Source organism: Capra hircus (assembly GCF_001704415.2).
Source record: "Capra hircus breed San Clemente chromosome X unlocalized genomic scaffold, ASM170441v1, whole genome shotgun sequence".
In the NCBI taxonomy this organism is placed as follows: Eukaryota; Metazoa; Chordata; class Mammalia; order Artiodactyla; family Bovidae; genus Capra; species Capra hircus.
In genome coordinates this window covers 31,369,026-31,441,114 of record NW_017189516.1, presented here as the reverse complement: position 1 = coordinate 31,441,114, position 72,089 = coordinate 31,369,026, and the positions used below count along the sequence as shown (strand labels likewise).

The 72,089-nt window shown below is 40.8% G+C and overlaps 1 protein-coding gene across 1 annotated transcript; it reads right to left on the bottom strand.

Annotated features, from left to right (window-relative positions):
• Positions 1 to 14,314: 14,314 nt before the first annotated feature.
• XK (X-linked Kx blood group) lies at positions 14,315 to 65,701 on the bottom strand. The gene is made up of 3 exons (XM_018043927.1): positions 65,259 to 65,701; positions 56,619 to 56,881; positions 14,315 to 18,025 (listed from the first exon to the last, which is right to left on the bottom strand). Exons 1-3 carry the CDS (start codon positions 65,501 to 65,503, stop codon positions 17,199 to 17,201), a joined length of 1,335 nt encoding a protein of 444 aa, XP_017899416.1. The 5' UTR covers positions 65,504 to 65,701; the 3' UTR covers positions 14,315 to 17,198.
• Positions 65,702 to 72,089: the final 6,388 nt, after the last annotated feature.

The following is a 72,089-nucleotide window of genomic DNA, read 5'->3' as shown; positions in this document are numbered from 1 at the left end:
GCTGCTGCTGCTAAGTCGCTTCAGTCGTGTCCGACTCTGTGCGACCCCACAGATGGCAGCCCACCAGGCTCCCCCATCCCTGGGATTCTCCAGGCAAGAACACTGGAGTGGGCTGCCATTTCCTTCTCCAATGCATGAAAGTGAAAAGTGAAAGGGAAGTCGCTCAGTCGTGTCCGACCCTCAGCGACCCCATGGACTGCAGCCTTCCAGGCTCCTCTGTCCATGGGATTTTCCAGGCAAGAGTACTGGAGTGGGGTGCCATTGCCTTCTCCGGACCTCAGCCTGGGAAGGGACATATGGACTCAGTTGAGAGATTCGGAGCTTCTCTTCCCATTGTTGACTCTATGAGTGACACTTGTTCAAGGCCCAACCTAATCATGAGTTGAGGTAACACAGAGAGAGGGCAGGGATGAGCACTCTGGTGTGGCTATAGGGATCCAGAAGCCCAGCCTTGCTGGGGAGGTGGGACGTGAGGCTCAGGCCAAAACCCTTCAATGTGCCCTCTGTGGAGCAGCCAGGTTGCAGGCCCCAAAAGAGGGAATGGGGTGCGCTCCGGGATTGGCAACTCACAGTGAGAAGAGGAATGCTGAGGAAGACAGCAGAGGATTGGCCCTATCCACGGCAGACCTGGGCAGCAGAACCCAGCAGAAGACGTAGGGCCCAGGTGTGAGCTAACACTGGCCCGACCTGGCCCCAGGACCAGCCTCAGGCCAGAGGGTTCGGCTGTCCCTCTGCCATGAGGTCAGTGCACACAGTGTCTCTCCCATATAGTGTCTTTCCTTGACTCCATCTTAGTAAAGGAGGAGGGCAGGGATGATGTTCTGAAAGATAGCATTTTATGGACAAAAAGGATGTGGGACAAACTCCCAATCTATCCTTGCCCCCTACACTTCCCCCTGACAACCAGAAGCTCATTTTCTAAGTTTGTGAGTACGTTTCTGTTTTGTAAATTAAGTTCATTTGTATCTTTTTAGAAAAACACCAGAGATCAAGTTGTTAACATCCGTTAGATCATCGAAAAAGCAAGAGAGTTCCAGAAAAACATCTATTTCTGCTTTTTCGACTATGCCAAAGCCTTTGACTGTGTGGATCACAATAAACTGTGGAAAATTCTGAAAGAGATGGGAATATCAGACCCCATGACCTGCCTCTTGAGAAATCTGTATGCAGGTCAGGAAGCAACAGTTAGAACTGGACATGGAACAACAGACTGGTTTCAAATAGGAAAAGGAGTACGTTAAGGGTCTATATTGTCATCCTGCTTATTTAACTTATATGCAGAGTACATCATGAGAAACATTGGGCTGGAGGAAGCACAGGCTGGAATCAAGATTGCCAGGAGAAATATCAATAACCTCAGATATGCAGATGACACCACCCTTATGGCAGAAACTGAAGAAGAACTAAATAGCCTCTTGATGAAAGCAAAAGAGGAGTGAAAAAGTTGGCTTAAAGCTCAACATTCAGAAAACGAAGATCATGGCATCTGGTCCCATCACTTCATGGCAAACAGATGGAGAAACAGTGGAAACAGTGATAGACTTTATTTTTTGGGACTCCAAAATCACTGCAGATGGTGACTGCAGCCATGAAATTAAAAGACGCTTACTCCTTGGAAGAAAAGTTATGACCAACCTAGACAGCATATTCAAAAGCAGAGACATTACTTTGTCAACAAAGGTCCGTCTAGTCAAGGCTATGGTTTCTCTAGTTGTCGTGTATGGATGTGAGAGTTAGACTCTAAAGAAAGCTGAGCGCCAAAGAATTGATGCTTTTGAATTGTGGTGTTGGAGAAGACTCTTGAGAGTCCCTTGGACTGCAAAATCCATCCAGTCCATCCTAAAGGAAATCAGTCTTGGATATTCATTGGAAAGACTGATGTTGCATCTGAAACTCCAATACTTTGGCCACCTGATGTGAAGAACTGACTCATCTGAAAAGACCCTGATGCTGGGAAAGATTGAAGGCGGGAGGAGAAGGGGACAACAGAGGATGAGGTGGTTGGATGGCATCACCAACTCAATGGACATGAGTTTGAGTAAACTCCAGGAGTTGGTGATGGACAGAGAGGCCTGGCATGCTGCAGTCTATGGGGTCACAAAGAGTTGGACATGGCTAAGCGACTGAACTGAGAAAAAACACAGATTGTCCATATTTGAGTCTTCTGTACCAATTATAAGGAAAAATTAAACTGTAAATTTATTAAATACATATGAAAATTAAAACATTAAAAAGATGTGGGGTATATATACACACACTACTATTTGGCCAAGAAAAAGAATTGGAATAATGACATCTGCAGCAATGTGGATTGACCTAGAGATTGTCACACTAGGTGAAGTAAGTCAGAAAGAGAAAGACAAGTATCATACGATATCACATATATGGAATCTAAAATATAACACAAATGAACTTATCTATGAAATAGAAAGAGACTCACAGACAGAGAGAGTATACTTGTGGTTGCCAAGGAGGAGGGGACTGATGGAGAGGGATAGACTGGGAGTTTGGGGTTAGTAGATGTGTTATATAAAGGATGGATAAACAACAAGGTCCTACTGTATAGCACAGGGAACTATATTCAGTAACCTGTGATAAATCATAATGGAAAAAGAATATGAAAAAGAACACACACACACACACACACACACACACATATATATATATATATATAACTGGAGTCACTTTGCAGCACAGCACAAATTACCACAACATTGTAAGACAACTATACTTCAATAAAACAAATTTAAAGAAAAAATTTTAAATGAAATACAAAGCATTTTAAGTCTAAGATCTCCAGTTAGTGCAAAGAGACTACTCAATTTAGCATAGATAGAGACACCAGGCTTAGCAAAGTTTTGCTTTGTTTGGTTTTTTTTGTGTGTGTTTGGGTTTTTGTGTGTTTGTGTGTGCCATTGGGGAAGGGGAGTCAGGAGGAAGTTCAGATCCATTCTAGAATACAAAGAAGCTACATTTTATTTGGCTATCTAAGCTCAGTGTGAGGAAATCAGTGATTCTTTTACCTTTTGACACGTATATCTGATGAAATATTCACCTGCTGTTAAGTCCCAGACACCTGCCTTTCTTATACAGCAAGATTTCTGAATCGCTGGACAGCCCAGCTGCAGTGTAATCACCTGGGGAAACTTTAGGAAAACCCTGATGCCTGGGTCTCACTCCCACACATTGCCACTTAAGTAGTCTGGGGTGTAGCCTGACCTCAGAATTTTCTAAAGTCCCCAGGTGGTTCTAATGCACAGCCAAAGTTAAGAACCACTATATAGGAAAACATCAGCCCCACTGCCCAGGACATGCTGTGTTCACCCTCTCTTTGAACACAGAAATAATAGAGTAAGGATGACTCCTTTTTACTGCAAATACAATTTTTCTGATACGATGGATGGAAAATTACATCCAGGAATGAGACCAGGCTGACTTTTCTGTGGTGCGTTTAGTGCTCTTCATAGAAAAGCAGGTCCTCAAGCTATCTAGCTATTCAAACGTCTAGAGCAGTGCTGTCCAATATACCATAAACCACAAAAGCCCGTCACATACAACACTTAACATTTCCTAATAGCCACACTGGTGACTCAGATGGTAAAGAATCTGCCTGCAATGCAGGAAACCTGGGTTTGATCCCTGGGCCAGGAAGATCCCCTGGAGAATGGAATATCTACCCATACCACTATTCTTCCCAGGGAAACCTCATGGACAGAGGAGCCTGGCGGGCTACAGTCCATGCGGTTGCAAACAGTTGGACATGACTTAGCGATTAACACTTTCATTGCATAGCACAGGGAACTCTACTCAATAACCTATGTGGAAAAAGAATCTTAAAAAGACTGGAGATTATATTTATATACACACACACACAAAATTGATTCACTTTGTTGTACACCTGGAACTAACACAACACTGTAAATCAACTCTATGCCAATAAATTTTTTTACAAAATATTTTAAAAGTAGGGGCTTCCTTGGTGGCTCAGTGGTAAAGGATCTGCCTGCCAATGCAGGTGATGCGGGTTCGATCCCTGGACCAGGAAGATCCCACATGCCAAGGAGCAAGTAAGCCCATTCGCCACAACTATTGAGTAAGTGCTTTTGAGCTTGGGAGCCACTACTGCTGAAGCCCGTGTGCCCTTGAGTCTGTGCTCTGCAACAACAGAAGTCACTCAATGAGAAGCCTGTGCACCGTAACTAGAGAAAAGCCCATGTAGCAATAAAGACACAGCACAGCCAAAAATAAATATTTATTTTAAAAAATTTAAAAAGTAACTAGATGGGGTGAAATTCATTTTAATAAATTCTGTGTTTAGTCCAATATATCCAAGATGTTATCATTGTAATGTAATCAAACATAAAAATTATTAATATTTTCTTTTTTTTGGTACTAAGTCTTGGAAATGTGATGTGTGTTTTACAACACATCTCAACTCAGACTAGGAATATTTCAAGTGCTTAGTAATCACACACGGCTAATGCCTGCCATACTGGACATTGCTGGCTTAGACATCATGGCATTCACAAGTATTAGGATTGGCAGTCACACAAAATCAATGGCATAGGTCTTGCAGTTTGCTGTTTAACATATGTTACTTAAACCTTCCAAATGGGGGGAGAAGGATTTTTCTAGACGTGTCACACCAGCCACCTAGAGTTCTCCATCAAGGTTGGGGGAAATAACAAAAGGTCTTTCTTCTCTCAGGAAACACCATCCTTGGCCACTGTGAAGAAAGAAGTGGATGGTCTGGGTAGGGACTGAAGTTTTCTTTGGGTCCTGGCCTGACACCATCACCTGTCCCATAACTATATCCCTTAGCCAAACTCTCCCTCTGCAATGTAAGCACTTAATAGTGTCCCTCCTGAAAATCAGTTTGAAGAAAATATTTTTTTCTCATTTATCTACTTAAGCAGTGTTAACTTCTTTGGCTCCAAAGAATAAGACTTGATCAACTGGGTTCTAGGTTCACCTGTGCTGAACTACACCTGTTGGCCTTGAGAAGTTCTATCAGTTTTTCTAGAAAAAAGAGGACAGTGGCCCTGAGCAGATATATTGTAGAAGAACAGGACCTCAACCCAGAATTCTTTCCCCTGGGACCCTCCTGGTTTCAGCCCAGTGTCCCCCTTATGGCTTCAGAGCAGGGCTCCAGTGCTAGGAGCTGTGGGGGTGCCCTGCCTCAGGCCCCAGCCTGGGGTCTCAGCAGAAATGATCCCTCCCTACTGAGTAAGAGCTGCCTTCTATGTACTCTGCCCGTTCATTCCAGGCTACCCTGGGAAGTGCCACCAGGCTTGCTTCTTTCCTTGGTCTCTGACATCTGCCAAACTTAACCACATCTGCAATCTGGGTAGTTTAGGAGTCAGGAGAGCCTAGTGATTAAATGCTTGAGCTTTGGCATCAGACAATATTGAGCTGGAATACTAACTCTACTACTTACTGTGCAACCACAGGAAAATTCCTTCAGTTCACTACTCTCAGCTTTTTTTTCTATAAAATGGAAGTAATTGCAGCAATGGCTGCATAGGATTATTATGAGGAATAAAAGTGATCACATGGATACTGGTGCTTAGCAGAGGACCTGACTTGTGTCAACACTATCATTTTTTCTGCCCCTCACGATGTGGCCAGTGATCCAACCTCACCTCTGTCCCATGCTCCAGCAACAAAGACCTATAAGCTGTTCTCTGATTATAAATATCCTTTTTATTAATTCAGGCTTTTGCACATGGTGTTTTAGAACGCCATGAAAATTCTTTCCACTGCTTCCGCCAGGTAAACACCTACTTATGCTTCAGATCACAAGCAGGGGCAGATCTAAGTTTAATGGGGCCTGAAACGCAGACAATTTGGTCTGGGGAGAAGCTTTGAAAAAAAAAGATAAAAAATATGAATTCAAAATTAGGTACAAAATGAGAGAATATTCCAAATGAAAATCAGAACAAAGTACTGGCGCCTTAGAGATTCTGATCCCGTCCTTCTGTGATCTCTTTGGACAGTGTGGCAGAAATGCTTAGTAAATGTCCTTTCGAATTGTATCCAATTTTTCCTTGCTGTCTAGAAAGTGCTACACTCCCGGCATTCATTGTGGGGCCTAAAGTTTAAGCGCTATAAACTTCAGGGTAAATTCATCTCTGGTCTGGGATTTTATGTTACTTTCTCTTTGAATCTCTCTGGACCTCCAAGACCAGATCTGAACTCCTTCTGTCTGTCCCTCTGACCTCCTGGCTTATAATCCCATCATAGCTCTTATCTCAGTGCATTGAGATCACCAGGCTGGGTATCTGACTCTTTGAAGGGACTGTGAATTCTGCAAAGGAGGGTTGGTGTCTTAGTCACCACACTACCCTCAGTGACTAGTCCAGCACCTGGCACAAGGGGGCGCACTTCAAATAGCTGTTGAACTAATGCATGAATATCCGGTTTCCTTCTCCAACCTCTAGGATTCCTAATTCTCCAGAGAAGAGAATTCTCTTCCCTGCTTCTCTTAGATGCCCGCAGATCCACAATTCCACTTCAAGGACACAAATACAATCCTACTAATCGGTATTCCCACAAGATAATTGGATGTAATTGTTCCTATTTTTTCAACATATGACTTCCTGCTGCTGCTGCTGCTGCTGCATCACTTCAGTCGTGTCCGACTCTGTGTGACCCCACAGACGGCAGCTCACCAGACTCCCCCATCCCTGGGATTCTCCAGGCAAGAACACTGGAGTGGGTTGCCATTTCCTTCTCCAATGCATGAAAGTGAAAAGTGAAAGGGAAGTTGCTCAGTCGTGTCCGACTCTTCGTGATCCCATGGACTACAGCCTACCAGGCTCCTCCATCCATGGGACTTTTCAGGCAAGAGTACTGGAGTGGGGTGCCATTGCCTTCTCCCTGAGAGTTTCTTTATTAGGGACATATAATGCAAAAGGAGATAAGTACAGGATTTTGTTTTTGGAGGGGAGACAGGGAGCTTTCATATTCTTCCCAAATTCATCACCTTAGCGGAATTTTTTTTTTTTTGGCTGTGCCACCTTAAGATTAATGTGGAATCTTAATTCCCCAACCAGGGATCAAACTTGTGCCCTCTGCATTAGAAGCGTGGCCTCATAAACACTGGACCACTAGGGAAGTCTTTGAATCTTTATTTTTTAAAAATGACAGGGCTTCCCTGGTGGCTCAGCAGTAAAGAATTCACCTGCCAATGCAGGAGACATGGATTCGATCCTTGATCCAGAAAGGTCCCACATGCCATGGAGCAGCTAAGCCTGTGTACTTCAACTACTGAAGACCACACACCCTAGAACCCATACTCCACAACAAGAGAAGCCACCGCAATGAGAAGCCTGAGCACTGCAACTTGAGAGGAGTCCGTGCTCACCACAACTAGAGAAAAGCCTGTGCAAAAATGAGGCCCCAGCACAGCCATAAATAAATTTTAAGAAATGAGAGTGAAATGTCAGATGGCCCAGCAAATGGCCATTTCCCCCACTTGTTGCTGTTTGCAGACTCCTATTTTTGTGGATGTTCTTCCTCCCATAAGCTAAAGGATAGTGGCCTCTTTGTCAGCCCCAAGGAATGACTGCTGTGTAGTCAAACGAAACCATGACAACATCATTCTGCTTGCCAGAGACAGCTTTAGAGGTAAGGATATGACAACTCCAGCCAATAAGAAACTTATGGAATTCTGCTGAAGGGGATAGGTGGCTTCTAGGAAAGATTTCCTCCTGAAAGAAGGAAAATAGTTTTTCTAATTTTGGTTCAGTTGTGTACTTGTTCAGCCTGGAGCCCAGGCTATCATGTTGCAATCATAAGGAGGCAAATGTGAAGATGAAGCAGCAAAACTTCTTAGGTCAGATAACAAAATCTTATTGTTTAAGCCACTTCTAATCAGGTGTTCTTCAGTTTAGAAGACTTAAATTGAAGAAAGTGGGGAAAACCACTAGACCATTCAGGTATGACCTAAATCAAATCCCTTATGATTATACAGTGGAAGTGAGAAATAGATTTAAGAGGCTAGATCTGATAGACAGAGTGCCTGATGAACTATGGACGGAGGTTCATGACATTGTACAGGAGACAGGAATCAAAACCATCCCCATGAGAAAGAAATGCAAAAAAGCAAAATGGCTGTCTGAGGAGGCCTTATAAATAGCTGTGAAAAAGAGAAGTGAAAAGCAAAGGAGAAAAGGAAAGATATACCCATTTGAATGCAGAATTCCAAAGAGCAAGGAGAGATAAAAAAGCCTTCCTCAATGATCAATGCAAAGAAATAGAGGAAAACAACAGAAAGGGAAAGACTAGAGATCTCTTCAAGAAAATTAGAGATACCAAGGGAACATTTCATGCAAAGATGGGCTCGATAAAGGACAGAAATGGTAGGGACCTAACAGAAGCAGGAGATATTAAGAAGAGGTGGCAAAAATACACAGAAGAACTATACAAAAAAGATCTTCATGACCAAGATAATCACGATGGTGTGATCACTCACCTAGAGCCAGACATCCTGGAATGTGAAATCAAGTGGGCGTTAGAAAGCATCACTACGAACAAAGCTAGTGGAGGTGACGGAATTCCAGTTGAGCTACTTCAAATCCTAAAAGACGATGCTGTTAAAGTGCTGCACTCAATATGCCAGCAAATTTTGAAACTCAACAGTGGCCACAGGACTGGAAAAGGTCAGTTTTCATTCCAATTCCAAAGAAAGGCAATGCCAAAGAATGCTCAAACTACTGCACAATTGCACTCATCTCACACGCTAGTAAAGTAATGCTCAAAATTCTCCAAGCCAGGCTTCAGCAATACGTGAACCGTGAACTTCCAGATGTTTAAGCGGGTTTTAGAAAAGGCAGAGGAACCAGAGATCAAATTGCCAACATCTGCTGGATCATGGAAAAAGCAAGAGAGTTCCAGAAAAAGATCTATTTCTGCTTTATTGACTATGCCAAAGCCTTTGACTGTGTGGATCACAATAAACTGGAAATTTCTGAAGGAGATGGGAATACCAGATCACCTGATCTGCCTCTTGAGAAACCTGTATATAGGTCAGGAAGCAACAGTTAGAACTGGACATGGAACAACAGACTGGTTCCAAATAGGAAAAGGAGTACGTCAAGGCTGTATATTGTCACCCTGCTTATTTAACCTATATGCAGAGTACATCATGAGAAACGCTGGGCTGGAGGAAGCACAAGCTGGAATCAAGATTGCAGGGAGAAATATATGCAGATGATACCACCCTTATGGCAGAAAGTGAAGAGGAACTAAAGAGCTTCTTGATGAAAGTGAAATAAGAGAGTGAAAAAGGTGGCTTAAAGCTCAACAGTCAGAAAACTAAGACCATGGTATCCAGTCCCATCACTTCATGGCAAATAGATGGGGAAACAGTGGAAACAGTGGCTGACTTTATCTTTTGGGGTTTCAAAATCACTACAGATGGTGATTGCAGCCATGAAATTAAAAGACGCTTACTCCTTGGAAGGAAAATTATGACCAACCTAGACAGCATATTAAAAAGCAGAGACATTATTTTGCCAGCAAAGGTCCATCTAGTCAAGGCTATGGTTTTTCCAGTAGTCATGTATGGATGTGAGAGTTGGACTGTGAAGAAAGCTGAGCGCTGAGGAATTGATGCTTTTGAACTGTGGGGTTGGAGAAGACTCTTGAGAGCCCCTTGGACTGCAAGGAGATCCAACCAGTCCATCCTAAAGGAGATCGGTCCTGGGTGTTCATTGGAAGGACTAATGTTGAAGCTGAAACTCCCATACTTTGGCCACCTGATGCAAAGAGCTGACTCATCTGAAAAGACCCTGATGCTGGGAAAGATTGAGGGCAGGAGAAGGGGACGACAGAGGATGAGATGGTTGGATGGCATCACTGACTCAATGGACATGAGTTTGGGTAAACTCTGGGAGTTGGTGATGGACAGGGAGGCCTGGCGTGCTGCGGTTCATGGGGTTGCAGAGAGTCAGATACGAGTGAGCGACTGAACTGAACTGAATCAGGTGTTCTACGAACTGTAGCTGAAAGCACCTTGATAGAATTTCTTATGAATCCAAGGAAGTGAACTGAAGAATGTGTAGAAATCTCATTATTTTGATGGTTATCATGATAAATAATACATATCTTTTTAGTACTTTGAAATTGTAAAAGCATTTCACCTTGATGACACACTTTGTGTAAAGGTAGATAATTTACTTCTTGAAGATAGAATACTCACAAAATCACATTCAGTTCAGTTCAGTTCAGTTGCTCAGTTGTGTCCAACTCTTTGCGACCCCATGAATCACAGCACATTACATTTTAAAAATAAAAAAAATATTTTATTGTCTCTTGAATCAAGCTGGAAATGAGAGAAGCCAAGTGATTTGTGTGTGAACAACTTTCATTTCAAAAGGAAAAAAGTAGACATTAAATACACATGAGAAGATATTCCATCAGTGAAAAAACTTTCTAGAGTAGTAATTCTCAACAGGGTGGAATAAATTTGGAGAATGGGACTGACATACACACACTACTATATATAAAATAGATACCTAATAAAGACCTACTCAATACTCTGTAATGGCCTATATGGGGAAAGAAACTGAAAAAGAATGCATACATGTATATACAATATAAAAGATTCATGTTGCTGTTCACTTGAAACTAACACAACATTGTAAATCAAATATATACCCCCCAAAATTAAAGAAAAAATAATAATTCCCCACACTCTCAATTACAAAGGAGGTCTTTTAAGGTCACCTCCCATATGATGGTGGTTGAATTTTTAACACCTGTTCAAGGTAGGGACTTGGGAGGAGGGGATGACAAAGTTACTTTAAATACAGTGACACTTTAAATCAGTCTTGTTCTATCACTCACAACAGCATCCTCATAGGTGTGAAAAACAGTTGTACAAATGTGTGCCAGACATCTCTGAATAGTGTCAAACATCCCTTGTCAGTGGAGAGGAGTGCAATGCTTCTGCAATTGGTGGAGGTCTGCAGCTCTACAGCTGAGTACTGTTGTTCTAAAAAATTCTGCCACTCTACTTCAGGTCACCTTGTCGGAAGAAGGCAGGGCAGCAGTTTCCTGTGCAGTGGACAGGGCGGAGGGGTGAGGTGGGGGGTGGTGGTGATGGTGGTGGGGTGAGGATAGTCCTGCAGCCGCACTCCAAAACAGAATTTCTAAATCCTATTTTTTCTCGAGTGCCATCGCTCCTAAGAACCCGATTCATTAACTGTCAAATTTAGGTAATTAAAATAGGAAGCTGAGTGATAAGAAATGAAACCAGTATGCATAATGCAGATGTCTATGGAGGAAGATATTCCCAGGGCTCTAGGAAGCAGGCTAATCAGGAACTTCAATCAGGAACTCATCATTTGGAGACAGACAATTAATTCAGGACAGGAGGCAGGGAGGGAGCAGAAGCACAGGCAGAATCTTAAAATCTCTCTGGATGAATCTCTCGTTGGGAGCAGGCAGATGCTGAAACCCCACACGGGGGAGTCTGGGTGAGGTTTTCTGAAAAAACCACTGCAAAGAGATACTGCTGCATCCTGCTGTGGACTTCTCAGGGACGCTCTGGGTACAAAACCTGGCTTAAAACAGCACTGTTTTATACCTCCTTGGTCTAGACCTCCAGAGCGTTTCTAGAGAAACGACCACACAGGGAGGGTGACAGGGAGCCACAAGGCATCACCTTAGGTAGGCTTCTGCAGTGGACACACACATTCTTAGCAGGTTAGAGGCCTAGTCTGATGGGGTTTCTTGTCCCCTGGGAAAGAAGGGATTGGGAATATTTCTGAATTCCCAGCTCTCTTCATATCATATGCTGATATGAAGTGCCTTTTTTGAAAAAAGAAAAAAGGCTCAAAACCTCACTCATTATAGTGTTTAGAGTTGATATTTCTGAGCTCTTTCCCAGTTGGAAAGTTGTTCACAGAGAATATAGTCTCCTGGAATGGAGAACCTGGAAAAATGTGGTCATGGAGGAATAATATATACTGTACTTCCCTCACCTGCTTCCAACTCTTTAGAAACTTGGGCCTAAAAACTGTAAAATGAACTATCACAGTGGGATGGGGGCAGGGTATGAACTACATGTTCATGTATTAAGCAGCCAACCCTTGATGGTTAAGATGGGGATCCATGAAAAAGCATCACCCATAGTTTGCATATTAAAAAGCAGAGACATTACTTTGCCAACAAAAGTCCCTATAGTCGAACCTGTGGTTTTTCCAGCAGTCATGTACAGATGTAATAGATCATAAAGAAGGCTAAGTGCTGAAGAATCGATGCTTTCAAACTGTGGTGCTGGAGAAGACTCTTGAGAGTTCCTTGGACTTCAATGAGATCAAGCCAGTCAATCCTATAGAAATCAACCCTGAATATTCATTGGAAGGACTGATACTGAAACTGAAGCTCCAATACTTTGGCCACCTGATGTGAAGAGACAGTTTATTAGAAAAGACCCTGATGCTGGGAAAGATTGAGGGCAAAAGGAGAAGGGAGAGGCAAAGGATGAAATGGTTAGATAGCATCACCAACTCAATGGACTTAAATTTGAGCAAATTCTGGGAGACAGTGCAGGACAGAGGAGCCTGCTGAGATGCAGTCCATGGGGTCACAAAGAGTGAGATGCAACTTACCAACTGAACAACACAGTTTGCCAGTAAACATCCCAAATTTATGCCGTTAAGCTATTAGTACTGATAAAATGCATGTTTTCTTCAAATAGATTTTCAAAGTCTGCTCTAGTTTTCCCAGATTTCACAGGGAAGTTAAAATTTCATCATAACTTTAAACAAAGAGAACTCATAGAAGAGAACTGAGTAGATTCACATTGTTAAGGAAGGTTTCTGGAAACAAATGAATTGATTCAATTGTTAAATGGAATATGAACTCTAGATTAGATACCAGTATCATAATCATGTTGAATTTCCAGAATTTGATCACTGTTCTATGGCTATGTAAGAAAATGACCTTGTTCAGTGTATAAGAGAATATACAGTGAAGTGTTTAGGAATAAAGGGGAAAAAGAGTAAAAGTAAGAATTATAAAGTAAACATGACACAATATTAATGCATGAAACTGAGTGAAGGATAAAGGAATTCCTTCCACCATTCCTAAGGCTCTTCCATTAGCTTGAAATTATTTCAAAATAAAACATTTACAAACACCATATGAAGTAATTTTAGAATGACCTATTTAAACACTACTCTTGTTGACCTTCTGTTTTCTCAAGGGGTTGACTGAACACCAAGAGATCTCTTCCAAAAGACTTATCCTATAGCTAAGTCTTTCCAAATTGCAAGGTCACCTTCAGAGGCAAAGAAATGATTGCAACAATCCTTGTCTAATTCATACTCCAAAATGACCCCTTTAATAACTGATAGTTTTTTTAGATTCCACATATAGGTAAAATAATACAGTATTTATCTTTCTTAAAATAAACAAACAAAAAACCCCTTATAGATATAGAAGGCTTCCCTGGTGGCTCAGATGGTAAAAGCGTCTGCCCACAATGTGGGAGAGCCGGGTTCGATCCCTGGGTCAGGAAGAACCCAGTGGGCTATAGTCCATGGGGTTGCAAAGAGTCAGACATGACTGAGCAACCTCACATAGATATAGATAATAGATTAGTGGTTGCCAGTTGGGGGTGAGTGGGTAAAATCCACGGAGGGGATCTAGAGGCACAAACTTCTAGTCCTAAATAAGTCACAGGTATAATAAACAGCATGGTGACCAGAGTCAACAATATTGTACTGCCTATTTCAAAGTTGCTAAGAGAGTAAATCTTAAAACTCATCACAAGAAAAAAGTTTTGTAATTTTGTATGGTGACAGATGGTAAGTAGAATTACTGGTTATCATTTTGCAATGTATACAAATATTGAATCATTATACATCTGAACCTAATATGTCAAGTATACCTCAATAAAAAAAAATAATGCATTTTGACATGTAGAAAAAACCTGATTTTTTTCCAACCACAGATTATCATTTACAATTTGACTATTTGCTTATGTAACTATTAAGTCACTCATTTGATATCTTATATTTCTGGATCAGTATACCACTTACGTTTGAGCAGAATTTTAGGATTTAGCAGTGTAGCTTTAAAAAATGGGATAAAGGCTTATAAAACAATCAGAGGAATTTTATGGACTGCTGGTGTGTTGCCAGGCAGAGCGCTAGCACTCTCAAATGTCTCATCCTACAGACAAAATTTCCAGATGAGATTACACAATCATAATTAATCACAAAAAAACCAGTTTCAATTTTGTTTCTAAAATAGTCCCTGAAGTAAAAAAGCCATGCAAGGACTAAAAGGCATGAAAAACAAGGAGAAATTGAAAAATTAATTTATTATTTGAAGAAACATAAACAATATTTATTAGAGTGAATGGCTGCTGAGAAGCAGCCTGCAAAAGCTCTCATCCACAATGTACAGGCTGAGAAGTACTGATACATACACTCATAACCATAGCAATAATGTTCTAAGGAGGCTTCCAAGGAAATGCTACATTTAACAATCAATTTTAAAGTTTTATTTTTCCCATTTACAAGGCTGAAAAGATTATATTCACATTCAGTTAAAGTCTAGCAGGATCAGGCATTCAAATTGTAAAGCAAAATTAACAAAAGATGCTGTTATATCCTTTATGAAACATGACAGATACAAAAACGATAAGCTCATCTGCTATCAAAAGCAATTTCTCAGATTTCAGTGGGTCTTTTTCCTCCAAGTACTATATGTTTGAGTGCTAATTTTTTACGTAACTGATGGTAAGAGAAAGGGCAACTGCTGAGTTCTCTCCAAGAGTAAAAGACCATTTACACTTGTCCTTCCATAAGGTAAAAGGCCGACATATTCCCTGAAGACACTCACATGAATGATGTTATTTGTTTCTTTTCTAACAGTAAAACAAAAACAATAACCTGTTTCGGGATTTGAGTAACTATAAAAACAACTCCTTTAAACATGCATGGCACTTTAAAAACATTTTCAAAGCATTTTCACAGCTATTATTTAAATTTGTTCTGCTGACAACCTTGTGAGGTAGGCTGGGCAAGAATATCATGCAAATCTGATGGGTGAGGAAACTGAGGCAGAGATCAAGTAAGTAATTTGCTGGGTTATCAGGGTGATGCCAACCTCTATACTGCACTGTCTCCAGTAATGAAGAAAGTCTAAACATGTTTCATGACCTTGTTTCAATATATTTGGAGGAAATACTTCACTTCCACCCAGTCAAATGATAGTAATTCAGTTGGTGCATCTCTTATGACAAGTTAAGGCATGTAATTAATTAGACAAAGCACTGAGAGTTTTAAAAATTGGAATTATAACTGAAAAAGATGTTTTAACTCTCAAGATAGGAGATTTGCTGGTTTGTCTTTAGGGCAACCTAGTTCTGCATAATTTTGTCTTTTTAGAGGTATAATATAAATCATTAAAAATTTTTTCTCAGTTCACTAGGATTTAAATTTTTGCCATGAAAAAAGCAGTGGTTTCTTTCCCCAAAGTGACTACATGTATATGGTCCCAAAGTGGGGGTATCTGCATATCAAGAGTTAAAGATGACAAAATGTCCAATTTAGTTACCAAACCTTATAAATATCCTTATAAATGTGGCTTAAAATTGGGCTTTGGGAGTGTGACAGACCATCACTGTTAGATTGATTTGGGGTCACTCAATATGCTTACCTACATGCTACATTAAAGTGATTTTAAATTTATTTGAAGGCCCAGATTTTGTAATGGTTCTTGAGACAGGCTTCCAAATGAAGGCTGGGGAAGTACTAGTCTCTCTATCCTGGTCTAATTCTGACCACAACTCCTGCTCAAACTCACCATTTTAACCTGTACCCCAACAAACTAGCTATTAGAAACTGGATGGTTCAGAAAGTTCAGCCATTAGGGTCCTAAGACTGTCAACCCTGACTGACCTGCAATGTCCAGCCTTGTCAGTGACAGGTCACCTGCTCCCAGGTATTTCATTATCAAGGTTTTTATGGTACAAATAATGGCATTAGATCCAGGCATTTTCCCTGGACAACTGAGGAGATTCTGCAGATCCTTTTACGAAAGAAACAGGGTTCCAAATTAAAGGAGAAATTATACTGAAGATAGGAGAGTGTAGGAGGATAAAATTGAAGTTCTTATTCAAATTAACTCATAATCATACCAAATCAAGGTACATTCAGTTAAAGATAAAAATCTTCTGGTCATGCCATCTCTGAAAATTTAAGTTTCTGAAGTCTGTATCTAACTGAAGGGGGGAACTCTGCTCCTTCAAATAATGAAACTTAAAATGCCCTATATACCTGTGCTAGGTGAGGAATTTCTATGGAGTTTTCTACTAGAAATTTCCAAAACTGTAGGATGGGACTGAATCTTGAAGAGGTTAAGCCTACCTTCTAGCAGAGTCACATCTTCAACCATCACAAGAAGGTAAGAATTCTGCTTATAAAAGCCAAAATCATTTTGATATTTTAACAATTCCCTCGATCCAGAGTTTCTCCAACATATCGAAGGAACACTACTTCTCTAAAACTCTATGGCTTCCATAACCAAATTTAGAATTCAATTTTGCATCCATGGATTCTTAAGAATAGAGTTTGCAAATACAGACTTTTGAGTCAATGAGAAATAGGAGGCCAAGGTTGCTATGGCTGGTTATGTACAAAGAGCCCTAGTGAGATGAAAATGGAACATCTGTCTATTCAAAAACCAAACTTGAACAGCTTTCTCTGAAAACTCTGACAGGAATGATGTGGCTGATGGCAAAAACCCCAGTGACCATCTCTGGTCATCAGATAGCTCTTAGGTGAGAACTCTTCTCAGGGATAATAAAACATTAGGCTACCTAAACCAGTAGTCCAGAAAACTAGAACAGAAGAAATCCCCTGTCCTCATTCTATGTGATGGCTCTCAACAGCCAACTCAGTTATCATGGGTACTTTGTCAATGACAAGGCCAGTAACGTCTGGTCAACTGTGAATGGTGGTGCTTTAGGCCGCCTCTGCAACACTAACGGGTTCCCCTGACTTCTCTCCATGGTTCCCACTCACCTGACCAAGAGCTCTCTAAAGGGGAGCAACTCACAAGGAGTTGAGAGCTAAATTCCTGCTTTGTTAATTGCGCAGGGCCCATCACTTGCATGAAGAACAGGGATCAACCCAGCAAACACTACATCTGGGCCTCAAGAGATTCAGGTCCCATTAAGCAGAAGAGAGTTCATCAGTATTCAAGATCTGGCTGGGCATGGAACTTATTTTACTGCTAGAAGGGGTCTCCTCTCTGTCTGTGGGTGACCTTAGGTCTGTATTTTCTGCAGACTCACAGGATTCCCGCCGCCTGCGGTTACAGCAGGCACATTTTAGCCACTCCTGAAAGCTTTCAGAAGCATTAGGGGAAAAGAGCTTTTTGCAAGGGTGGAAGAACTGATAGAACACAACCATGAACAGAATGGCTGTGCAGTACCCAATGAGCAACTGCAGCATCAGCAGGGGTGCACACACATACATATAGATATCCGTCTTGTAAAGATACCACATGAGGAGGAGGAAGGCATTCTCGATGAACCTCACCATGTAGTACACCAGGAGCCGGTACCAGTTCTGAGACTTGCTGATGAGGTCGGGGTTGTTGATTTTCAGCTGCACCGCCGACCAGCAGAACATGTTGATCCCGGCGTAGAGGAGGGTGAGGAAGCACAGCACAATGGTGGTGCCCAGCCGACTGAAGGCCTTCTCAAAGTTCTCAGGGAAGGGGGAGCCACTGCACCAGAAGAGGATCCAGGGGTAGAAGAGGAAGCCGAGGAAGTTGATGAGTATGTCTATGACCACCCAGGCCTTCAGGACAGAGGTAAAGAGGACCAGGACAATGACTCGGGTGACAATCTCAAAGCTCCTCCAGAGGAAGATACAGACATAGGCCAGGGGCTTCACCTTGACATCATATTCATCGTATTTGATCTTGATGGCTAGGATGTTACAGCGCAAGGCTCCGTACACAATGGACAATAGGGAAAGGACCATGAACAGACCTGAGGAGAGAAGAGAAAGAGTGCTCTCAAGTCTCCCCTCCACCAAGAATCCTCCTGTGGCGGCCATGGTCATTCCCCTAGCCGCATTCCTTGGACCCTTCTGTTTTATGTGCACAGGCAGACTGCCGCCTGTCAGGGTCACTCACTGTGCCTGAGGGCTTTTTTTCAGGGTTGCAGAAGCCTGCTATGCCCAGGTGCCAGGCAGGCAGAAGTGCCCCGGAATTAATACCCTGGGAGAACCCTTTAATACCCCAACCCTAGCCCTGAAAAGAGCTGGAATGTAACAAACCAAATTTCCCTACCCTTTGGGTAGAATAATTTGGAGATATGTGTTCTGTACTCTTGGGGTTAAACAAAAAGTTCCTTTGTGTTTTTCCATAGCATTTTAAGGAAACATCAAGTGAACTTTTTGGCTCAGTATTTATCGGTGTTTCCTCACAGGATTATTTTCTAGTCACCCACAGAAACTGGGTGCTCCCTTTATTGGCCACTTTCTCTTCCCTGTCTCACTACCCTTCTCCCACGGTTCTTACACCTTTGTCTAGAAAGACCTGTGCTCAGATTCCTTGTCTTGGTCTACTTCACGGTCAACTGAAACTAAAACACCTTTGGACCCCATTTTGCTCTGTCTGAATATGAAGAGTCCTTTACATGATCCTCAAGAAAAAGAAAGACAAAATGGTTGTCTGAGGAGGCCTTACAATAGCTGAGAAAAGAACAGAAGTGAAAGGCAAAGGAGAAAAGGAAAGATATACCGATTTGAACACAGAGTTCCAAAGAATAGCAAGGAGAGATAAGAAAGCCTTCCTCAGTGATCAATGCAAAGAAATAGAGGAAAACAATAGAATGGGAAAGACTAGAGATCTCTTCAAGAAAATTAGAGATACCAAGGGAACATTTCATTCAAAGATGGGCACAATAAAGGACAGAAACAGTATGGACCTAACAGAAGCAGAAGATATTAAGAAGAGGTGGCAAAAACACACAGAAGAACTATACAAAAAAGATCTTCATGACTCAGATCACCACGATGGTGTGATCACTCACCTAGAGCCAGACATCCTGGAGTGTGAAGTCAAGTGGGCCTTAGGAAGCATCACTACAAACAAAGCTAGTGGAGGTGATGGCATTCCAGTTGAGCTATTTCAAATCCTAAAAGACAATGCTGTGAAAGTGCTGCACTCAATACGCCAGCAAATTTGGAAAACTTGACAGTGGCCACAGGACTGGAAAAGGTCAGTTTTCATTTGAATCCCAAAGAAAGGCAATGCCAAAGAATGCTCGAACTACCACACGATCACACTCATCTCACATACTAGCAAAGTAATGTTCAAAATTCTCCAAGCTACGCTTCAATAGTACATGAACTGAGAACTTCCAGATGTTCAAGTTGGATTTAGAAAAGGCAGAGGAACCAGAGATCAAAATGTCAACATCCACTGGATTACAGAAAAAGCAAGAGAGTTCCAGGAAAACATCTACTACTGCTTCACTGACTACACTAAAGCCTTTGAGTGTGTGGGTCACAACAAACTGTGGAAAATTGTTCAAGAGATGGGAATACCAGACCACCTTACCTGCCTCCTGAGAAATCTGTATGCAGGTCAAGAAGCAGCAGTTAGAACCAGACATGGAAAAATGGACTGGGTCCAAATTGGGAAAGGAGTACGTCAAGGCTGTGTATTGTCACCCTGCTTATTTAACTTATATGCAGAGTACATCATGAGAAACACTGGGCTGGAGGAAGCACAAGTTGGAATCAAGATTGCAGGGAGAAGTATGTGCAAATGACACCACCCTTATGGCAGAAAGTAAAGAGGAACTAAAGAGCCTCTTGATGAAAGTGAAAGAGGAGAGTGAAAAAACTTGCTTAAAACTTAATATTCAAAAACCAAAGATCATGGCATGTGGTCCCATCACTTCATGGCAAACAGATGGGGAAAAAAAAACAAACAAACAGTTTTCTTGGGCTCTAAAATCACTGGAGATGGTAACTGCAGCCATGAAATTAAAAGATGCTTGCTCCTTGGAAGAAAAGCTATGACCAACCTAGAGAGCATAATTAAAAAACAGAGACATTACTTTGCTGACAAAAGTCCATCTAGTCAAAGCTATGGTTTTTGCAGTAGTCAGGTATGGATGTGAGAGTTGGACCACAAAGAAAGCTGAGCACTGAAGAATGGATGCTTCTGAACTGTGGTGTTGGAGAAGATTCTTGAGAATCCCTTGGACTGCAAGGAAATCAGTCCTGAATATTCAATGGAAGGACTGATGGTGAAGCTGAAGCTCCAATACTTTGGCCACCTGATGTAAAGAACTGACTTATTTGAAAAGACCCTGATGCTGGGAAAGATTGAAGGAAGGAGAAGGGGACGACAGAGGATGAGATGGATGGATGGCATCAATGACTCAACGGACATGAATTTGAGCAAGCTCCGGGAGTTGGTGATGGACAGGGAAGCCTGGTGTGCTGCAGTCCATGGGGTCGCAAAGAGTTGGACATGACCAAGCAATTGAACTGAACTTTACATGGTGTGTTTTGTTTCCTCGATTAACTTATAGGCTCCTGAGGAGTCAAGAGTGACATGGTTAGATATTTCTTCTCGAGAACCTCAACACATAGCCGTGTAGAAACCGAAACAGAGAACATGCCATAATATACTGCTCATGAGTTCCTCTCTATCTGTAGAATCTTTTAAATATATATACTGACTATAGATTGCTCACTTTTCTTTGGTCTTCAGTTATTTTCTTAAATTCTGTACATTGCTAAAGAAGTGAGGACCTCACTGTTGCCAAGAATCTGTCTGTCTTAGGCTAAAAGGCCTTAATATTTCAAGAAATCTCAACCCTACTTATTTATTTCTTAAAATGACTTATGGCTAATGGGTTTACTCAGTTTATATAGAGCAGCAGTATGTTGGGGGTGGGGCCAAGATGTGGCTCACTGAATGGACCATGGTACTATGTTTGAGAGCACCACACTGCTGGCTGTGAGATCTATTATCTTAAAAATGTAGTGCTAACCCATGAGCACTACATGATGTTGAAGCTGAAACTGCAATATTTTGGCCACCTGATGCGAAGAACTGACTCATCTGAAAAGACCCTGATGCTGGGAAAAATTGAGGGCAGGAGGAGAAGGGGACGACAGAGGATGAGATGGTTGGATGGCATCACCGACTCGATGGACATGGGTTTGGGTGGATTCTGGGAGTTGGTGACGGACAGGGAGGCCTGGCGTGCTGTGGTTCATGGGGTCGCAAAGAGTCAGACATGACTGAGCAACTGAACTATACTGGACCCATGAGCACACACTGTGTGGTCAAAACTGGAATACAGTCACTTACTGTAGGCTGCCACCACCTCCAAATATTAGAGAAGGGAGGGACAGGAGGTGGGGTTTGGAGTTAGGAACCGAAAGTCTCGCTCTGGTTTACTCTGGTCTCTCCACGCCTCACTGGGGAAATGGTAATCTCCTTGGGTTTTGTTTTCTTGCCCATAAAATTGCTCTGTATAAACTGAAGCATCTTAAAATGCAAAGTTCCTATTACAAAATTGTCTTTATTTATAATTTAAATGTGTGGAAATAAAGGGTTCTTTTTCTTAAGTTCTGAATCAATGGAGCTTTGGTAGTTAAGTTTCCTGGAAGAAGCTCAGTTTTACTTAAAGCATCTGTTTCTCTCACAGTCTTGTTGCACAGATTTAAATCACTGATATCATTCTCTGGAAAGACTGTCATCTACTGATCAAATTTAAAAGACAGAAATACTATCACAGGAGTATACTGGGAAGTAATTGTACTGAATTATTTTTCCTGAGAGGTTAGTTCAATGGAGCATTATAAAGCAGTACATACTGCTGATACACTTTTTGTTTTTATTGAAGTATAGTTGATTTACAATGTTTATTAATCTCTGCCGTACAACAAAGTGACTCAGTTGTACATATACATACATTCTTATATTCTTTTCATCATGGTTTATCCCAGGTGATATACTCTTATATGTGCTTGTGCTCAGTTACTAAGTTGTGTCCAACTTTTTGCAATCCCATGGATTGTAGCCCACCTGGTTCCTCTGTCCATGGGATTTCCTCCTCCATGGGATCTTCCCAACCCAGAGATGGAACTGCATCTCCTGCATTGGCAGGCTGATTCTTTACCACTGTGCTACCTGAGAAGTCCATACTTTTATATGTGTGGTTACAAATTTCTACAGATCTTAACAATCTAGTATTGGATCCATTTCTTTTAGTCCTTATGTTTTTTCCACTATAAGAAAAAAAAACATCAAATATATAAGATGAGCTAAGCATAAATTATCGTTAATTATATATTCATATACATATATATGTATGTATATGAAGCAACTGAAGTGACTCAGCAGCAGCAGTCTTTATCTTTGGAGAAGGCAATGGCAACCCACTCCAGTATTCTTGCCTGGAAAATCCCATGGACGGAGGAGCCTGGTAGGCTGCAGTCCACGGGGTCGCTAAGAGTAGGACACAACTGAGCGATTTCACTTTCACCCGTTGGAGAAGGAAATGGCTACCCACTCCAGTGTTCTTGCCTTGAGAATCCCAAGGACGGGGGAGCCTGGTGGGCTGGCGTCTATGGGATCGCACAGAGTTGGACACGACTGAAGTGACTTAGCAGCAGTAGCAGCAGCAGCATACATATAATATTTACATTGTTATATTTATGATTACTTACTATTATTTAAAGTTACTTACTACTTTTAACAATGCAATGACCCAAACAATTTTTTAAGCATCTATCCATTTTTCTCTTGTTAGGTCAATTATTTCCAAATAACATGTTTTTCTCTACAAGAGAGTTAGCCAATTATCACCCAATTGGTGATTTGTAGCATTTAACCACTGAAGCCTTCTGAGAATGCAAGAAAATTACCTTGAAAGCACTGCCTTCAACCATCATTCCTATTGTTGGGTGCTCCCTTCAAAATGTCACCGATAGAAAGGTACTTGGGAAGAGAGGTATACCTGGGAGACAAGGATCCTGTACAAAATGAGTGGAATGTACATTTCTACCTCTAGAATTAAGTGGTTATCTACTGAATGGCTAGGATGATATTCAGGCAAATACCTACTTAGTCAGACTTAAATGGGGAAACATTCCTGACATCACTTCCCAACCTTCTCTTCCCAGAGTCAACACAAATGGGGGTCAGTTGGAGGTCCCGCCCATTTATGTGGCACTTCATAGAAGCCTAATATCTCCTAATAATCTTATTCTCATATCTGATGAGTGTGTGTGGGGTCAGGGCGGGGGTCAGGGGGGCATTCTGCTGTTTTTATTTTTTATTATAAGGCGAGACATCACTTGAGGTAAAGCTAAAAGGGAGGTTGAGGCAATATTTCAAATAGTTGCCACACTTAGAAAGCTTCTTCCCACTCAATTCCAGCCAAATCAACTCCTCCAAATAAAGTCTTCCTATTTCACAGAGAAATTCATTGTTATTAGGAATGAATTTTCTCATTTCCTGACTTGACACCAAAACCTTAATCTCTCTGTTAAGTGAGGGAGAACATTTTATTCCTCAGGATTCCTCTTAGGAGGGGAATTCTATTTGTAGGACAAGGTCAGCAGTTTCTCTGTGGCTTTGGAGAGAGAACCAAGGCTGTTTCCAAGATGGAGACCCACTGGGAAGTGGGGATTCTCTGTAAAGTGACTACTCTCCACTGGATCTTCAATAAAATGACTGAATTCACAAAATGCTTGGGTGGAATAGATTTTTCAAAAAATAGCTAATGACTTCAAGGCAGGAAGTGAAACAATCTGAAGGGGTACAGTACACGGCGGCAGAGGAAAATTGGAGGACTTAGCACAGAAGTTTCTGGAAATGGAAATCTCAACCAGATTCTGAGAGGCTGTGAGTTTTGCCTCTTTTGCTGTTCCCTCAGTAGACAATGTGTCTTTCTTACTATTTGGAGCCAGGATCTCCACCTGTACTGTACTACATCACTTGCCTTCTCCAAAATCTTACTCAATTAGGATCTTTCTCTTCTAAATTTTCAACTGCTCACAGACATCATGGATACCTTTATGTCATCACTTGGTACCTTGGATTTAGTGCAAGCTCTTAGAGGTAGCCACTGTTTCATACAGATTTTTACTACTAGCACCTAGCATAGTGACTGGCACAAAGTTGGTAACTGATACATGTATGTTGAATAAATGAATGAATTGAAAACTGTATAATCCATGCTGCTGCTGCTGCTAAGTCACTTCAGTTGTGTCTGGCTCTGTGCGACCTCATAGATGGCAGCCCACCAGGCTACCCCGTCCCTGGAATTCTCCAGGCAAGAACACTAAAAGAAAAAAAAAAAAACCTGAACAAGGAATTGAAGCTCTAAGCCTCTCACAGATGCAACTTAAGTGAGAACTCTTGAAGCTCCTTCCCAGAGGGTGACTTCTGGGGTTATAGGCTTCCTATGCAAATATATCTGCTTTATGTGCCTTTCTCAATCATGAAGTTGCACCTGTTTCCAACACTTCCAGAAAAGTAGGATCCAAATTAGAAAAAGTCTTTGAGATCTAAGTTTAGACTCTAAAGAATCTCTTTTAGGTACATAAGAGACCTGCAAAACAAGGTTAGGAATAGAGCAATTTCTGGTCTCAGGACAAACTAAGGAAGCTAGTTACCGCTTCAGGATGTGGGGCCCAACCAGGATTAAGACAAGTCTGGATTATCTCAGCAGTGGTATCCCTGGTCAGTTATCCAGATCACTGTTCTTGCTGGAAACCATGGCTTATTCTTACTTGAGTTATTTTTCACCACTTATTATAGGACCCTGTGTTCTGCTTTAACTCCACCCTAGGCCCTGACAACTACAAATTGCTAATGAAAAGATTGAAAATGAGCGAGATCATCATCACTTTGAGCTCACACTCATATCTGCCACTTTCCCTCTCCAGCTGCTATCACAAATATTGCTTTGGTCCTTTATTGTAACAGCTTCATTGAGACATAATTTACATACCATATGATTCACAATTTAAACTGTGTAATTCACTGCTTCTTTAAAAGTAGATTCACAGATATGTACACCTGTCACCAGAGTCACTTTTAGTGTGTTTTCATCACTTCAAAAAGAAATCCTATATATATGTCTTTAGTTTCTTTAGGAAGATATATTCCTAAGTATTTTATTCTTTTCGTTGCAATGGTGAATGGAATTGTTTCCTTAATTTCTTTTTCTACTTTCTCATTATTAGTGTATAGGAATGCAAGGGATTTCTGTGTGTTGATTTTATATCCTGCAACTTTACACTATTCATTGATTAGCTCTAGTAATTTTCTGGTGGAGTCTTTAGGGTTATCTATGTAGGGGATCATGTCATCCGCAAACAGTGAAAGTTTTATTTCTTCTTTTCCAATCTGGATTCCTTTTATTTCTTTTTCTGCTCTGATTGCTCCAGCCAAAACTTCCAAAACTATGTTCAACAGTAGTGGTGAAAGTGGGCACCCTTGTCTTGTTCCTGACTTTAGGGGAAATGCTTCCAATTTTTCACCATCGAGGATGATGTTTGCTATGGGTTTGTCACATATAGCTTTTATTATGTTGGGTATGTACCTTCTATTCCTGCTTTCTGGAGAGTTTTTATCATAAATGGATGTTGAATTTTGTCAAAGGCCTTCTCTGCATCTACTGAGATAATCATATGGCTTTTATTTTTCAATTTGTTAATGTGGTGAATTACACTGATTGATTTGCGGATATTGAAGAATCCTTGCATCTCTGGGATAAAACCCACTTGGTCAAGGTGTATGATATTTTTAATGTGTTGGATTCTGATTGCTAGAATTTTGTTAAGGATTTTTGCATCTATGTTCATCAGTGATACTGGCCTGTAGTTTTCTCTTTTTGTGGCGTCTTTGTTAGGTTTTGGTATTAGGGTGATGGTGGCCTCATAGAATGAGTTTGGAAGTTTACCTTCCTCTGCAATTTTCTGGAAGAGTTTGAGTAGGATCGGTGTTAGCTCTTCTCGAAATTTTTGGTAGAATTCAGCTGTGAAGCCGTCTGGACCTGGGCTTTTCTTTGCTGGAAGATTTCTGGTTACAGTTTCAATTTCCGTGCTTGTGATGGGTCTTTTATGATTTTCTATTTCTTCCTGGTTCAGTTTTGGAAAGTTGTACTTTTCTAAGAATTTGTCCATTTCTTCCACGTTGTCCATTTTATTGGCATATAATTGTTGACAGTAGTCTCTTATGATCCTTTGTATTTCTGTGTTGTCTGTTGTGATCTCTCCATTTTCATTTCTAATGTAATTGATTTGATTTTTCTCCCTTTGTTTCTTGATGAGTCTGGCTAATGGTTTGTCAATTTTATTTATCCTTTCAAAGAACCAGCTTTTGGCTTTGTTGATTTTTGCTATGGTCTCTTTTGTTTCTTTTGCATTTATTTCTGCCCTAATTTTTAAGATTTCTTTCCTTCTACTAACCCTGGGGTTATCCATTTCTTCCTTTTCTAGTTGCTTTAGGTGTAGAGTTAGGTTATTTGTTTGACTTTTTTCTTGTTTCTTGAGGTATGCCTGTAATGCTATGAACTTTCAGAGAGCTAGAACAAGTAATTTCACAATTTGCATGGAAATACAAAAAACCTTGAATACCCAAAGCAATCTTGAGAAAGAAGAATGGAACTGTAGGAATCAACCTGCCTGATTTCAGGCTCTACTACAAAGCCACAGTCATCAAGACAGTATGGTACTGGCACAAAGACAGAAATATAGATCAATGGAACAAAATAGAAAGCCCAGAGATAAATCCACACACCTATGGACACCTTATCTTCGACAAAGGAGGCAAGAATATACAATGGAGTAAAGACAGTCTCTTTAACAAGTGGTGCTGGGAAAACTGGTCAACCACTTGTAAAAGAATGAATCTAGAACACTTTCTAACACTATATACAAAAATAAACTCAAAATGAATTAAAGATCTAAACATAAGACCATAAACTATAAAACTCCTAGAGGAGAACATAGGCAAAACATTCTCCAACATAAATCACAGCAGGATCCTCTATGACCCACCTCCCAGAATACTGGAAATAAAAGCAAAAATAAACAAATGGGATCTAATTAAACTTAAAAGCTTCTGCACAACAAAGGAAACTATAAGCAAGGTGAAAAGACACCCTTCAGAATGGGAGAAAATAATAGCAAATGACAAACAACTAATCTCAAAAATTTACAAGCAACTCATGCAGCTCAATTCCAGAAAAATAAACGACCCAATCAAAAAATGGGCCAAAGAACTAAACAGACATTTCTCCAAAGAAGACATACAGATGGCTAACAAACACATGAAAAGATGCTCAACATCACTCATTATCAGAGAAATGCAAATCAAAACCACAATGAGGTACCATTTCACACCAGTCAGAATGGCTGCAATCCAAGAGTCTACAAGCAAAAAATGGAGAGGATATGGAGAAAAGGGAATCCTCTTACACTGTTGGTGGGAATGCAAACTAGTACAGCCACTATGGGGAACAGTGTGGCGATTCCTTAAAAAACTGCAAACAGAACTGCCTTATGACCCAGCAATCCCACTGCTGGGCATACACACTGAGGAAATCAGAATTGAAAGAGACACGTGTACCCCAATGTTCACTGCAGCACTGTTTATAATAGCCAGGACATGGAAGCAACCTAGATGTCCATCAGCAGATGAATGGATGAGAAAACCGTGGTACATATACACAATGGAGTATTACTCAGCCATCAAAAAGAATATATTTGAATTAGTTCTAATGAGGTGGATGAAACTGGAGCTGATTATACAGAGTGAAGTAAGCCAGAAAGAAAAACACCAATACAGTATACTAACACATATATATGGAATTTAGAAAGATGGTAATGATAACCCTGTATGCGAGACAGCAAAAGAGACACAGATGTACAGAACAGACTTTTTGATTCTGTGGGAGAGGGAGAGGGTGGGATGATTTGGGAGAATGGCATTGAAACATGTATAATATCATATAAGAAATGAATCGCCAGTCTAGGTTCGATGCAGGATACAGGATGCTTGGGGCTGGTGCACTGGGATAACCCAGAGGGATGGTATGGGGAGGGAGGTGGGAGGGGGGTTCAGGAGTGGGAAAAAAAAAAGAAAAGAAACAGATTTATATTTGTCATTTAGTATATGGTGATTTTCAACTATATAACGTGTATTGCATTAAAGAAATCTGGAAAGAAACCATTACATGTAATTTATCAGTATATAGAAAAGAAATCAAAATGGCTTTGTCTGCTAAAAAAAAAAAAAAGAAATCCTGTACCCTTTAACTCTCATTCCTCTATCCCTTCCCCCACCCAGTCATGAACAAGCACTAACTACTTTCTGTCTCTATAGATTTCCCGATTCTGGACTTCCATATGAAGAAAATCATGTAATGTGTGGTCTTTTGTGACTGGTTTCTTTCACTTAACATAATGTTTTCAACACTCATGTATACTGTAACATGCATCAGTCCTTCATTCATTTCATGGTCAAACAATATTCCATTGTATGGATATACTATATTTTGTTTATCCATTCATCAGCTGATAAAAATTTGGGTTGTTTCCACCTTCTGGCTATTGTGAAGAGTGCTGCTCCAAACATTTGCATATAGACATGTTTTTACTTGGGTCTATAGGAGCAGAACTGCCTGGTCATATGGCAACTTTATGTTTAATTATTTGAGGAATGGCCAGACTGTATTCCAAAGTGATTGAACCATTTTACATTCCCACCGGCAGTGTATGAAGGTTATAATTTCTCCATACACTCACCAGTGTTTGCTATTATTATTAACTTAAATTTTTATTATTAACTTTTTGATTCTAGTCATGCCAGTTGGTGTGAAGTGGTAACCTTTTCTGACTTCAGTTTCTATTTTCCTAATGACTAATGATATAGATTATCTTTTCCTGATATCATAAGGAAGGCTGAGTGCTGAAGAATTGATGCTTTTGAATTGTGGTGCTGGAGAAGACTCTTGAGAATCCCTAGGACAGCAAGGAGATCAAACCAGTCAATCTTAAAGGAAATCGACCCTGAATAGTCATTGGAAGGACTGATACTGAAGCTGAAGCTCCAATACTTTGGCCACCTGATATGAAGAGCTGACTCGTTGGAAGAGACCCTGATGCTGGGAAAGACTGAGGGCAGGAGAAGGGGGTGACAAAGGAAGAGATGGTTGGATGGCATCACCGACTGAATGGACATGGGTTTGAGCAAACTCTGGGAGATAGAGAAAGACAGGGAAGCCTGGTATGTTGCAGTCCAAGGGGTTGCAAAGACTCAGACATAACTTAGCAACTGAACAACAGTCTTTTCATGTGTTTATTGGTATTTGCATATCTTCCTTACTTGCTTTGGTTCTTAGCTATAGCACACACTCATAATAATTTCACATCGTCTCATATGTATCCCCCAAACTGCCAGAATTCAAGGCCAGTTTTGCACAGACTGACTTAAGAACAATATATTAGCTTTATCAACAGCTGTCAATGAGCACTTAAAATGAAAAAAAAAGTATAATTTGATTTTCTCATGCTTCTAAAATTCCCTATAAATGCATTAAAAAGCAAAAAAGAGGATTTCCATGCTAGCAATGGCAGATTAGTTTGTTCTGGTCCAATATTTCTGCCAAGAACAACTGTACGAACACCTGTTCAAAGGCATCAGAGATCTACCAAAGCCCTCAGTACTTTGGAGCTAAGATCTTAAAGAAAAGTCCTAAGATAAAATTCTGAAGCTGCTTTTCCCCTTGAGACATTTGCCTGTATGATAGTAGTGGTTATACTATTACAGAATCTGAATACAGGTTTCAGCAGTCTCTCAAATCTGGTGAGTGTGGGAGCAACTATTGACATTCTGGCTCTATAGTGGTCCTGGATACAGCTGAAGCTTTCTGGTGGGAACCTCAAAGACTAGACACTAGGAGTAAGGGTGACCAGAAATAGATATCCCTCATAACAGCTGAAGTACAGATTTTAACCAACTCAAGTTATGACTGAATCAGTTCAACCTGTATCTAATCCAATATTTGCAACAAAAAAAATAAAATCTTCCTGGAGAAATAAAACTCATTCAGAGCCTCAAATTATCTCTATTTTTTACTACAGATATCTGACATTTAGTTAAAAGTACCACAGCATGTCAACAACAAAAACAAAAGAAATGATCAAAATCCAAGAACTGAAATATACCCATAAGAAATAGAGATTCTGTAATTATCTAACATGGACTTAAAATATTCATAATTAATATATGCTCAAGAAATTATGACAAGATAGAGAATTTATCAGAGACTGGAAACCATTCTAAAAACTAGAATAGTTGCTATGAAATGAAATGAAAATTCTATAACTGAAAAATAAAATAAGTGCAATTAAGAAATTAACAGTGGCTCTAATATATTAGAAACAGCTATAAAGATAAATAGTACTAAGTAGAAGGCAAGTCAGAAGAAAATGGAGAAACAAAAAGCATGAGAGACCCACAGAAAAGTAAAAATGTTGGCGAGAGAGACAGAGATAGAAAAAAGAAAAAGAATGGGTCAGAAGCCATAAGAATTTCCCCAAACTGTTAAAGTATCAAATTAAACTCCAAGTAGGACAAATACGAAGAAAACCTCAATAAGCATACATATTGTGTTAAAATTGCTGAACATCAAAGTCTAAATGAAAATCTTAAAAAGCAGTTAGAAACAATCAAAAATGAGATAAACTTCAAAGGAGCAACAATAATAACAGCTGGCATCTCAATCGAAATAATGGAAGCCAGAAGACAAAAGAATGGTAACATCAAATTGGGAAGAAAATAACCACTAACTTGTTTCCCATATACAGAGGTCAAGGGAAAAGAAAGGTATTTTATGACAAAACAAAAATGAGGGTACTTGTCACTAGACCTGCTCTGAAGAAAATATTAAAGGTGGCATTTCAGACCAAATGAAAATGATCCCACATGGAAGCATGGAGATACATGAAGGTCTGAACAGGGACCAAAAGGATACATGTGGCTGTTGTTTAGTTTCTCAGTTGTGTTCAACTCTTTGCGACCCTACGGACTGTAGCCCGCCAGGCTCCTCTGTCCATAGGATTTCTCAGGCAACAATACAGGAGTGGGCTGCCATTTCCTCCTCCAGGGGATCTTCCTGACCCAAGGATCAAACCCACATCTTTTGCATAGACAGGCAGATTATTTATTGCTGAACCATCAGAGAAGCCCCAATAATACAACTCAATTTTTATAATGACTTGAACAATCACTTCACACACACACACACCCACACACACACCCACACCCCCACGAAATGGTCACTAAAAACATCAAAAGGAAGTTAAGCTCATTAGTCATCAGTTCAGTTCAGTTCAGTCACTCAGTCATGTCTGACTCTTTGTGACCCCATGAACCGCAGCACGCCAGGCCTCCCTGTCCATCACCAACTCCCAGAGTCCACCCAAACCCATGTCCACTGTGTCAGTGATGCCATCCAACCATCTCATCCTCTGTCATCCCCTTCTCCTCCTGCCCTCAATTTTTCCCAGCATCAGGGTCTTCTCCAATGAGTCGGCTCTTCACATCAGGTGGCCAAAGTACTGGAGTTTCAGCTTCAACATCAGTCCCTCCAATGAACACTCAGGATTGATCTCCTTTACGATGGACTGGTTGGATCTCCCTGCAGTCCAAGGGACTCTCAAGAGTCTTCTCTAACACCACAGTTCTAAAGCATCATTTCTTCTGTGCTCAGCTTTCTTTATAGTCCAACTCTCACTACCATATATGACTACTGGAAAAACCATAGCCTTGACTAGATGGACCTTTGGTGGCAAAGTAATGTCTCTGCTTTTTAATATGCTATCTAGGTTGGTCATGGGCTTCCCTGGTGGCTCAGAGGTTAAAGCGTCTGCCTGGAATGCAGGAGAGCTGGGTTCGATCCCTGGGTCGGGAAGATCCCCTGGAGAAGGAAATGTATGGTTGGTCATAACTCTCCTTCCAAAAAGCAAGTGTCTTTTAATTTCATGGCTGCAGTCATCACCATCCGCAGTGATTTTGGAGCCCAGTAAAATAAAGTCAGCCACTGTTTCCCCATCTATCTGTCATGAAGTGATGGGACCAGATGCCATGATCTTCATTTTCTGAATGTTGAGCTTTAAGCCAAGTTTTTCACTTTTCTCTTTCACTTTCATCAAGAGGCTCTTTAGTTACTCTTCACTTTCTGTCATAAGGGTGGTATCATCTGCATATCTGAGGTTATTGATATTTCTTCTGGCAATTGTGATTCCAGCTTGTGCTTCATCCAGCCTGGCATTTCGCGTGATGTACTCTGCATATAAGTTAAATAAGTAGGGTGACAATATACAGCCTTGACGTACTCCTTTTCCTATTTGGAACCAGTCTGTTGTTCCATGTCCAGTTCTAACTGCTGCTTCCTGGCCTGCATACAGATTTCTCAAGAGGCAGGTCAGGTGGTCTGGTATTCCCATCTCTTTCAGAATTTTCCAGTTTATTGTGATCCACACAGTCAAAGGCTTTGGCATTGTCATCAGGAAATGCAAATTCAAACTAAAACGAGACACTACTACACACCCACTGTATTACTGAAAGTAAAAGCAAGTGTTGGCAAGATGTGGGGCAACTGCAACTCTTATACACGGATTGTGAGAGTGTAAAGTGGTATAACCACTTTTGTAGTTTCTATAGGAGCTAAACACAGGCATTTCCTGTGGCCAGCAATTCTACCTGAGTACAGATGTAACAGAACTGCATATATATGTATACAAAAAGGCATGTATAAGGATATTTTAGCAGCATTATTTTTAATAATCCCAATCTGAAAATAATCTAATAAGAGAGGAATGTATCATGTGGTATATTCATATAATGGAATACTACACAGCAATGCTAAAACACAAACTTCTGCTACAAGCAACCATGGATAACTCTCATAAATATTATGTTGAATGAAAGATGCTAGACCTGATTTCACTTATATAAAATTTTTACAAAACAATAAAAATTAATCTGTGATATTAGAAGTCAGCTTTCTTTTTTTTCTTTTATATTGGAGAATAGTTGATCTATAATGTTGTGTTAGTTTCAGGTATATGGAAAAATGATTCACTTATACATATATATACATCTATTCTTTTTGAGATTCTATTCCCATATAGGTTATTACAGAGTACTGAGTATAATTCTTTGTACTATACAGTAGGTCCTCAGTGATTATCTATTTCATACATAGTACTGTGCATAAGCCCAACTTCTAATTTATCCCTCCCCTCCTACCTTTCCCCTTTGGTAACCATAAGTTTGTTTTCTTTTTTTTTTATTTTTATTTTTACTTTATTTTACTTTACAATACTGTATTGGTTTTGCCATACATTGACATGAATCCACCACGGGTGTACATGCGATCCCAAACATGAACCCCCCACCCACCTCCCTCCCCACAACATCCCTCTGGGTCATCCCCATGCACCAGCCCCAAGCATGCTGTATCCTGCATCGGACACAGACTGGTGATTCGATTCTTACATGATAGTATACATGTTTCAATGCCATTCTCCCAAATCATCCCACCCTCTCCCTCTCCCTCTGAGTCCAAAAGTCCACTATACACATCTGTGTCTTTTTTGCTGTCTTGCATACAGCGAGTCTGTTCCTCTTTTGTAAATAAATTCACCTGTATCATTTTTTAAGATTCCACATATAAGTGATTCCATATGATATTTGTCTTTCTTTGACTTACTTCACTTAGCATGACAATCTCTAGGTTCATCCACGTTGTGCAAATGGTATTATTTCATTCTTTTTTATGGCTGAATAATATTCCATTGTATTTATGTTACTACATATTTATCCATTCATCTGTCAGTGGACATTTAGGTTGCTTTCATGTCTTGGTTATTGTAAATGGTGTTGCAATGAACAGTGGGGTACATGCATCTTTTCAAATTAGAGTTTGCACCAGATATATGCAAAGCAGTGGGATTGTGGGGTCATATGGTGACTCTATTTTTAGTCATTTAAGGAACCACCATACTGTTCTCCACAGTGGGTGCACCAATTTACATTCCCACCAACCATGAGGGTTCCCTTTTTTCCACACCTACTCCAGAATTTATTGTTTGTAGATTTTTTGATGATGGCCATTCTGATTGGTGTGAGGTGAAACCCCCAATAGTTTTGATTTGCATTTCTCTAATAATTAGTGCTGTTGAGTATCTTCTCATGTGCCTGTAGGCCATCTGTATGTCTCCTCTGGAGAAATTTTTATTTAGGTCTTCCACCCATTTTTTGATTGGGTTGTTTGCTTTTATGATACAGAGCTAGAAGAGGTGTTTACATATTTTAGAGATTAATCCCTTCTTGGATGCTTCATTTGCAAATATCTTCTCTCATTCTATGGGTTGTCTTTTTGTTTTATTTATGGTTTCCTTTGCTACGCAAAAGCTTTTCAGTTTAATTAGGTACCATTTGTTTATTTTTATTACTCTAGGAAGTGAGTCCAAAAAGATATTGCTGCATTTTATGTCAAAGAGTGTTCTGCCTATGTCTTCCTCTGAGTTTTATACTAGCCACTCTTACATTGATGTTTTTAATCCATTTTGAGTTTACTTTTGTGTATGGTGTTAGAGAATGTTCTAACTTCACTCTTTCACATGTAGTTATCCAGTTTTCCTAGCACCACATATTGAAAAGGCTACCTTCTCTCCATTGTACATTCATGCCTCCTCTTTCATAGATTAATTGACCATAGGCCCCTGGGTTTATTTCCGGGTAGAAGTCAGCTTTTTGCTTAGTGGTCACCCTTGGGAAGAAGGGCTGGGAAAAGTGACCGAGAAGAGACAAAGGCAGGCTTCTAGGAGTGCAGATACTCTTTTGTTTCTTGACCTGCCAAGAGTGCTACATATGCTAGGGGAAGCACACTGATTGAAACCGCTCACCCTGGCCAGGCTCTCTAGTAACCATTTGCATGAATTGTTTTACGACAGGAAATCCTGGTAAGGAACATGGAACTAATAAGCCACCACCAATTGGAAGAGTTCGGGAAAGGTCAAAAGGAGACACTACGTGTCCGTCCACCTCCCAGAATCCCTCTCGCTAGCATCCATCTTGGCTGAGCCATGCGTGTGCTAACAGGAAGGACTGAGTCAGCATGATTGGCCAAAGGCAACCCAGAAACTAATCCAATCAACATAAAACCCAAGACTGCAAGCCACATGGCAGAGAAGTTCTCCTGGGTTCCCCTACCCTGCTGCTGTCTGTCTGGGTGCCTTCTTCCAATAAAATCTCTTGCTTTGTCAGCATGTGTCTCCTCAGACAATTCTTTTCTGAGTGTAGACAAGAGCCCACTCTTGGGGCCCTGGAGGGGGCCCCGCTTCCTACAGCACACAGGTGTGTTTACTTTTTGATAACTCATCAGATTTCACCCATATGAGTATAATTTTATATATACATTTTATACCCCAACAACATTTTTTTATTTAAAAATATTTAGGTGTATTAATACTATTCCTAGGAGTGCTAGTGGTAAAGAACCAGCCTGACAATTCAAGAGATGGAATAGATGCAGGTTCAATCCCTGGGTCAGGAAGATCCCCTCAAGGAGGGCATGGCAACCCACTCCAGTATTCTTACCTGGAGAATCCCATGGACAGGGGAACATGGTGGGCTACAGTCCATAGGGTCGCAAAGAGCTAGACACGACTGTGCAACTTAGCACACAGCACAACTAGGCAAGTCAATAAATGTTTATTAAGTAGACTTTTTTAAAGGCAAAAGACTACTCTTTCATTACTGTAATGAAATTATTTCATCAACAGTTTCCTTCCCTACCCTGGCAAAATGCCAAGTAGAAAACAAACATAAACCCCTACCTGAATCACTATAGCAAAACCTGTTCTACAGATGTATCCAGAACAACATCCTAATACCATAAAACACATTTTAAATTTCTAGTGACTAAGACCTTACTGTTATCAAGATGCTTCTTGAACATCTGCCAGTTTACCAGCTGTTTAGTCAGAACTTGAGGATTTCCCTTTTAATACATGTTTGTAGCTTGTTTAATATTCAGAATTGTCAGAACAAATATTATGGCATGCCATTCACAGCACATATGATGTGAATGCTTTTGCGATTTTTCTTCCAGATATATTTCAATTTCTTACCTAAGGAAACTGGATGATATGATCTGTTCCAGCTCATCTGTCTTATGCTCAAAAAAAACTACTGTACTCAACTCATATCAGTGACTATTGTAAACACTTTACAGGTACTAATCACTTAACAACAATTCTATAAAGTAGACACTGTTATTATCCTCATTACACAGATGGGAAAACAGGAACTCAAAGGTGCTAAACAACTTTCCAGAAAAAACTCAGCTAGCAGAGCTGGAATTCATACCTAAGCAGTCTTGCTCTTGAGTCTTGGTCTTAACCAACAGGAAATTCTGCCTAAATAAATATTAAATATAACGAGGTCTAGCAGTGGTCTTAACTCTACTTTTTATCTCCTTTATCAATGGGCAGCAAGAAGCAGGAATCTGCTAACCTTAAAACTGTCCAGGGCCTCAAAAAGTCTGGAGAATCCCCTCTTGCCTACAGCACTGTGGAGAACTATCCAATTCTTTTTTTCCCACTGAGCCCAAATTTTATACCTATTTCCTATTGTATGAGTATTCTATATATAAAAGCTTCTTGAAATCATGCTATCTAGGCACTTAGGCATTGATAAGCCTCACTGCACGAACTTTGTTTCTGGGAATCGCCTCCCAAGGCACAACCAATGATCAGAAACAAGAGGGACAGGCTCCTCTATCTGCCTACCAACTTTCTTATCAATCTGCCTCAGGCAGAGAGAAGAGGCATCAGTGTGTTGAACTAGAGAAAGGAATAGCCTTGCTCTACACAGCCACACAAAGGAAGTTAGTACCTGACCCATGTGCAAGGCCCTCTATTAGGTTTTCTAACAGCAGAACAGTCAGCAGGTCCACTTAGAAACCTGTACTCTGGTATAGATTCTCACCTCTGGCAAGGCACAGCAAAGCTTCTTAAAACACAGTTACTCATGTTTAGTGAACTTTGTAAACAATCAGGCACAGCCACTTGACCCTCCAAAACTGAAATAAGCTTTTGCATTTTCTACCTTTGACACCACTTGAACCAAAGATGCTCACAAACATTTGCACACACATCCTTACCTGCACTAGTCATTTCGAGTATATTTTTATTTTTCCTTCCCTCTTTTCAAATGCTTTATTCTATTCTCTTATTTAATGGTCTTGTTTTATATGCGTTTATGGCTATAATGGTGGCTCAGATGGTAAAGCATCTGTCTACAATGCGGGAGACCTGGGTTTGATCCCTGGGTCAGGATGATTCCCTGGAGAAGAAAATGGCAACCCACTCCAGTACTCTTGCCTGGAAAATCCCATGGACGGAGGAGCTTGGTGCAGGCTACTGTCCATGGGGTCGCAAAGAGTCGGGCACAACTGAGCGACTTCACTTCACTTCACTTCACTTCACTTCACTTTTATGGCTATAAACCTTTTAGAAATATATAAGAAATAAAAAAAAAATTAAATGGATATATAGGGGCTTCCCTGGTAGCTTAAAGGTAAAGAATTCACCTGTCAATACAAGAGACACTGGTTCCATCCCTGATCTGGGAAGATCCCAAATGCCAAGGGGCAACTAAGGCCGTGCACCACAACTACTAAGCCTGTGCTCTAGAGCCCAGAAGCCACAACTATTGAGCCCATGGGCTGCAACCACTGAAGCCTGTGCTCCACAACAAAAGAAGCCACCACAGTGAGAAGTTTGCACACTACACTAAAGAGTAGCTCCTGCTTGGCACAGCTAGAGAAAAGCCCATGCAGCAGCAAAGACCCAGCATAGCCAAAATAAATAAATAAATACAATTATTTTTTAAAAAGCCTTTGCCTTGCCAAGGTTAAAAAAATGGATAAACAAATGGCTTGGACCTTGCAAAGAAAACGTCAGTTCTCCTGTGTATGACTGTACCTGTTCAACATGCCTGATTCTAAGCTACATCACCAGGCCCATCAATACTTACTTTACAGAGACATGAGTGAGGAATCAGAAGGTTCTATGCTAGATTCTTCAAACGTAGGCTCTAGAAGGAAAACTGAGAGGCTACATAAGCAACACTGCCAGCCTCCAGTGAACTCAAATACAGCCTTGACATGAGGGGTGGGGAGGAGTGTGTATCTCCCCATCAAGTAGCATTAAGTAACTTCCACCAGCTTGTGGCCACAGACTCCAGGAAAGAAAACTGGAATCCATACCCAGGCAAAAGCCAAGCCTGAATGAAAAGTCTTGGTGGCACATAGAAGCACTTTTCCTCCAGCGCATTTGGGGTGAGTTTAATTTTGGAGGAATGGATATGAACTCACCCTCAACTCCTACACACTTCATATTGTCTTACACATTGACATTCACTATTACACAATCATTTAGACCATTGTTTAGACAGCTATAGCAGTTATATATATTATACTAAGTATGGCTGAAAATGCTCTTTGGTGTAGAAAAATATAAATAAATAGTTAATACCCATGTATGTGTTAGTCGCTCAGTTGTGTCCAACTCTTTGCAACCCCACAGACTCCTATGTCCATGGAATTCTCTACTGGAGTGGGTAGCCATTTCCTTCTCCAGTTAATACCTCTCTCTCTCTCCATATATGTCACTTATTGGATCTGCAATAGTCAAATTCATCTGATATAGGTAGTTGAGAGTAATGTGGGATCCAAATCACAGATGTCTAACATGAAGTATTAACAGAAGTCTGAGAAACTTTCATACTGGAGCAGTCAATACAATACAGCTCAATCAACCTTAGGGTAAGAAGAAAACAAACTAGAGTAAATGTTTTACTGCTTTACTGATGAATAATTTATATATAAATAGCTGCACATATTTAATGGGTACAGTGATGCTTTTGGACACATGCATGTAAAATTTTCAGAAATTAAAATTAAAAATAATCACAAACTTCAATTTGCCCATATTTAATCAAGTTTCCAATTAATCAATGGTCTATTTTTAGGTGAAAGAAAAATATTCATATAGAATATTTATATAGAATAGAATATAAGCTCAATAAAAACAGATTTTGTTTTATTCACTGCTGTCTGGGATGGAGTATAGTGCCTGGCACACAGTGGGCCTTTAATAGTTATTTGTTGAATAAGTTAATTGATAACAAGGATTTATTATCAAATTTAAAAAAAAAAACCACTGTATCTGAGCCAGTGCTACATAGCTTCTTCATTTACCAAACCATATGCTATTAATACAAACAAGTTCCAAACGGTGCACCTCAATCCTTGAAGAACATTTCTAAAATGTATAGGATCTTCTCCAAAGAAAGGTATAAAAATAACAAATATAAGGCTGAAAAACACACAAGCAAAATATATTTCTGGGTGGCCCACGTTTACCAGAAAGTCAGATGTTTAGAAATCTCCATTCCCTTTGGATTGTTTGAGTTTCATGGCACATTTGACACATCTGTTCTGCCAGGCACTCTTACTTTGAAAGAGAAGAAATTGGATAACCAACGCTCTGCTCAACGTATTGTCATTCTTTTTACTAAGCATTGACTAAAACAATTCAAATGAGCTTCTAAAAGGTTTAAAACTGAATAAAAAACTTTGAAATGAAAGTTTTCTAGATTATTTCTAGATATTCATCACTTTACACACATACACTTCCTTTAATTAACCTTGACATTTGGATCCTGGTCCACATATGAAAGAGAACTCAGAAAATGTTAGCAGAAGCAAATGGTAACAACTGCTCTGTCCATAAGTAACTAATTCTCACCAAGTCTACAGTCGTGAATTTTACTGTCTTACTTTTTCCTGAACATAGTGGACATATACCATTGTAATAACCTTGTTACAAGATGCTTTGCATTTATGTTTAATATTATCTTCCCTAGAGAAAATTCAATTTCATTCTATCCACTGAGCCCAAATTACTTTTTGGTCTCCTGAGACATAATCAGAAATACCAGAAATAGCTTTCAACTTGAAGTAAGCATTAAAAACTACTTATCTCTGGAAATATAAAGACTGGCTATCTCAATCTTCTTCCTCAGGCTCCTACATGTGGAAAAACTGCAGAATCAGCCTTAATAAGGAAAGGCCAGCAACATCAATGACTATTACCCATATAATCATATAGCTGTGAGAGCTGGTCTGACCCTTTCTACAGGTTCCTCTTGCCCATGTTTAAATCTCCGACCCTCAGCCAATCTAAGAGTAAGGTGATCTTTAACTGCAGGGGATGTGGAAGGATTGAGTATGTCATACCTGAGAAAAAAATATGTGGATTCAGTTCAACTTTAAGGGCTTTAGTACATCCACATACCTGTAACCAGGCTAGGTACTATTAACTATGTGTTTAAGGCATTTAGAAAACGTGTTTGTAGTAACAGATGAAGGACACTACTATTTTTTTTCAAATTAAAGTTCCCATTTGGGGATAGTTTTTAAAGTAGACATACAAAAGTTGGTTCTTTGAAAAGATCAACAAAATTGATAAACTAGATGGACTGATAAAGAAACAAAAGATACAAAATGAATTATGAATATCAGAAATTAAGAAATAGCATTACAGTCCTACAAACATTAAATCGTATAAGAGAATATTACTAACAACAGTTGCCAATAAATTCAACAACATAGGTGCAATGGAAAAATTGGTAGAAAAATACAACATACCAAAAGTGACACATGATGAAGTTAAAAGTCTGAATAGCTATCTGGTCATTAAAGAAATTAAATTACTAATAAACCCTTCCCACAAAGAAAAATTAATTCATCATTGTTTTGCGTTAAGACCAGAGAAGGTGCTGAAATACCGAATCCAAGCTCACCTTACTCACTTTTTGAAAAGTTACAAATTTTATTAAAATCCATTAAAGCTACCATTGTTATACAAAAAAAGAGAAAAGTAGGCACATACCCTTTGTGGACTTGCTGTCTAGTGCAGTGATCCTAAAGGGGGACCCTCTATAAGTAAACAATAAAGTATAGTAATTAACCTTCATAGGTAAAAATATAGCAAATTAACCTCTAATAAGCATTTCACCAAGGGCCTGCACCACATACTAACATTTTAAGTTTATCTCATTTAATTTCCACAACAATCTTGTGAAACCTGTGTTGCCAGATGCAGTTGACAGATGAAGAGCCAAAAGGCTGTGAGGTGAGACTGGTCACATAGCTATTTGGTGGCAGAACAGGCCATCAGCCCAGACCTTAGACCAAGCACATTTAAACAAAATAACAGCTGTGTTCTACTAATAGGCTGCCTAGAATGAGTGTGCCTCCTGAATTTCACAGCCACTGATGTCCCAGAGCTGCAGAGAAATCACCGGCAAGAATGTAACACTATACACTTTGGGCTCAGGTCTTCCCAATCAATCTCCCACTGCCCAACAGCGTCTACCTATGTGTCTCAGTCATCTACATTTCTCAATGAGCTCCCATATTTCTTTATGGAATATGAAGGAGCAAAAAGGAAGGAGAGAGGAAAAAAGAAAAAGAAAGTGAAAAGAGAGAGAAGGCATAAAAAAGCATTAAAAAAACAAAACATTTCAGGGACTTCCCTGATGGTCCAGTGGTTAGGACTCTGCACCTCTACTGCAGGGGGCACGGGTTTGACCCCTGGTTGGGGAATTAAGATACTACATGCTGTGCAGCATGGGAAAAAGCAACATTTCCAAGCACTTTCATGTCTATCATCTGCCTTATCTTCCTACTTTCTTGAGGAGGTAGGCAAGGCAGTCATTCTGTTTTATAAAAAGGGAACGTACGACGTAGGAAGCCATGTAAATCAAAAGGAGGATGGAGAAACAGTGTGAGTCAGACAGGACAGGAGAACAGAGGTTGGCAATCTAAACCCTATTTTTGTACAGTATGAGAGTTAATAGTGCTTTGCACACTGTTAAAGGGTTATAAAAACAGACAAAAACCAGGAAGACTATGTGACACTGACCATTTGTTGTTTAGTTGCTCAGTCATGTCCGACTCTTGAGACCCCATGGACTATAGCCCGCCAGGCTCCTCTGCCCGAGGGATTTATCAGGTAAGAATACTGGAGTGGGTTGCCATTTCCTTTTCCAGGGGATCTTCCTGACCCATGGATTGAACCCGCATCTCCTGCTTTGGCAGGTGGATTCTTTATTGTTAATCGAAAACATTTATTGTCTATCTCTTAGAAAATTGTTCCCTGCGATAGAATACTTTAAGTAGCCACAAGAAAGAAAGAACTAGCGCTACATTCATCAGCATGGAGCATGTATAGTTCTTGAAATATTATGTTGAGCAAAAAATGCAAGTTATATAATGATATCTACAGTATGATAAAGTTTAAATACCTACAAAACCAATACATAATAGTCATAGAGACAGAGTAAATGCAGTTAAGTCATAAATCACACATGAGAATGATAAACTCTGAAATTATGATGAGGAAGCATCATGGGGTGCCCCAATTGTACTAGTACTGTTTTATTTCTTAAACAGAAAAAAAAAATTTCTGAAGCAAACATGTAATGTGAATATTCAGTAAAGCAGACAAGTAGGTACATGGGTGTTTCTTATAATATTCTTTATTCCTGTCTACATGCACAAAGAAATGATATCTGCAGCTAATAAGTGGGTATATATTATAGATATTGTGTATGGTTTTCAGCAAGGCCTCCAGAAAAAGCCCAATAGAAAAAGCCCTCTCATGATGTCCTTGTGGACAAGTTAGAGAAAATGCATATGCTACTTCGAGTGCAGTGCAGATGGATTTTCAATGAGATATGCAATCTGTACTCATATGCTTTACTACTTCCTTCCAGGCCAAAGGGCAATTGTCAAGGAGTGCACAGGGCTGTAGCTTTGGGGCTGTCCTAACCTCACTGTCTTGTCAACTGCTGCATGAAGACATAAACTTATAGCCAGGACAAAACTGGGAAGACAAGAGAATCATGATTCACAATTATCCAAACAGACTGATATCCTGGGCTTGAAGCCAAGAAAAGGAAATAGAACAAGAAAAAAAAAATCAAACCCTACCTTTATATATGTAAAATTATACTAAGTAAGTACAAGATGGGTAAATCTTGATTTAGCTGCTCTCAGTATGGAAAAAGAAATGGGACAATTTATCAGATCATCTATCAGTATAAACCAACTGTGTGATTGAGCTTTCCCAAAAGCTACATTTGGGCACATCAATAAAATCGCAGAGTTCAGATTAAAGCAAAAATAAAGTAAAACAGTTTCACTGCTATAAGCTCATCATATATTCCTACAATGTCACATGCAGTTATGAATGCCATGTGTTAAGAGTGACAAGTCAGATGAACCAGACTGTATTTCAGATACAGTGACCTTGATGGCTACCAAGCATGCCATTAGAGAAATGACTGGAGGGTTTGGAGAACGGAAAAGAAAAGGAAGACAGGACACTTGTGAAAATGTGAAGACCTGCCATGTCGTAAGGGAAGTAGTTGTGTTAGTGTTGCTTCATCAGGGAAAAATCAGGTCTAACCAACAGGCTAAAAATTAAAGGAGGCTAATTTCCATATAATACAAGTGAAAATGCTCTACTGAGTAGTGTCAACTTAGTGGCGTATTATCATGAAAGGGATTTCATTTTCTCTCCTGATCTCTTCTCGAATGTGCTAAGTGGAAACAGAATCTGGAAGAAGTGACAATGTCCCAATTCTGAGCCTAGACCACAAGAGGCTGGGCACGCTGTGACTCTCTCAGAGCCCTGCCACCACCAGGGCAGGCTTCTAGGGAAGTAAACACATGGAAGAGAGCCATTCCAAGTGCTGCCATCCTAGACCAATTATTCCCAATTGACCCCCAGACTGCATGTGAATTCATGGGCAAGCTTACTCAACATCAGCCTAGACAGGCCCAGACCAGAACTGCCCAGTGGACCTGTAGACTACTGAGCAACAATAAATGCTAACTGTTTAACCCACTAAGTCTTGGGTAGTTTGTTATTCACAATAGCTAGCTGATACAGTGGAGACCTTTTACCCCCTTTCCAGGCATATTACTCCATAGTCTCTCCTTGCCCAGGCTATTCCCTCAAGTGGCCCTCCATGAGAAACCTACAACAAGCTCTGAAATCAAATGAATCCTCTATTTTCCCTCATCCAGCTAAGAATCCCTGGGGCACAATTTCAGCCTATCTCTTATACAAACCTCTCTATTCCTACCCCTCTATTCTTTCACAGCCTCCATCAGAACGTGTGCCCTTGAAGAAGTTAGCTGCCTTTTCCACAGCTGCACATGCCTGGCCCGCTTTGACTGAAAAGACCACCTCCATTCAGATGACAGCACTAATGGCAGAGCCTGAGACAAGCATCTGGATGCAGGCAGTTCATTGGGAGGGGAGCCTAGGAAACAGAGTGAAGGAGGGAAGGAAGCAAGGCTCATAAAGACTACATGACACTGTCAAGCTGGTTCCCACTGTGGCCAGTGGGCATCATTTCCACTGGGGATCCACCATATGTATTGGATCCCGAATTATTCACCTTAAGGACAGAGGCTGAAGCTTTATTCATTCACTACCATCTTCCTTAGTTTGCAGGTGGCCCAACAAGCGTTACCTTGCCCACACTTTCCAACACTAACTGAGCTGTGTTCCCTGGTATAGGAGAAAATCCTAAGACAGAAAGGAAGAAAAATACCTCTCATGGTGTGCTGGGACACAGGCTGGACAGGGGATGTTAGCAATGTCCACAGAACTTTTCACCACAGCTATGCTAAAATCAAAAGGGCAAGGACACGTGGCTTGGAGTACAGAAGAGCCTGTTACAGGCCCTACATTCAGCTCTCCAGGCTATGAGTCCATTCATTTCTCCTGACTAAACCCATCAACTCCATGAGCTCTCTCCTTTCAGATATCCCACAGAAACTTTCAATTCACAATGACAGAAACTGAGAGGAGTCTGGAGCACACCCATGGATCTAAACTCTAGCTACATTTGCTGATAGCAGCAGCATGGGCTCCCTCAATTGTGAGTGGCTTAGCCAGTGGATGAGACTCTGAGGGCCCCTGCCAGGCTCTGGAAGCAATTCTTCCTGAATTGGGACATGAATTGGAGAAATGGTCACATCCATAAAGAAGAGGTAGAGCTCAGGATTGGGCACTGCCCTTTCCACATGTTGGGGGCAATGCACCTCCTGCGGTGGTCGTGGGCCTGTCGCTTGCTGGCTCCAAGATCCAGGCTATCAGGTCACAGATACATGACAAAATGCATTGTCCAGCAGAGGTTCAACTGTCGCCCCGCCCCCCCCCCACCACACACACACAATGCAATAAAACCAGTCTTGCTTCCAATTACACACTTCTTTCAATATTCCTGCTCAACATTCTTTTGTTTTCTTTTGAATTCGTTTTAACATCTGACAAGATTTCATCCTTTTTGAAAAATATCTTTTAACCGCTTTGGAGCTCACAGTGAGATGCCCAATAGATTCACCTGTCAGAGCCAGGTAAACATTGTTCACAGAGAAGTGCGCCTGGTGTGCGGTGAAAGCCCAGGTGTGTCTTAGCTCTCCTGGGTGAAGCCAGAATGCCAACAAAACTGTGAGGACTCTGTGTTCTTCTAATTTAAAATTGCCTCTCTACTAATGTTTTATTTTGGTTTATTTATGGCTGATAAGTTATTCCCTATCATTGGCAGAAATGGATGGGGATTTGGTACGAGGGTCTGACCATCTGGAGCTCTCTCTAAATGGGTTCATGGTTTATAGATATTCAGGTCTATATGATTCAGGTCCCTGCCCACAAAAGAGAATCCGGTTTGTCAGCCTTTTTATTTGTTAGTCCATTTTTTATCTCAAATCAATTCAAAATTTCATGCCCTTTGGGAAGAAAACAGCTATTTGAAATCTGGACTAGGGAGATTTTCTGCTTGTGTTTACACTTAACCCATGACTGAAATTGTAGAACTGAAGCTATGTCTCTGCGACTATATGTACCTGTGTCTATAATTCAGAAATTCCTTCATCTCTGATTGTGTGAGGATGTAATGTTTTCCTACCTTTGGATACATGTCAGTGTTCAGCACAGCACTGTTTACAATGGCCAAGAAATGGAAGCAACCTAAATGTCCATTGACAGAGGAATGGATAAAGAAGATGTGGCATATATATACAATGGAATATTATTAAGCCATTAAAAAGAATGAAATAATGCCATTTGCAGCAATATGGACAGACCTACAGAGTGTCATACTGTAAGTCAGACAGAGAAGGAGAAATATTGTATGACTTCCCTTTTATGTGGAATCTAAAAAGAAATGATACAAATGAATTTACTTATGAAACAGAAAGACTCACAGACTTAGAAAATGAACTTATGGTTGCTTGTGGTGGGGGGGGAAGTGACATGGAGTTCGGGAAGGTCATGTACACACTGCCATATTCAACATGGATAACCAACAAGGACCTATGGTATAGCACATGGAACTCTACTCAATGTTTGGTACCAGCCTGGATGGGAGGGAGCTTTGGGGGGAAATGGATAAATGTATATGTATGGCTGAGTCCCTTCACTGTTCACCTAAAACTACCATAACATTGTTAATTAGCTAGATCCCAATATAAAATAAAAAGTTTAAAATTTCAAAAAAAATACAGGACCTCTATTCTGATGGCATATCTAAATAAATAATTGCTTATATAGACTGAATATAACTAAAATTTCTGAAAATATAAAAATGAGCTACTAATACTTTAAAAGTGCTAGATTTTAAAATATTTTAAAAGTTCAAATTGACATAATTCACGTAAATCTTTGAGTATGATGACTAGTATAATATTTTGGGTTTAATGACAACTAGGTCTTCTCTGATTCATCAGTGTTAATTATAATACAAGCGTACATTTTTAAGCCTCTTGGGTATATTTTTCCTACAGGTTTATGATCAAAAGAACTAGAATTACTCCTACTGAAGGTCTAAGATTATAGGAAAAAAAATCAATTTATATTTAAACAAATAGAGTGAGTCACTGTTCTGATAAACCTGTATTTTCCACAGTAATGAGATTTTGGAGTATGTTCTGTTGAAAAACATTTCTAAAATCTTTAGATAACTGAAGGCTCTGCAGTGATATTATGAGATAATTAACAGAAATTCAATGGATACCTAGAAAATGTCTAAGAAAGAATACTAAAACATTGATTACTAAGCATGATTTGAGTTGATATACTTTTGTTATGCTACAGAGGCTGTATCTTTGGATTTGTAAATGAGTATGTTCATTTCTGCCAGGATGTGAAACTATAGAAAGGAATTGCATGGCTGAATAAAGCTGGCTTGAATGTATTCAAAAGCTCTGCTAAAATGACAGAAATTTACAATGATCCACCCCCTGGTTTTCTCCATGAAATACCTGTGACTGCTTAAAAGTTATAATTTATGTAAATGAGACTCTATAAGAATGAGTCTCTACTATAAGTCTGAAGATAATGGGACATTTTAAAAATTAAGGGCAGAAAAAGTGTTTGGGCTGAAGTAAAATGACTTGTTCCAGAATGGGAAAGAGGAAGAATGGTGAAGAAAAAAAAATGAATGAATATAGAAAGCAGTAAGTCTGTGGAAGAATCTGAAAAGTAACACAAATCTGTGTTAAACTTTGCCAAATCTGGCTCAGTTTATGGGTTTACTTGTAAGTTTATCAAAAAGAGATTGTGGGTCCTTTAAAATCAAATATTACATTGAAGCAAATCTAGAATTTATTTGCTCTTGGTGAAAATGAGCCACTTTTCTTGGAGTATTGGTCTGCTCCTAATAAGAGATTGTAAAAGGTTACTCTGCACCTGTTATTAGTTTCCTATGGCTCCTGTAACAAATTATCACAAACTTGGTGGCCTAAAACAACACACCTTTATTCTCTTACAGCTTTGGGGGCCAGAAGTCTCAAATTAGTTTCTCTGGGTTAAAATCAAGGTGCCAATAGGGCCATGGTCCCTCCAGAGGCCCAAGAGAAGAATCCATTTCCTTGACTTTCTAGCTTGCATTCCTTGCCTAGTGGCCCCATCCTCCATCTTCAAAGCAAGCATATAGCATCTTGCTCCAGTCCTCACATTATCATCTCACTCTGTAATCAAATCTCTTCCTGACTCTCTCTTATAAAGACATTTGTCAAATGTCAGCTGTGTATCAGTCATGAATTATAGGACCTCCTATCAGTTCATAAGGAATTAGAACAAGAAGAACAGATAATACTGACTGTACACTGAAGATAGTTTGAGAAGCCCTGTACTATAATACATCATTAAAGGAGAAAATTGATCCTTATGAACACTGTGAACTTAGACTTAATCTGTGGTGTGAGTAACAAGTTCAAGTCTCTATAGTGTCCAGACTATAGTGGCCACTATGAGTAAAGTGGGTGAGACATGAAATCCAAAAGAGAGAAGTGGCAAACCAAAGGCCAACCTTAATGGGATAGTATCTTGTATTTGCAGCTGACTGCAACCACATGGACATCCAGACATTTTGTTTGATTTCACGAAAGAAGTCAGAAATCCAGATACTTAGGTTGAAAGTTTGTGATTCTAAGTGTCAGCACTTATGAATTTTCTTTTAAGATGTCTGCGAAGGACTAACAAACACCATCCAGATCAGGTTTGTGAGCTGCCACTTTGCAATTTATGCTTTAGGAAAGAATGTATTAGAGGTTACTAAATGGTCCCTCATTTAGAAATTATATTTTGGGGATCTAGAGACCTATTCTAAAGAGTTACAGCTACATGACTGTAGGACCTGTCAGATTCAGGGGCCAGGGGAACCTGGGCCCTCGAAACACCTCTTCTCAGAGGCTGTCTTCAGAGGGAGGCCAGCCTTATTCCCAGGCCTGTGTTCACGCCGACAGCAATCTGACATTCCTCTCCAAGGTCTTTCCAGGCTGGACTCGGGCTCATGTCATCTCACACGTGATGTTTTCACCTGTGCTGACCTGTGTCTGTGTCTGACCCCGGCCTGCCCTGACACTGCTTTTGGTCACAGACCTGGTTTGGCAGGCACGCCCTCCCTAGCCCTTGCTCCCACTCACACTGGCTTTAGTTTTCCCACTCCCAACAGGGCACTGGTTGTCACTGGTCTCTACAGGGCTCAAGATAGAACAAATCCTCCCTCACCAGTCCCCTTCCGTCTTTTCAAAATGCACGAAAAGCCTAACCTTGGGTGACTCCTGCTTTCCCAAGGGCAGTGGTTCTCAGCCTCTGCCTGCCTTTCTCCCCTGGTGGAGGACCCCTGGTCCTGGGGAGGAGAGGGGTGTGGCAGGGTGCCGCAGTTAGCTGGAGGACAAGCTGCCCAGGGCCCCTGTGTCTCCTGTGAACCCATAGACACAGCTGTGAGTTCTTAAAGGATGGCAGTACAGCTCTGCCTGAGTCTCCCCTGTCCACGTGACTCTGCACATGGCCTGCCCACACGAGGTCAGAAAAGCTCAACCTCCAAACCTAGTCATCAAACAGAGAGTCTAAAGAGCCCAGGAAGCCTGGCTCCTGCAGGTGTCACAGGGGCCACTAGTGCTGACACAGCATGGACTGTAAGGTGACACTGAGCACACAGACCTGCTAACCTGACACTTTATCCACCTACTATGACTTCTCTGGTCCTCAATGGATCCTCTGGTGTGACTTCTGGTGAGGTATCCTGGAGACTACATCTTGTGCTAAAACATGCCACAGCCATAAGCCAAAATCAACCACTTTCAGCAACCACACAGCTATTTAACCAACCTGGCAGGATGTGAATACCATGATTGATTCCTTGGTACCACCCACCCTGGAGGCACTCCCTGTTGTCTGAAAGTCACTGGAAGATGAGGTACCATGCCCTGGACATAAAGATGCTCCACTTCAGGGACAGGGTGGCATGGCTGGTGTCCTCATGTGACCAGCTGAAGGACACTCTCTACCTGCCATTGCTGGGGAGAAGCCTGCTGGCCACTCAAATAAGCAGGAGGGTAAGAGGGAGGCTTGCCTGAGTCCAGAAGGGCTTTATGGCTCTTGTAACGATCCACAAATTTGTGCGGTGAACATCTTGACAGTGAGGCATCTGGATGAAGGAGCACCAAGTGTCAAGAAAGGTTTCTTGGATTAAACAAGCACCTGCTCCACCGAGCTGTACATATACCCGACATGGTTACTCTCAGACACTCCTGAGAAGCCAGCAAAGGCTAAGCCAGTGCCAAGCTTCCATCAGTGGAGGAAGGAGGGAGATAGAGGGTGTCACTAGACAGAAGGGAACAGAGAGGGAACCAAGGTAAGGACTGTGTGGTTCCTGGATGTACCCCTGGCTTCCTCCTCTGCACAGCACTCTACCCCCACAAAGTGCAGCAGGCCAGGCCAGGGTTTCTCACAGACAGAGGCCTAAGCATCCAGCAATCACATGAGAACAAGGCCTGGCCGTCCCTTGGGGGACCTGTCTAAGCAGCTGGGGAGGGAGACACAGGCAGCCATCTGTAAAGGGTGTGGCCTGTGCCAGGCTCTGTGTTAAGTCACAGTTTATAGGCACATCGTGACTGCATCTCCAAGATGGAGGAACTCTGATTATCCCCGTCTTACAGGTGAGGAAGCTGCTGCTCACAGGAGACAGACGGATGTTCAAGATAACACAGCCAGAAAGTGGTGAACTGGGATGGCGAACCCAGGTCCACTGACCCCACTGTTAAAGCTGGCTGGGCAGCCTAGTCCTGTATGACAGGCCAGGAGCAGCAGACGGGGGCCCTTTGGCATCTGATGAACAGGAGAAAATGTCAGACACTGAATCAACTAATAGGAGAGTAATTAGTTTCCTTCTTCACTTGATGTGACAATTTTTTTTTCAACCTAACACAGCATGTAGAGTGTTCATAAGAACTGTGTATATATCTGAGTCTATCACTTAGGATAGAATTTATATACTTGTACATCTTAAAACATGTATTCAGCCACTGATAACTTTGTTCCTTTCTCAAATAAATGGTGTTAGAAAGGTTAAGTATTTCATGTGAGAGTGAGATTTTTAATTGTGTTTACAATGAGACAAATTCATAAATAAGTTCAGTAATCTTTAGTAATCATATGAACTGCATGAATTACATGCTTTAGTCCAGATGATATTTTTATATAATATTACCATTTAATTTACCAGTTTCCACAAAAGCAGACAGAAGGGTATATTCCACAGAGAGTATCATAGCACTAACTAATAAGCCCTGTCACCAAGTCCATTTTTGGAATGAGGTAGGGTATAAATCAACAATATATGTCAGGAACTTGGGAACTATGTCTGACATCTGCCTTTGTCCCACCTTCCCATTCAATCAATCATCACCTTGTTCAGCTTCTGCACCAGTAATATTGCTCCAATAACCCATTTCTACTATTACAGCCTAAGCTATTATTGTTCTCAACTTGACAACTGCAGCAGCCCACTTCTGGGCCTCCTTGTTTCTCCCCTCACTCCCTTCCAGTCCATTTTCCAGAGTAATCAGCTTCTAAAACAAAATCTGATCATGACACTGTAACGTTTAAAACTCATCAGTGACCTCCTAGTGCCTCTGGGATAAAGTCTGAAATCCTGGGATACCCTTTCCTTCTTTTACTTCACTTGATTCATCTACCAGATTTTAGTTTATACTTAAGTTCCCCTGGGAAATTTTCCCTTATCTCCCAGACTTAGTTAGAGTCTCCCAATAGACTTTTACTTTGCAGGATTTACCTGAAATAAAATAAATATATAACTAATTATTTGTATCCTATTTGCTTATCCTGTTCCAGAAGGATATAGCCCTGTCCACCTTATTCACCACTTTATCCTTGGAGCCCAGCACAAGGTCAGGAACACAAAACATATTCAATACATATTCATTGACTTCAATGAGTGAATTCACATAAATCTAACCCTACGTCCTGCCTCCTCTGGGACACTAGGAGTACAATTTTCATCCTTAAGAAGATGGAAGTAATCAGATCTATCTCACAGGGATGCTGTGAATGTAAAACAAAATCATGCCAATCACAGTGCCTGGCACAAAGCAAGGATCTGAGAAGCAGTCATCATTACTGCCAGCATTACCACCTTGACTAGAAGAGAGAAGGACACTTGGAGATCCAGGCAGGCCAAGTGGCATGCTGCAGAGGTCTTCACAGAACACAGAAACCTTGGTGAACTCATCTGGGCCTCAGACCAATCTATCCTCCAAGGTCCAGTGACTTAATCAAGTCCCCTGAGAGTTGACTAGTCTCACTCAAAGGATGAGGGTCACAGACAGTGTCCATTATTTACTGACTATGGGGGAAGAAACTCTCCAAAAGTATATGATACCATTTATATGAAGTATGCAAAATAGACAAATTCATAGAGACAGAAAGCAGATTAGTGATTGCCAGGGTCTGGAGAGGTGAAATGAGGAGTGACTGCTACTAAGTATGGGATTTATTTTTGATGTATCAAAAATATTCTAAAATTAGATAGTGATGATGATACAACATAGTAAATATCCTAAAATCCACTAAATTGTACATTTAAAATGGTGAACTTACTGTTGTATGAATTGTATTGCAATTAACAAAAACCTCTCCAGTGGACCATGTGGCTGGCTCCACCTCCCCTCCAAGATCTGCCAAGGCCAAATTCATCAGCATTTGCTAAGTGAGCATAGGATAAGAGAGAAAAGAAAGCTATATAGAGTTTGAATGTTGAACGGGATCAGGTTCGGATGGACTTCATGTCCTCTCCTATCAAGAATGGATATTTTTATTGGTCTCAACATATGGTATGGCAGACAGTGTCCTCCTTCTATATTTTAAGAAAACATAATTTTGTTGTGGGTGGCATGGGCCCAGCCCTAGGCAGGCTGTGACTTATCTAGCCCAGTGTTCCCAAACTGTGCTAAACATAAAAATTACCAGGAGCACTTGTTTAAAAAACAAAGGAGAAAAAAGATCAAAAGACCTATCTGAGGCTACCATCCCATACCTAGCACATCACAATTTCCAAGAATGAAGCCTGTTTTTCTGTCGATTTTTTAACAAGCTCCCCAGCTCCCATCTCTGGTCACATCATCACCAGAGAAGTTGAAGGAATGTTGTTCAAAGCCACTGGTTGTAACTGTCCTATGCCCAGCTTCTCTAGCATTTCTTGAACCAAGGTGATCACATGACCAATCCTGGTCAATGAGACCTAAATGAGGTTTATTAGGGAGGTTTCTGGGAAAGCTTTTACTTACTAATAATTGGGAAAGGAGTACATCAAGGCTGTATACTGTTACCCTGCTTATTTAACTTATATGCAGAGCACATCATGAGAAACACTGGGCTGGAAGAAGCACAAGCTGGAATCAAGATTGTTGGGAGAAATATCAATAACCTCAGACATGCAGATGACACCACCCTTATGGCAAAAAGTGAAGAAGAACTAAAGAGCCTTTTGATGAAAGTGAAAGAAGAGAGTGAAAAAGTTGGCTTAAAACTCAACATTCAGAAAATGAAGATCATGGCATCTGGTCCCATCACTTCATGGCAAATAGATGGGAAAGTGATGGAAACAGTGGCTGACTTTACTTTTTTGGGCTCCAAAATCACTGCAGATGGTGACTGCAGCCATGAAATTAAAAGATGCTTGCTCCTTGGAAGAAAAGTTATGACCAACCTGGACAGCATACTGAAAAGCAGAGACATTACTTTGCCAACAAAGGTCTGTTTAGTCAAAGCTATGGTTTTTCCAGTGGTCATGAATGGATGTGAAAGTTGGACTATAAAGAAAGCTGAGTGCTGAAGAATTGATGCTTTTGAACTGTGGTGTTGGAGAAGTCTCTTGAGAGTCCCTTGGACTGCAAGGAGATCCAACCAGTCCATCCTAAAGAAAATCAGTCCTGAATATTCATTGGAAGGACTGATGCTGAAGCTGAAACTCCAATACTTTGAACACCTGATGTGAAGAACTGACTCATTTGAAAAGACCCTGATGCTGGGAAAGATTGAGAGCAGGAGGAAAAGGGGATGACAGAGGATGAGATGGTCAGATGGCATCACTGACTCAATGGACATGAGTTTGAGTAAACTCCAGGAGTTGGTGATGGGCAGGGAGGCCTGGCATGCTGCAGTCCATGAGGTTGCAAAGAGTCGGACACAACTGAGTGACTGAACTAAAGGAAGAAAGACATTCCCCCTTCTGCTTCATGCTTTCCTTCCTACCTTGAATGAAGCCATGATGGATTCTATGCAGTATCAACCCAAAAGAAAGGCCAATAGAATTGTAGGGACATCAACTTTATCAGTGTGAGCAGCTGATGTAATGCCAGCAATGGCCTAACTCCAATTTCTTCTTAGATGAGCAAAATAATGGGTTGTCTAACCTTGTAGTCAAGTGTTTGTTTCTTGCACCAAATGCATTCCTAATCATATGACAGATACTGCCCATGGCCTCCATGACACACCCCAGCCTGTGCTCTAATTATAACTACCTTTCCCCTTCCGGCTGAGGGATTACTTCCTCAGATATGCTAAAGCAGTGATTAGGGTTAGTCAAAACCTATATAAATTGCAGTTATCTGTATTTTTAAGAGGACCATGCCCACTTCCTTTCTCTATACATATTTGATTTATCGTTTAATTCTCAGGGGACTTATATTATTCCAAGTTCTCAGGGGGCATGTTATAGATATTCTTTGTGACACTGACATTTTATGAGATAGGTTTCATTTTCCCGAATAGAATTCCATCTGAAAAACTGTAATGTGGATTGGCAAACTTTCTGTAAGGAGCCTGACAGTAAATACTTTATGCTCTGTGGACCACTTATTTTCTGTTGCAACTATGCAACTACTCAACTCTGCTCAAAGGAAAAAAAAAAAGGCAGACATAGACAAGAAGTAAATCAAAGGGCATGGCTGCGTTCCAATAAAACTTTATTTACAAAAACAAGCACCCCCTGATTATATCCATGGGCTGCTATTTGCCAACCTCTGAGCTAAAAGACAACTTCATTTTCAGTAACTTGAGAAAAAAAATTAAACCGACATGTAAAAATCAAATTGGCTATCACCACATCTGGTCTCTTGCTGTGTTTCTGCCACATGGAAAACAATGAACTGGGTAAAGGGTATATTGGCATGCAGAGGACTCACCTTGGTCAATGCCCATTCTAGTTATAAGTCCCTAGAAAACAAGGATGCTGCTGCATTTATTGAGCATCTACTGTCTACCTGGGGCTGTGGAAGGTGTTTTCACAGGTGTTAATCCACCAAGGTCCAAGATCTCAACTTAAAGTTCTGATATATCTTAAGAATCAGTCATTCTTATGTAACCTGGATAAGGGAGACAGTTGTGATATACAAATAACCTGTGACTCAGCCATAAATTAATGACATTTTACCATCCAGCCTAGATTAGAGGCAGAAAGAAGACTGAGGGAAGTTAAATTAATAAGGGTGATTTATTTTAAAATATTCCAATTTCAGTGTTATCTTAAATATGTATTTTTAAATTTAAGGCTTTTAACTCATTTTTGCTTATCTGTATAGTAAAACTTACCAGAATATCTGGTTTTCATTTACTCACAATATTAATATTTGCAAAGGATTATTTCCTCTTTTCATATGAAGGTTTTTCACTTGTGTCCAATGCATATGCAGTTTTTTTTTAATCTGGCTTAATCAAAACCTGCCCTCAATTTGATGATGTTAGACTAGTCCAAAGGTTAGAGAAGAGTGTTTATTTTAAAGATGAGATATCTATTAGAACTTCAAGAAGACAGGAAGGAACTCCTGATGCCCTCATTCACCACAAAGAAGCTGTTACAACTGTCTCAGCTGCTTTACAACTATTGCTGAGTGACAGAGGCACAATCTGAAGAGGCCCAGCCCCTGGCAGCCATCCTTTCAGCCTATGTACAGCAAGTTGTATTTTCCACAATGATCACAGCTGTGAACCTCTAGACTGCGGCCATTCCCCAACAAAAGTCAGAGTTTCCTTTCTTCCCTTTGGCTTGAGCCTCAACAGGATTCCTAGGTGTATCAACAAAGAAAATGGCAGCAAAAGTAATGTTGCATGACTTCAAAACTGGATCACAAAAGGGATACCCTTCCACCTGGCCCTTTCTCCCTCTCAGGATACTCGTTCTTGAAAGCAGCCACCATGCTGTGAGGAGGCTCAAACTAGCCCACATGGAGAGACAAAGTGGGGAAGATCTGAGGCCCCAGCCCAGCACCGACCGTAAGAACTGTGAGAGGATGAGCCCTCAGTGGATTCCAACTCCCCATCTTTGAGCCACCCCAGTTAACGCACAGTAGAGCTGAGGTAAGCCCTTTTGAGAGCCGCCTAAACTTCAGATTCATAAGCAAAAGAAACGCTATTATTTTAACTCACTACGTTTTGAGCTTAGTAACTGGAACACAGACTTCGGATGGAAGGCACATAGAAATGAATTTCACCTGAAACAAAACAGACCTTATGCTTTGCTCTCCATGCTTCCCAAATGCAAACAGAAATAAAAAATATACATACATCGTCCGATACTGACATCTTGCTGCAAGACACTTATATACAGCTGCAGGGTCAGCTGGGGGGCTGAGCCCAGGAAAGCCTGGATCACCGATGCTCGGCTGAATGCAGATCGGTGGGTGAACAGCTTGCCCTCTGCCTGGCCCACTTCCTTCTCAATTTCCTCTGAGTGGCCATTTTTTGGTATCTGCCGCTTCTTGGTGATGCTGACATAAGGTTCTTCGATGTGGTTTGACTGACAATAGATGCAGAAGACTTCAAAACACCTGGAAACAAACCAGCAAGTCATGATCATCAGAGGCAGACAGGATCCTGTCTTTTCTCAGTTACCTCACTTTCACTTAGCTTTCTCAAAGCCTTGGCTTGGTTATTCTGGACTGCAACTTGCCCCCTACCCCCGCCACTAAAATCATCCTCTCTAAGGACCAGTTGTGAGCACGCAGTCTTCTAGAGGCCCTCCAGCAGGCCAACTGGCCTGAGCACGAACCACATTGAGAGGTGACACCGAAGGCCACTGAGGCAAGGAAACCAAGTCGAGAATGGCATGGGAAGCGGTTCAGGCTCCAGAGCTCCAGAAAAACGCTCCATTTTCCTTCCTAACACTTATTAGCTGTGCAGCCTTGGACATGTCTTTTATAGTTCTGTCCCTGAATTATAAAGAAGAGATAAGACCTACTTTGCCACACTGTCATGGAGATAATGCAGTATATGGGGGGGGGGTGTGTGCATGTGTGCATGTATATACAACACTCACCCCCACACACATATTTTATATATATATATATATATATGCACATATACTTTTTCTAGATCCAATAGATACCCCAAATCACTTCAGTTAAAACAGCAGCTGTGGTTGGGAGATCCCCCAGCAGAGAGCAGCCTCCCACCTAGAATTCCCCTGGAAGACCACACTACCTATTTCTGCTCTCTTAAGCCTTTTCAGAACAGGACTAAAGTCAATCATACCTGGAAGCCTGCCAGCTCTGTCTTATCTATGGAGTTTCAAGCTTGCTCGAGGATGGAGCCCAAACCAGTCACCTTTCTAGACTGATAGAGTAGTTGGCTTTTAAAATGATTTTCCTCTCTAGGTAATCATATGAATAGCAAAGAGAGGAAGAGTACGGATATATATGATTTACACACACACACACACACACACACACACATGTGCACACTTACAAGTGAACTGAGGGATTGATAGAGGGATGGATAGACATGAAATAAAACGTTAACTGTAGAATCTAGGTGGCAAGTATTTGGGTGTTCTTTGTACAACTCTTTCAAGTTGTCTTCTGTATGTTCAAAATTTTTCATAACAAAATATTGGGGAAAATGTTTTTCTTAGTAATAAAAAATGTTCATGGCTTTAGGTTTCAAAATTGTTAAAGGACATTTTTCCCCAAATGTGCATTTTTATAACAACCTTATAATGCTGCCAGAAGATTTTATGGCTTTATTTATTTTATTAAGTGTTGTTAACTTTGCACTGTCACCTGGAGGCAACCAAGGAAATGAGAATACATGTATAATTTGAAATACTAAAATAAAACCTGAAGTAAGAAAGGAAATGCAGGAACTTCTTTCTTTAGTGAGTACAAAGTGGATATATTTTGTGATTATCTTTGTTCCTGGGAGAAAAGGAGGTACACAGTAGTGTGGTTGTGCAAGGGGGTGGGGAGGGATGGGGAGGGAGAGGCAACTGTCTGCTACATTTTGTCCACTGGGGTCACAGATACTTTAACATATTAGTTGTGTTTGACACTTTGCAACCCATGGACTGTTTAGTCCATGGGATTCTCCAGGCCAGAATACTGGAGTAGGTAGCCTTTCCCTTCTCCAAGGGCTCTTCCCAACCCAGGGATCGAACCCAGGCCTCCCACAATGCAGGCAGATTCTTTACCAGTTGAGCCACAAGGGAAGCCCAAGAATACTGGAGTGGGTAGCCTACCCCTTCTCCAGCGGATCTTCCTGACCCAGGAATCAAACTGGGGTCTCCTGCATTGCAGGCGGATTCTTACCAACTGAGCTATAAGGAAAGCCCCAATATATTACATGAAATCATGTAAAACAATGTGGATCAACTTGGTTAGCTGAAAACAATGAAGTTCAAGGTTTTGAGCTAAGTCTAGCTCATCCAACTGAATCTGCTCTGAGGAAAAACTCAGATCTATGACTGAGGGCTGTATGAGGCCTTGGAACTTGACAAGGTTGGCCCACTGATCACAAGCACTAGAAGACAGAAGAAACTGCCCATTGCATCTGGTCCCATCACTCCATGGGAAATAGATGGGGAAACAGTAGAAACAGTGTCCGACTTTATTTTTTTGGGCTCCAAAATCACTGCAGATGGTGACTGCAGCCATGAAATTAAAAGCTTACTCCTTGGAAGAAAAGTTATCACCAACCTAGAGAGCATATTCAAAAGCAGAGACATTACTTTGCCGACTAAGGTCCATCTAGTCAAGGCTATGGTTTTTCCAGTGGTCATGTATGGATGTGAGAGTTGGACTGTGAAGAAGGCTGAGCACCGAAGAATTGATGCGTTTGAACTGTGGTGTTGGAGAAGACTTGAGAGTCCCTTGGACTGCAAGGAGATCCAACCAGTCCATTCTGAAGGAGATCAGCCCTGGGATTTCTTTGGAAGGAATGATGCTAAAGCTGAAACTCCAGTACTTTGGACACCTCATGCGAAGAGTTGACTCATTGGAAAAGACTTTGACGCTGGGAGGGATTGGGGGCAGGAGGAGAAGGGGACGACTGAGGATGAGATGGCTGGATGGCATCACGGACTCGATGGACATGAGTCTGAGTGAACTCTGGGAGTTGGTGATGGACAGGGACGCCTGGAGTGCTGTGATTCATGGGGTCGCAAAGAGTCGGACATGACTGAGTGACTGAACTGAACTGTCTTTATTCTCAAATATGTAATGAATGTGGATGCACTTTGGTAAGTGCTGTGGGGAATGCAAAGGTAGTTGCACACTACTGTCTCATTCAGAGATGTACATAATCTAAACAAGAAAACAGGACCTAATTAATAGAAGTAATATTTATATAGCACTTTCAGTTTGTAAGGTATTTCTCATAGATTAACTCACTTAGAAAGAAAGGTTACTGCAAAAATTTGAATACCATTATTTTTAATGGCAAAGTTCTGGGAAAACTCTAAAGGTCCCTAAACAAAACAATGATTAAATAAATCCTAATATGAATATTCAATGAAATATCATCCAGTCCTTAAAATTGACAGTATACACATACATATACTGACATACAAAAAATTTGTATCATGTTTGGTAAGCAAAAGGAGTAATGTATCACAATGGAAAATACAGAGAAAATTCCATTTTTAATAAAAAGAAAATTACATATACATATAGATACACACACATATACACATAAACAGTGTAGTGCTTCAGCTGGCTCATACTGACTCATGAGACAGGTAAATGGTTAGGAATTTTATGAGGCAGTTCTTAAACAACTCAGTAGCTTGAAATAGGCCATGATGGAAATCTTTAAATCACAGAAATCAGCAAAGACTGCAAATCAGGGTCTTCCTTCCTATACCCCCTTCCTCCCCCTAGATGGTTCATGGTTTACCAGCTTAATGACTGTAAAAATATTAGTGAGGATATATAACAAAATATTAAGAATTGTTCTCTTTAGTTAGTCAAATTAGAGCTTTTAAATTTTTTTAGTTGTGCTTATCTGTTTTCTGCCCTTCTGTCGTTCCAACAACAAATATGTTTTACCTGAACAGTAAAATCAAGCTCAGAATTTTTAATGACAAACAAGCAAATGAAAAAACAGCACATATTAAGAGCTGAATGAATAAAATGAAGGTCCAGAGGAAAAAGCAAGTCTCTGGATGCTGAGGAGAAGGCTGTGTTTAATGGAAAATATTTGCAGAATTACAGACAAATGACACTTCTTTGTCTACAGTGGAAACGAAGGAAGGTCCCAGAATGAACTAATCACAGAGGTGGCCCTGAAACCCAGGTGCGTGTGTTAGTCGCTCAGTCACGTCCAACTCTTTGCGACCCCATGGACTGTAGGTCACCAGGCTTCTCTGTCCACGGAATTCTCCAGGCAAGAATACTGGAGTGGGTTGCCATTTCCTTTTCCAGGAAACCCAGGTGTACCCTCCTGCAATTCACTGTTTTTCTCAACTAATAAAAATCTTAGCACAGAAGTTTACATGTAGTAGGTATTTAATGAATTTGTGAAAGGTCCTAAGACTTCCACTATTTGCCACTACTGGTTAAGAAAACTGATAAGAAACACACTCTACTATTCTTTCTGGGATTCTGCAAGACTCATCCAATTACTCCAAATGGTTTTTTTGTTGTTGTTGTTGTTGTTTTGTTTTACTTGAGAAGTTACCTAAATGTAGCCATAAATAAATTAAGTATTTTCATCACAATCATTCAAGATAGTTTTTCAGTTTGACCAAGGGTTGCCAAACATTTTGTGTATTTACAAAGAGTAAATATTTTAGGCTTTGCAGGTCATGGTCTCTACTGCAACTACTCAACTCTGCCACTGTAATGCAAAAGCAGCCACAGACAACACAGAAGTGAATGGGCATGCCTGTGTTCCAATAAAACTTTACAAAAACAGGCAGTAAGGGGATTTCCATGTGGGGCACGGTTTGCTGATCCCTAATGTAGGTAATCAGCAGGCTGATCCTTTTTTATTTTCATTTTATTCCATTTTCAAACATCATAGTGGAACCAATTTATTAATTAGCTGAAACCATGCATGTTGGTGTCAGCATAAATAATCTGTGGTACCAGAGACCCTCTGAGGTAGTCACTAAAAACACATTTTCAAAAGAAATACTGATTATGATTTCCTCTATGCCACGTTATCTTCCTATGACATACATGCTCTGTGAAGAACCAAACTGGTTAAATAGAAAGCTCCCTGTGACCTCTGAAAAGCCACTTGCGTAATCTCACTGAGCCTCAATTCTCAACTGTAAAAAAAAGATAATGACAGTTAGCTCACAAGGTTTTACATTGGATGGAATTATATACTGTATGTGAAAGCACTTTGCAAGCAACAACAAAAAAAGCTATTGATATTTAGGCTATTGTTAATTTTAAAGTCTTCTCAAAGTTTACAGAAGAGAGAAATACTAGGGTATTTTGCAATGTTTTTCATTGCAATGAATCATTTTGTAATGTTCTGTCAAAAATACTAGACTCACAGATCCAGAGAACACACTAGTGGCTACCAATAGGGAGCAGGAAGGGAGAAAGGCAATATAGGGGTAGGAGATTAAGGGGTACAAACTCAGGTATAAAATAAGCTACAAGAATATACTGTACAACATGGGGAATATAGCCAATATTTTATAATAATAACTATAAATGGGGCATTACCTTTAAAATTGTGAATCACCATATTGTACAACATATAACATTGTACATCAACTATACTTGAATAAAAAAAATTACTAGAACTTCTTAGCTTTTATTTTATAAAGCTAGATTTTTAGGTACCATTTTTCCTTCATTATACCAATAAATAAGAATGGGGGCAAATTCCTTGAACCTGTAACTCATTTATATTTATTCCTTCTCCCAATTAATTTATAAAATGAACATAATTGTAAAAGAATGAGAAATAAATTTTGTTTGTTGTTAAGAGGTGCTTTCCCCCCCACTCTGCTTATTCAGAATGTCTATTATCATTCACAATAAGATTGTCCTTATAATAGAAAAAGACATTATTTAATGTTCCTATCATCCCAACCTAGCCTTCATGAGGAAACAATTCTTCAAACTGCAACTACAGTTTTAAATATGAGGCTGATATAAATGAAACATGGTGCTCTCCCAAAGCCTCCCTACATGAAAGGAGGAGCAAAGCCTAGTCTGTAGTGTTCAGTCCTCCATCATTACAATGTAATGAAATGTGACTGAACTGAGTGAATCCAAAACCAACATCTCACCTAAAAAGAACAGGAGTTTGGCTAGTTAGTACCCATCCCGAATTAAAGAGAGCTAAATTTTCCCCAAACAGTTTTAAAATATTACTAAGTCCAATTGATAAGAAGGGCAGAGACTCTCCTTTGTTTGGGGGAAATAATTTTGATCTTTATGTAAAGCTGACGTCTTCGAGTTAGAATAAAATCAAACAGCAGGAAGAACTTTCAATAAGATATTAAGGCATGCTAACACACAACATCAAATTGCTTTTCTTTTCATCTGGAAGATAAGAGGCTTGGAACCACATTTTGTGTATCTGAGCATGGTTCCAGCATCTTCTTGAAAGTGCCTTTGTTGAAGGAAGTAGGTTGTTTGTTCCTTTTTTTCTTTTTATGTGTTATTCTGTTTTTTCCCCCAAAGCACAATGACCTATTCAGAATTTTCTGGAAATAGGTCCCTTTATAGTATTGAAACTTTATATATCAGTTGAGAAGTTATCACTCCAAAGTACCAAACTTTTTCTTTTTTAGATAAAGTTAAAATATTTTTACAATAAAAACCGAAAAATGTAGAGAAGTATAATAAAGGAGTAAATGATGTACTTTTCTATATTTTTCAGAAAAAAAGTGAAAACTGCCCCATAACTCCATCATCCTGAAATTACCACTCTTAACAAATTGGTATATTTCTCTGAGCTTAGGTCTATGAGTACCATCCTGTTTTTATACATACTATTATGTCATTAGCTTTGTCTTGGGTCACTCAGTACTTAGAAACATTTTAAACGTTAGTACTGATAAGGTATTCTCATTTACCAAGATGGCAACTTAGGTTGTGCTTTTTCAATTTTGCCAAGATGACCAAACTTTCTTAAGATGGAACTATAGATAAAACACATTCCACACTCCTCAGGCTTCTTTCACATAATTAAGCCAACTCCACTTGTAAGAAGCCTTGTGAATGTGGTGTGGGGTCTCATTTTCCTCATCTATAAAATGGGAACAATTATATCTACTTTATGGTGAGGAGTCAATGAACTGAGAGAGAGAAACCGCTACCTACCAAGCCATTTAGCACAAGAAGCGTTTAAGAACTGTCAGTTTCCCTGTCACTTTACTCAAATAGCATGGGCAATGAACTTTGTTTTCACAAGATGGAGCTAAGAAATGATGAGTGCCTTGTCCACGAAGAGCGCATTGCACTGATCCACTGAGTGGGCACACAATCAGGCTGCTGCGGCCTACTTGGCCACGGAGGACTCGCTCATTCTCTGGCCCTAGGCGGCAGGGCTTTTAAAATTCCCCTCACTTTCTTTCTCTCTCTCTGTTCCCCTCCCCCCCAACTCTTCCCTTGCTCTCAGGAGGTTGGTAGCAACTTCTTACTCCTGCCAGTGCACCTGTTTCTCTTCCTCTGTAGGAGTCTGTGGCTTTCGAGGTTGGGAAACTTGTTCACCTGGTTTGTTTTGACACTGTGTAAACTACAAGCCAGTATTCTGAGTGTCAGCTGGGATGACTGTCTCTAATATGAAATGCAAAGTTTTATAATAGGGCCCTGTAAAATCTATTTTACTACTCAACTGTGTGTGTATATAAGGCTCTGTAAAATCTATTTTGCTACTCGAATGTTTTGTGCGTGGTATGTTGGTGGGGGAGATATTTTGCTCTGTGTGTGTTTGTGATGTGTTGGCTGGGGAGATATTTCCTGGTAGGAAAGATTCCCAGCTGGCTGAATTTTTTTTTTTTACTTTAAACTTGTTTTTTTTTTTTATTTTTACTTTATTTTGCTTTACAATACTGTATTGGTTTTGCCATACATTGACATGAATCTGGCCTTTCTACCTCTTCCCTTTTCTCTCCCACCTATATCTAAAGTTCATTATTATAAATTTGTTTCTAATCCAGATAGAAACCCTTTGTTTCGCTTTTCCTACAGAGATGAGAGGTATCAAAACAACACATTTTAAACTCTCTTCATGGTCCTCAGATAAACCAAACTCTACTTCATTACCAGAAAATATTTTACTTGTTTTGTGTTCCTACAATTTCCAGAAATGTCACTAATAATTTTTTTTTTCTTTACACACAGCGAGAGTTGGGGTCTCCGTGGCACTTGTGTTCCAGCTTCATCGGCTAAGTTTACAAGTCAGGCAGGGCCCTGAAGACATTTCGACCCTGCTCCCCACCCTCGCCCTCCCCCCTCCATGTTTCCACATCGGACAGAAAAGACGGCTGCGTGGATTTTTAGGGTCGTGTATAAGAATTACATAAGTTAGTATTTGTAACTGAGCTCAGAACAGTGCCTAGTACAGTCCACTCCACGTGTTTGTTCAATTTATTTTCAATTCAATCAACTGTGCCCACTTCGATTCTAACGGCCATTTAGAACCCTCTTCCTAAGGCCCCGTCGCGACACGAGCTCATCCTGCCAGAGCCCACCAGGCCGCGGTGAGGGTTGAGGGGCCCGAATTGGCCCTTTCCGTTGGTCAAATTCAGTCGACTGTCGGCAATTTCCAACGCTAGCCCCTAACAGGAAGGCGGTACGCCCCGGCTCCATTCCCACCCTCCCAGGTTCCTGTCGCATTCCTGTGACAGGGACGGTGGTGGAGCGGAGGAGCCGGGCGGGCCGGCCTGGGCCCCCGTCCCCGACCCCGGCCCCCTCGCCCGGGAGGCCCGGCCCCCGCCGCCGGGGGCCCCGCACGCACCTGAAGAGGGGCCCGAGCTGCAGCAGGTGCAGCAGCAGCACGAGCGGCCGGTCGCGGGTGAAGTCGCGGTGCACGAAGAGCAGCGTGAGCTGCACCAGAGCGCAGGGCAGCAGCGAGAAAAGCAGCGTCAGCGCCTGCCACATGCCGTCCCCGCCCGAGCGGTAGGTGCTGCTCAGGTACAGCGCCGCCGACGTCTCGGCCACGAACAGGAACACGGACGCCAGCACCGAGCCCGGGAATTTCATCTCCGCGCGTCAGCGGCGCGCACCGGCGACGGACGCGGTGGCGGTGGCGGTAGCGGTGGCGGTGGCGGCGGCGGCTGCCCCGGGGGCTCCCGGCATGCCCGGCCCCAACTGCTCCCGCGCTCTGCGCTGCCCGCCGAGGGCGCGGGGCCCGGGCGCTGGAGCTGGGCCTGGGGGCGAGCGACCCAGCGGGGCTGGGGCGGGGCGCGCGGACGGGGCGGGACACGCCCACGCGCACCGAGCGCCGCCCGCGCGCCTCGGCGCCCGTCGCGTCTCTGCGGCGACGAGCCGCGGGCGGGCCGCGAACCCGCGCCCGGCGACCGCCCGCGCCGAGCCGCACAGGAGGCGGCGGGCCCCGCCGGCCCCGCGCGCAGCCGCTGGGTCCTAAAGCCCTTAGGACGACGCTTCTGTGGGAAACCTTCACATCTCTTCAAAAACCTGCAGCCCCGCGGGACCCGGAATTGGGACCAGGATGCGTTTCCAGCCTGGGCTCTGTTTTCTGGACCTAAATAACGCCGAATCCCTCAAAGGATCAGCGTTTCCGGTCACTTAAAAAAAAATAAGCAGAGCCCGCAGATGCTTTTCAAAGTGCAAGTATATCGTCACGCACCCGGAATGTACCTTTTCACCCGACCAAGTCTGAAGCATTGCTTTCAAAGTGAGAGAGCATCATGGTAATCCCTAAGAGCTAACGCTTTCCTTGAAAACCTGCTTTCAAATATATTGATACATTCCTTCATAACTGACTAATTCAGCCCGCTGAAGACCAAGACCTAATTAGGAAACGATTTTCTAGGCCACACGATATCTCCCTCTGCTTGCTGCTCTGTGCCAGCCCCAAGACTAACACAATGCCCTTTCACTCATTGGATCGGTGACAACCTTCTGGACATCAGGATGGGCTCAGCGACCCCTCCCTTTGTCGCTCAGAGCTTGAGCCTTCATCAAATCTCTACAACTCGAGTTCTAACCTGTTCCATAAGAGACTGGACTTGAATAATTGTGAGATCCCTCTTCCTGCCGAAGTTAGGTGATTTCATCCATCTTCAGGCATCTCTGGCATTTTTCTATTTAGGAATATGATGGCAACACAAATAGAATGTGAAGATGCAAGAGGAATCAAGACAAAAAATGTAGAGAGAGAACATGAAGGACTTTTTCTTCATTCTTCTGTGGCATGGGAAAATCTATTTATAAGGATTAAGGGGAGGTATTCAGCCCACAGCTGAGAAGTGCCAGGCCCATTCTCTAAAAGGATTACTAATATCTATTTATAGCACCCAGCAGGTCATCATGTTCTGGATCAAGATACACACACTGTCACAAGTACAGAATAGGCAGCCACACTCCATAAAGTATTCATTTGATATTTTATTTGACACCATCTTAACTTTTAAAGGAAAAATTAACTTGTAGCTTAAAATTATGTTAGAGCACACTCAATATTTAGCATTAGATTTTATTTTTAAGGCAAAGGATTATCACAGGTTTTATATTAAGTAGACTGTACATAAACAGGCAGGGTGTGATAAGCCAATAAATAACATTGCTTTAAACACTATAGAGTCCAGTTTATGGTGTATTATTTTCTAACAGTACAAAACTAATACAGAAAATACATTTGGAAAGATCACAGTGTTTAGAACATTGTATAACAGCAGTTTTAAAGACAGTAAGGTGCATCTCTAAGCTTCTGCCTCAACCCTGCTTCCAGAGAATTCATTATACCATGCAGTGGCTGTAAGCAAATCCCCCATGCGAAGGGGAGGCGACATCAACTGACCTGTAGCACTTCCCCCGCCAGGAACAACCAATAACAAAAGCTAAAACCCGATGAGCATTGATCGGCAAGTTGATCCTGTTCAGCCAGGCACCAGCTAACTTGCCCCAGTGACCATGTCTTTGTGTATTAAGTGTTGGCCATTTTGTCCTTGAGAATAATGTATGCATTCGAGCTTGTGATTGCTAGTTTCTCTGTCAAATACCTAAATGGATTGTGACTAAAGATCAATTGAATGTCATGTATTGCATTATACTTTCTTGCTCTGACTGAAATACCCATTATTTTCTTGAAATATTAAGTACACAATAACAGACTTCTATAAAGTGGTTTTTTTTGGCATAATAATATGTAATATACCAGAATACTTGAGAATTTGGTTTTATTATAAAATACAGTACTACAACATTTTGTGATATAGCAAAATATCTGACACAATGTTCTGCTCTAAATTTAGATGTAACTGCTACAAATGTCTTTGAAAGCGCCTCAGAGTAGCCCTAAAGGAATAGAATAATTAGCAATGGGTTGTAGAACCAAAAAGAAAAAAAAGGCATTTTTGAATAAGTCTCTCATTTTGTGTGCAAGGTTTTCAAAATTTTAGTTATATACAACATATAACTGGTGTTGGATTTAATGCTATTGGAAATTAGGCTTTTAAAGTCATAATAACTGATCTATGTTATTTGGTGTATTTTAAAATAAATTTATGTTTTTAACTCTGCATGTGTGCTGAGGCAAATGCATTGTAAAAAGAGTACAATTTTATTAATACTACTAACTTATTGAGCAGTTCTTCAAAATTCAGTAATACCTTAAATCATGCATGCGTGCAAAATCGCTTCAGTCATGTCTGACTCTTTGCAACCCCATGGACTGTAGCCCACCAGGCTCCTCTTTCCATGGGACTCTCCAGGCAAAAATGCTGGAGTGGGTTTCCATGCTCCCCTCCAGGGGATCTTCCCTACCCAGGGATTGAACCCAAGTCTCTTGCATTATCATATGTGTTCATTCCTAAATACAGTTAGGAATAAGCAGTTCTATTCTATTGACAGATTATTCTTTTGTATCCCCCCAAATAATTAAGGAATTACACTAGTTTACTAGTGATTGTGAAATGTAGCATTTACAGAGGTGAGCTTTTTTCTCCAATGATACAACCATATTTCTGTAAGTATCATGAATCGTGTAAAATCTTTTTGGTGAAGTAAATTCTGTTCACTTGGGAAATGCACATTCCAAAACTAGCACGTGGTGTTTGACTATTCTCTAGTATATGGCTTTGCAACCAAGTGACTTCCTCTAATAATTGGATTCTACTACAAAATCTATTTGAAAAATGTTAATTTAGTGCCATTAAATCCATGAGACTAATTCAGATTTCCTTTCCAAGTAGAGCTCCCACACATGTTCGAAATTGGGAAGGCTGTTACCTTTTTTGAGAATGGACTGCTCTTCCAAATCAGACAGATTCTAAAACCAAACTTTTGCACTTAGAATGTCCCCCTCCTACATCTGGAAAGTCTATATAAAACCTCATGGTATATAATCTTCATTTTCAAGAGCAAAGGAATTCTACTGCTACTAGAGTCTTCAGAAGACATCTCTAATATTGAAATACTGAAGTCCTAAAAAAAATGTCCTCTAAAAAAGAGGCAAAACGGATCATTTAATCTTATTTAAATACATCCATATAGAAGGGTTACTACAGTCAACTTGGACCAAATCAAGCAGCAGAAGTTATTTAATTGGTAATTGCCACTTAAGCACAGATCGTAAAACAAAACTTATGGGGGCAGCATCAGACTTCCCACTCAAACAAAGGCAAAAAGATCACTTGCTGAAGGTTGACAGTTGTCAAGTATAGTGTATATCTTCTTCAAACTGATTGCTAAGTCACAACTACTTCACACACTTTACGATAACAGCACACACTAAAGCAAGTAAATGAACACCACACACAAAATATTTTTAAAGAAAGTATTAGCAGAAACAGTATTACTCTACTTATGAAACTGTATTCTATGTTTACACATATACACATTCTGATGTTTCTCCCCTCATCTTGGTAGAACTCATCATTTCTGAAAGAATGAGAGGAAGGTATGTATTGGGGTACTTTCTGAAGATCTGTGTCCACGTGCAAGACATTACAGCCATCTGCTGGTTTCAACTTAGTAGGTGGTTCTAGAACAAGAAGACATATCTTAGCTCTTGGGTGATTCTGAATACAAAGAATAAGTAGAGATAGGCTCCAAAGAGAATGGAGAAGGAAGGGAAAACACAAAGTTTTTCTCAGGCAGAGACCTTGTGGCAATTTCCAGAATTCTTTTTCCCAGAAGTATACTAAAGAATGACCTTACATCTTTGTGAGGGCAAGATAATTGGTAGGGATTAATACTCAGGGACATTGTTCTGGTATCTTTAATGTGATGTGGGGAGGGGGAGGGGTGTTAAAACACCTCTGCAGAAAAATAAATATTATAAGCATACCATAAACGTATGATGCCAGACTAACCATGTTTTTATAGTGGTAGCTGGGTAACCACCACCACCCAGAGGTGGAACCTTATAAACACAGAACTCAACAGCTGCACACCGGTTTCTTTATCCAGGAGAGTTTTTTCAGAGTCTATGACATGTTAGTGTACCATGGAAATCTCCAAAAAGGGGATAAAAGAATAGAACGCCCTTAACTTATTTCATCACTGAATCTATTTTTTTCACAGGGCAGCTCTTGGTCCTAGTTTCCTGCACACAGGGAAACACTGCAGTACTCAAGTAACATGTAGTGTTTGGTTTCCATTTTCTCTTATAACAACAAAAATACACATGCGCTCTAGGAGGACCTTCTCAATCCTGAGGGACAGCAGTGGGATGCTAGCCCTACTGTCCAATGCAACAGCCAACCCACATGTGGTTCTTGAGCACTTGAAATGTGGCCAGTCTGATTTGAGGTGTACAGTAAGTGTCCAACACACCCAGGTTTTTGAAAGTTAATAGCCCCAAATGTTAAATATCTCATTAATAACTATATTGATTACATGTTGAAATGATAATATTTTGGATAGGCTGAGTTGAATCAACACCATTAAAATTAATTTCACCCTTTCTTTTGCATTTTTAATGGAGCTACTAGAAAATTTTCAAACTACATATGTGGCTCACACTTGCAGCTCTGTTTGTGAAACTCACATCTGTTCTCATCTACGAGATGGCTACTAATGCCTTTAACCCCGCAGCAGAAGTTGTATGAAAGTGGTGCTTAAGATAGACACTCAAATATAACTAGGGCCCTCGTTAATTATGTGCTAATTGATTAGAGAGCAGTTAACACACAATGAAGAGCCACTCATTAATTAGTTTATTCTTGCATATATCTGTTCACTCAGATACATCTAAGAGCTAAATATTGGGTTTTATTTCATATGTGATTTTCATTCTCTGTCAGTCTCTCGCTCTCTTACATACACACACACAACACAGACAGACAGACACACAAACTATTTTCTACACAGACTAAGAAAAGCCAAACAGGAAACAAACAGGAAGTCCTTGCAAACTGTGTTTTTAAAGAGTGTGACAGTCAAGCCTTGTGTATGTGTATCTTTTCTCCCTTTCTCTCTCTCCTTCCTGAATATTCTACATGGAGAAGATAGGCAAGAAAAGAAAGGGCCATCTGCTTTTTAAACCATGCTATTCACCACCACCACCTCTACCCACAAAGAATAAAAACGTGGATGATTTGGTTTTAATTTTAAAGGATTTTTTTCAAATTCAGTTCAGAGGGGTAATGGGTACAAAGGCCAAAGAAGGTGCAGGAAGTTCTGCAGATAAGGGACTTTGGCATTTGTGGAGAAGTCCATGTGAAAACGACAAGGTTTAGGACTTTAAAGAAAATGAAAACAAGTATATTTTCATTCATCAGGCATCAGTTCATTAGCACTTGTAATTAAAGAAACAAGGAGAGAGAGGGCACCCCTAGTATGAGATTTATGATCATGTGGGAAGCCCAGATGTTTAATGTAGCATGAACTTCATTGTTGTTTTTTCCCAGAGCAGTACAAATAAAATGACCAGGTTTCTTTATGGAGGAGAGGCAGGATAAACGCAGTCACCCTTCTCCTCTCATGAACAGCTGTACCCAGGGTGGGCTATCTCAGACTGCAGAATGGGCCCGACTCCTGCTGCTGCTGACCTTGAGGTCAGCCCTTCCATCCGGAGGGGACTCCAGCCTTCCTGGGCCTGGAGCTCTTAGCTACCAACTGACATGGATGGAAGAGATAAGGAGAAAGCTGCCGTCTCAGGCGAAAGGAGGTCACATGATTAACCAGACACAGAAAAACAAAAAACCAACATATCAGAATGTACTATTTAAAGAGAAGGAGGACAAGAAGTTGCTGGATCAGGGGTGGTATGGGATTAGAGGTCCTAGGAAGCAATAAAACCCATGAGTAAGATGACTGGTTTTAAGCAGCACCAAACGTGCCTCCACAACTCACACTGAGATGCTAAGCTTTCTCCCACCCAATCTTTGCCTGCCTTCTCATTGGCTTTCCTTGCCAAGTTTTTGCCACAATCACCCAGCCTTGGTGAATATGAGGCTTAGTCATTTCGCTCTTGATTTAGGATAGTGCTGAATAAATAACCTAGGCCCCTAAAGGAAGGCCTTTCTGTGCCATGAGAGTGTATTTCTATCACTCTAAGTCATGCAATACTGAGGCCTGAATTAAAGTGCAAACCAGACTCAACTCCAAATTACCTTATCCCCCAGTTCATGTTTGCTCTGCAGACCTAACCAGTAGCTCC

Coding starts and splice junctions, on each gene's coding strand:
- XK (XM_018043927.1), bottom strand. CDS start 65,503: ATGAAATTCCCGGGCTCGGTGCTGGCGTCCGTGTTCCTGTTCGTGGCC. Junction 56,882..65,258: donor CAGCTCGGGCCCCTCTTCAG/GTGCGTGCGGGG, acceptor GTTTGTTTCCAG/GTGTTTTGAAGTCTTCTGCA. Junction 18,026..56,618: donor AGATGTCAGTATCGGACGAT/GTATGTATATTT, acceptor TTCTCTCCTCAG/GTCTGTTCATGGTCCTTTCC.